We start from the raw sequence: 57,660 nt of genomic DNA, 5'->3' as shown, positions 1-57,660 counted from the left end.
TGTTTTTGATGAACTAAAATTTTATAAAACAAACAAAACTAAACATATTACTTGAATAAAGGATATGGATCATCAGTAAAAGTCTAGGAATTTGTCACACAAGGATTTTCATCAAAATGGTATTTATTGTCACGAAATTCAGTCTGTAATAGATTTGGAGACTGTTCTAAGCTCTCCCTTATGATTTGCTGTGTGATCAAAGCTAAATTAATGTATACCACTATTTTACTCTCGAGAGTGAGGTGGTACTTTGTGATCTTACAGATTGTAAAGGTTTCACATGAAAGATGCTTGGAGTCCAGAAGAACATTGGATGGTGTCACCATTGTCGTCTTAGGAACTATAAAAATAGATATTAAATGAGAATATTTACAGTCTATTATAAAGGTCACAAAATGGAGATGTGTGTGACTCATGAACCACATTGAGAGAAAATATGATCCACCAGATCAAAGTCAAGAAGCAAGTCACATCTAACCTTTCTGGACGTTAGTTTCCTTCAGGGTCCACATCCAGCTCTTAAGATTATATTATAGCCTTTCTGGCAGCATGTCAGCATTAAATTTGCACTTGGAAAGTGTGGGTTCAAATTTTGGCTCTCCACCATAGTACTTACGTGACCTTTTAGTCATTATACCAACCTCTGTCGATCCCAATTTCCTCATCTATAAAGTGATTAGATGATATCAAATGTTTTGTTTCTAAGTCCTATAGTTGCACTAGGTCCATGGTTTTAAGATCAGAGAAATGGCTTTTCATTTGCATTGGCTGTGATTAATATAACTAAATGACTAAAGTTGAAAACAAAAGCATGAACCGAACTTGAAAATGTTGCTAGAAGCTCCACGATTTAGTTAGTTGGAAGATACCTTAAGGATTCATCTAGTTTAATCTCTAAATTTACAGGTTAAAAAAATTTTTTTGAGGCCCCAGGTGTGTGTGATTCACACACAGTTATAGAAAGTGGCAGAGCCATAAATCAGGCTTTGACTCTTAATCCAGTGCTCCTGCAGATGCATCATGCTGCTTTTGTATGACCAATATAATCAGGGATCCTTAGAACAAGCAGCTGGCAAAGTTCTGGCTTTCTTGGGATCCATGAAGTGGGAAAAATCATTTTAAAACTTCCAAGATAATTTCTTTCCTTTGTAGTTCTGTGTATCTTATTTTTATTCATTTAAAAAGATAGTTTTGGAAAGCACTCCATAGATTTTCTTGGACTTCCAAAAGGGATTATGAACAACAACAATAAAAAAATTTAAGAACCTTGGATCCAATTTGAATCCCTCTCAATTTAGAGAGGAAATGGGCTTAGAAATGTCCCAGTCATCTCGTAAATATTGGAATTCATCTTATGAATGAAAGTACTCTGAAAACCATAAAGCGATGTGGAGGGGGGGGAGTAGGGTGGCATTTCTGCGAGTTGGTCTTTGCTCAGCTTCCTTTCCAATTCTTCAGTTAATGGTAATATTCAGCAAGATGCATCTGTTGATATTCCCAGATAGGTCTCTTGTTTTGTTTTTACTGTTCCTTCAGAAAAATAAGCAGGTATTTGAGGGTTGGGTCAGGAGAGCCTTATATGTAATCTCGGTTGTTTCTATCCTAATAAAGATTGAAGGAAATGGTGGGAGGGGGCAAGGAGGGTAGAGATTAACTGTTCAGGTCAGGGTATTGTAAAACTAGGATAATGCAGGGGAAGGGGAGAAACTTTATTTTTCCTGCATAACTCAGAGACTTACACAGCCTGGAAGATGTCTTCCTCTGTAGTGTGTCCACATCAGAATCATCTCCCAGCAGAATAAATCGTTTCCTTTCCATGTTGCCCCAAGGATAGAAGCCTGAGCCCTTGATCAGCTATAGAAAGGTTATGTCAAAGGAAGAGATGAGGAGAAAAAAGGTGTTCTCTGTGTGCCTCCTATTCCCAGTATTTCTGGGAGTTCATTTCAGTATATGCCTGAGAAATACCTTTTTATCCAACCCCAAAAGCCCTATACTTGGGAACAACACTGACCAAGAAGTAGAACTATAGAAAGCTAGAAGAGACCTTAGAGCATGAAATGCTAAAGCAAGAATGGATCTATACCAGTCCAGGTTCTTGACCTTTTTTTTTTATATCATGGACCCCTTTGGAACCTCGCACCTTCACCAAATAATGTTTTCAAATGCATAAATTGAAACACAAATTAGAAAGGAAACCAATTTTATCAAAGTATACTTATCAAAATAAATTTGAAGGCAAGTGCAAATCCCAAGTTTAGAACTCCTCATCTAATCCAACTCCCCTAATTTTATGATGAAGTCCAGGATGAAAGCGAAGAAACAATTCTCCCAAATCCCAAATGGCAGAACCCAAACTAGAAGCTCAGGAAGTCTCCATTAGTTTAATTATTCCAACATCTTCCCCTATTTTAGGAAAGGGGATAGTTTTTTCAGAAGACCTTTCTTTCTGCTATCCCATGGGATTGAATTGATTTCCCACTTTTTTTACTCAAGCAGATGTAGGTAAGTGAGTCCTGAGGGAATGAACCAAGTCGGCTTTTTGAAGAGGGAGCCTGCCAACCCCCCTCCCACCTTACCCCTGGGATCAGCTTCTGGTGTACAAGGGATCCTTTGCCTAAGGTCCTCCCCTCCAGATCTTTCCAGCCGTTGGGCCAGACCCTCAGGAGAGGGAGCCAGCGAGCTGTGGCAAAAATCCGGGCTCTCTAACATGAAAAATGACCCATTGACTTTGCAGCTCATCCCTCCTTCTTACCACGGAAGCATGGGGCCTTTGTGGGGGCCATTTGGCTTTTCTCTCTAGGGCTCTAGGCTAGCTGCATGGCATTAATGGAGCACTTACTGTATGCAAGGGACTGGGTATGTAAGGGCAGAAGTAGAACAATTCTTACTTGCAAGGTGCTTAAATTCTAATGGGATGGACTAGATGGACTTCTAAATAGGTACAAAACACAAAGCAGATACATCGCAGCTTTAGACGGGAAGGCAAGGCCTGATAGAGAAGGGGACAATGAGCTGGTTCCTGCAGGAGGGTAGACACTGCAAGAGGCAGGGAGAGGAGAAAGGGTATTCTAAATGTGGGGGACAGTCAGTGGCGCAGAACTCAAAGATGTAGTGTGTCTAGCTCCAGAGAAACCCCAGAGGGTGTATATGAGAGTAAAGAGTAAAAATGAGAAGCCGGTATATTTTGTTTTCCTTCTCAGGTTTTTTTTCTTTCTAGATTGATTTTTCTTGTGTGTATAAGTATGTATACATATATTGAATTTAACATAAATTTTAGTATATTTAACATGTATTGGACTACCTGCCATCTAGGGGAGGGAGGGGGAAAGAGGGAAAATTTTGGAACAAAAGGTTTTGCAAGGGTCAATGTTGAAAAATTATCTATGCATGTTTTATAAATAAAAAGCTTTATTTTTTTAAAAATGAGAAGCAGGAAAGTGTTATGTTGTGAGGAACTTGAAATGAAGGCCCTACACTCTCCCAGGGCCATTGTAAAGGGAGCATTTTGTTACCATTAGAGTGCCGTAGAAAGGGGTCTTTTTTTCATCAAGAATACCAAGCCCCACGCTGCTGGGACATCCTTGTTTCTTGTTCTGTAATTTAACTACAAGACCCAGCCTTTCTCTTCCCCTACTTTCTCCTCTTTTGTTCAGAGCCCCGGGAAATCTGGGAACAATTTTCCAATTCTATTTATGGTTGGAAAGTGTCTTGTCCCCATGTTTGGAGGACGACAACTTGCCACTGTGAGTTCAGGCTTTCTTGGCTTTTTTATTTCTTGGGCAAATTACTTGGCAACCAGCCTCCCTCCCAAACCCAGGGAGGGAAAGTCTGGAACTTTCTTTTTGGTTTGAGTGTGGGGTGCCAAATGTGGAGTTTCCCTTGGGGATGGGGAGCAGTCGGTGGCTAGGAGGTTATGGGCCTTTCTATGGGCCCAAGACCCCAACAAAGCCCCATTTCACTGACTCCTGGCAACCCTTGCTTGCTTATCAGCAGGAGCCACACAGTTCTTCAGTCATCCACCCCAGGTATGCAAACAGCCAGGATTTGGAGATGGAGGATACCTATGCTGGCAGGTAGAAACACCTGCTTGCTACGGTGGCAGAAGCCCTGGATTTTCAGTCAGGGCACTCACTCCCTAGTGAGCTGGAGCGAGGACCTTTTCCTGTGGGATTCAGCTTCTTCGTCTTTAAAATGAGAATACTGACGGAGCTAGTGTTCCAGCCTTCCAACTCCCCAAACTCGGACCCTCTCGGTTTGTCTTTGCAAGGAAGCAGCCTAGGTCCTAGGATGCTACAAATGGAGTCGAGAGAAATTTAACCCTCCACTAGACGGCCTTTCTTAGCCATTGCAGACTCTGGTGTTAATTCCTTCTTCCAAACCTCAACCACGCTCTCTCCCTAACTGATACTTATCACAGTTAGAGCTAGAAGAGACCTTACGGTCGAGTTTCTGGTTCAGTGATTTATCCACCAGCCCTCCTTCCACTCCACCACCATTAAGCCCCCCGTCCCTCTGAGTGCCCACGACAGTTCTCTGACAGGAAGCAGCCATACCCATGATGGATCATCCCTCTCTAGAGCTGCTTCAAGCCCTTGCACAGGAGATAATACATTGCAGGAATTGTTGGGTGAAATGGGAAGAAGACTGGACACAGAAGATCTGGCTTTCGCTCACCGCCAAACACTCCCAAGCTGTGTGACCTTTTCCTGTTCAAAACATCTATTTCTCCATCTGTAAAACAGGGATAATGGGATTTGCACTATTTCACTGGGGTGTTGCAAGGATCAAATAGAATCTTAAAAACTTGGTAACGGTTGAACGCTATATAAATGTGAATAACTCATCCTTTAGTAGTTATTTTCGTATCTATAAGTATTCTATTTAAAGTGTATTATTTATCAATTATTTGCTAGTCACTGAAATGTGTCCCACGATCCTGAACCCATTCTCACTCTTTTAGGGGAAGGCAGCAAACGGAGAGCAGAGAATGCAGCTACAAAAATTCTCCCTGTCCTCTCCTCCCCCCGCTCTCTCCCTCCTGCCTGCCCAGAAACCCTAAAGAATCTGTGTCGGCATGGGCAAGGGGCGATTCCAAAGGACGGTTTGGGTTATGATGTCAGGGCCCCTCCAACACGGAAAGATCTGTGGCGCCCAGAAACCCGAGCAGCCGTGGGGGGCAGGGGAACCTCATCCCGGAGAGCCGCCAAGCTGCATTTCCTGCCCCGCACCCCCACCCCCACCGCCCAGAAGCCGAGATCCTGAGGCACTCTGCAGCTCTGGCGGCTGCGGGTGGGTTAAGCTGCCAGATGTTTCCCAGCTGTTGGACCTGGGCCTCCAGCTGAGCCTCAATGAGCAGGCCCTGTAGCTTGTAAGTATTCCTATAAACAGTTTGGGGGTTGATGAAGCCCTCACCTGGGGTGGCCACAGAAAAACTTCCCACGGTCCAGGCAGGGAGGTGGGCTTCCTCTGAGATGCTGGTGCACATTGGGGGACAGGGGGGAGGGCATCCTGCCTGGGTCAGGCCTGGGCCGCCACCTGCTAAAGCAGGGCCTGCCCGGCCCTGCCCCCCTCCTGGTCTTCTGGCGCCAGAACCGTGTGGTCCCTGGAATTTGATTATTTGTCTTAGCAGATAATTCAGGCCAGAAGGCTCAGCCTGCCCCTTTCCCTCTCATTGCTGCTCAGCACCCTCCTGGCTCCTCTGACCCTCTCCAGGTCACAAAGACCTCTTCTCACTCATAAAGCCCCAGAGCAGTTCCTTTCAAGGGCCCTGAAGTCGGTCCCTTCCTCTCCCCCGGACATTTTGCCATCTCCTGTCCGGGTCTCAGTTTCCCCTTCTATAAAACAAGACGGTCGGACTAGATGAGCTCCGTCTCTTGCAGTCCCTTCCAGCCTAGACATTCTGGGCCTTGAGGTCCCCCCTACTTTTAACCAGTTAAGCCAAATATTGTTGTTGCGCAGTCAATTCAGTCATGTCTGACAAGGACCACTTGGGGGCTTTCCTGGCAGAGACACTGGAGCGGTCTGCCATTTCCTTCTCCAGCTCATTTTACAGATTGGGAAACTGAGGCAAACGGGGTTAAGTGACTGCTCTAAGGCCACACAGTCAGGAAGTGTCTGAGACCACTTTTGGACTCAGGAAGATGAGGCTTCTTGATTCCAGGTTCTGCGCTCTGCACTACAGCACCACCCCGCTGCCTTTGATTAATTTGAGCAGTTCCCACATCACATAGACTGGAATAATACATTTCTTTAGCACTTACACAGTTCTCAAAGCACTGTACTCACAACCCCATTGTGGGGTAGTTGGCACAAATACTGTTTGTCCCTATTTTGTGGATGAAACCCAAGGAGATTAAGTTATTTCCCCAATATAATACAGCTAGAAGACAACCTAAAGTCCTGAATGGTTGATTTCAAATTAAATTTAACAGACTTTTTTTTTAATTTTTGAATTTAATTTTATTTTATTTTCAAATCTGCATTGTCACTCTCACCTTCCCCCAGCTTATCTTTTTTTAAATACTATTTTATCTTTCCCCAATTATATGTAATAATAATTTTTAACATTCATTGTTTTAGGGTTTGTTTTTTTTTTTTTTAGGTTTTTAGGTTTAGGACAAATTCTGTCCTTCCCTATTTCTCCGTCTCCCTCCCTGAGACGAGAAGCCATTGGATTTAGGTTTTACATGTGCAATTATTCAACAGACTTTTATTAAGTTTTGTCCTTCTAGAAGAGGAAAGGAGAGATGGAAAAGAGTAAAAAGATGGAAGAGACATATGCTCAATAATCTCACAGTACAAAAGAGAGAATGAAGTACATCATCCCACTGGCATTTTTCTTTAGCAGGCAAGTATTCTTTGGAATTGGTTTTGGCCACTTTTTGGACACTACAACTGAGTGTCTGACAATATAGTGTTGACAGAACGGATTCCTCACACTCATCAGTATCTTTATCCAAAGAGGTCAGCATCGCCTTTAAAATCATAGCAACTTAAACCTAAAAAGAAAAAAATCAAATGAGTTTAAGGGGAAAAAATGTTTCTGCCCTTAAAGATTTGGAGCAAGGAAGAAGACTGGGTGATTGAGGAGAAGGAGAGAACATCTCCATTGATTTCAGGGGCTCTGAAGCATTCTCTCAAGAAAGATGATTAATTAAACCTAGGAATCTGGAATCTCTGGGGGAGAGGCTCAGTCTCAGGAGGCACTATAATCACCTGTCCAAGGATTTTTCCAGCAGAACAAATAATCAGGGAGGAGTAAATAAGATTCTGGTTTCATTTCTGTCTCTGTCATTAAATTACTTGGTGACCTTTGGTGAACTGCTCCCCTCTCTGTGCTTAAGAAGAAAATGAATAGCTAAAGTTCTAATTCTAGCATTTTAAAAAAATTAAATCTTATTTATTTGTTACATTTTAAGTTACAAACTGTCTCCTTCCTTCCTTCCTCCTGCACTCCACACTAGCGAAGGCTACCATTTGATATATGTCTGATTGTCTGTAGATATATGTGTATGTGTATACATATCATATATACATGCATATATAAGGAAAACCATATCATGCATACTTCTTATCAGTTCTTTCTCAGGAAGTAAATAGCATCTTCCTTCATAGATCCTTTGTAGTGGATTTCTAAAATCAACTTGCTCATCATTTCTTACAGCACAGTAGTATTCCATCACAATCATATTCCACAACTTGTTTAGCCATTTTCCAATTGATGAGAATCCCCTCAATTTCTAGTTCTTTGTTACCACAAAGAGAGCCTCTATAAATTCTTTAGAACATATAAGTTCTTTTCCTTCCCACCTCCCGGCCCCCATCACTTTGAGAAACAAACCTAAGAGTGCTATTGCTCAGATCAAAGGATATACACAATTTTATAACTCTTGAAGCATAATTCCAGATTATTTTTCAAAATGGTTGGATCAGTTCACAGTTCCATCAACATTGTATTAATGTCCCATTTTTCCACATCCCCTTCAATATTTTACATTTCCCCCTATTAGTTTAGCCAATCTGACGGATATGAAATGATATCTCAAAGTTGTTTTAATTTGTATTTCTCTAATCAATAGACTTCTATTATGTTGACTCTGCCTATCTATGAACAATTAATATTCACTTATTTAAATCTGACTTTATTTATGTAAAAAGCATTTAATAAATATGATCAAATAATTCATGTAATTGTCTTGGCAGGTATACATCTAGGCTATTTATGCTATTTATAGTTATTTTAAATAGGGTATCTCTTGCTATCTCTTCTTACTGGGTTTTGTTGGTATAATATAGAAATACTAATGATTTGTATGAGTTTATTTTATATCCTGTTACTTTGCTTACATTATTTTTCCGGGGTAGCTAGTGGTGCAGTGGAAGGAGCACCAGTCCTGAAGTCAGAAGGACCTGAGTTCAAATATGACACTTAATAGTCCTAACTGTGTGACCCTGGGCAAGTCACTTAACCCCAATTGCCTCAAGGGGAAAATTATTGTTTCAACTAATTTTTTTGACAGTTCTAAGAATTCTCTTTCTCTCTCTCTCTCTCCTTCTGTCTCTCTCTCTCTTTCTCTGTCTCTCTCTCTCACTCTCTTTCTCTCTCTCTCTCTCTCTCTCTCTCTCTGTCTCTCTCTCTGTCACTCTCTCTCTTTCTCTCTCGCTTTTATATACATAGATATGTATGTATGTATTTTTTTTTCCTCCATCTCAAGCCCATCCCCACTTTAGGGTCTAAGGTCTCATTCTTCTCTTCCTCTATTCCTCCCTCAACATTTACCACTGTCCCCCACCCCCAACATTTCACTTCCTGCCCTGAGGCTCAGCTTCTTTAGGAAGTCCAGCATTTACTCATTTGGTTTTTCCCCATATTTCTCCCCCAGCTCTCCCAAGGAGGGGATTGATGGATGTTTGTTAGATCTTCTGAGAACCTTCCCCAGAAATGTGGCTTTAAAACCAATGTTCAAGAAAAGCAGCCGGGGATGGCTGGCCGAGGGCCTGCCTCCACTTACAGATGGACAGATGTGTACACATGCATGGCTATGTCTGGGTGCACCTGCACACAGTGTGATTGTGCACCTGTGTGTCAGCTCCCTGATGTAACGCGGTCCCTTTGTCACCCCGGGAGACAGTCCAATCCCAGAAATCCAGAAGGCAGACGGAGACAGCTAGGAACCCTCCTTCTCTCTGGGGCTGGACTCCAGCCCAGCCTTCTGCAGGGCGAGTATCTCCTGCCTTCTCTTGCCCCTTCTTTTCCTCTTTTCATTGGTGGGAAGGCAGGGAGGGGGCTGAGGCTCAGGGAGCACCCTTCATATGCACAGGGAGAGCAGGGTCAGTGCCCTCTGGGCTGGGCTCAGAGCTCAGCAGCACCTCCCAGCCTCTGCTGACCAGGCCTTCCCCCCAGAACATATGGGGACACTGTGCCAAAGTTACCTGCCCCTGGACACATTCCCAACCCCCCTAGTGCCCATGATTTCTTCCTGCTCTCATTTCCCATAGCTATGATTACTGTTACTAATGAGATGGATGATGATTCTTAGCACCCTTATTGTTAGCCCCCATTTTCAAGATACTTTAAGGGTCTGTTGTTGCTTAGTTGACCAATTATATCTGACTCTTTGTGATCTCATTTGGGGTTTTCTTGACAGATTGGAGCAGTGTGCCGTTCCTTTTCCAGCTCATTTTACAGATGAGGAAACTGAGTCCAGCAGAGTTAAGTGACTTGCCCAGGGTCACACAGCTAGTGTCAAAGGCCTGAGGTCACATTTGAACTCAGGGCCAGTACTCTATCCACTGTGCTACTTAATTGCCCTGATTTAAGATTTACAAAGAGCTTTAATAAGCACACTTGTGAGAAAGTCTAAATATTGTTATTCCCGAGCAATTTGGAACTATGCTCAAAAAGTTATCAAACTGTGCATACCCTTTGACCCAGCAGTGTTTCTACTGGGCTTATACCCCAAAGAGATACTAAAGAAGGGAAAGGGACCTGTATGTGCCAAAATGTTTGTGGCAGCCCTGTTTGTAGTGGCTAGAAGCTGGAAGATGAATGGATGCCCATCAATTGGAGAATGGCTGGGTAAATTGTGGTATATGAATGTTATGGAATATTATTGTTCTGTAAGGAATGACCAGCAGGATGAATACAGAAAGGACTGGCGAGACTTACATGAACTGATGCTAATGAGCAGAACCAGGAGATCATTATATACCTCAACAACGATACTGGGGACTTCCGGTTAAGATGGCGGAGAGGAGGCTCACAGTTGCATAAGCTCCGCGCTTTCTCTCACTATCCACTTCATTACAAGCCTCTGAATCAATGCTTGACTGAAAAAAACCCACAAATAGTTACCAAGAGAAGCCATCCTTGAGATCCGCCAAGAAAGGTCTGTCTTTACTGGAGGGCTGGGGCGGTTTTAGATCGGGCGTAGGCTGAGGGCAGCGGCAGTGAGAGCACGGGAGCAGACTGGAGAGGGGGTGGGGAGTGATCGTAGCCGTCTCTGCGGGGAGAGCTTCGCTACAGGTTTGGAACCTGCAGCAAGTCAACAGCCCAGCAGAGAAGCTAAAAACACCGGGGCTGAAGAACACAACCGCAAACAGCTGGAGTCTCTCAGGACCTGCCCCCCCCCCTTCCCCCCCCTCAGTGACTCAGCACGCTTTGGGATCTCAGAGCGCAGGCGCAGCACAGTCCTGCTAGTGCCTCACTGCTGCCACCTGCAGTCTGTAGAGGAAGCTCGATAACACACCCAGCCCCCCCCCCCCCCCCAAAGAAAGACTCCAGTTTTTTCTGTTTTTCTTTGGTAGTTTGTCTCTGATTAATAGACAGAATGAGCAAGAAGCTGAAGAGGACTTTAACCCTTGACAGCTTCTACACAGATAGAGAGCAGACTCTAAATCCTGAGGAGACTAAAAACAGGCAGTCCCCAGGTGATTCCCCAAAGGAGGAGAGCGTCTGTTCCTCAGCACAGATGAACCTCATAGAAGTGATTAAAAAGGCTCTCACAAGGGAGCTAGAAGAAAAATGGGGAAAGCAGAGTGAGGCCTGGCAAAAGGAGAAGGAAGCTTGGGAAAAGGAGAGGGAGGCTTGGCAAAAGAGCCTGGAGAAGTCAGTTAAAGAGAGAGTGGATAAAGAAGTAAAATCCTTGAAAAATAGGATTAGTGAACTGGAAACAGAAAACAGCTCTCTAAAAAACAAAATTGGCGAAATGGAAAAAAATTCCACAGAACAAAAGAACTCAATTGGACAATTAGAAAAAGATTTTAAAAAAGTGAGTGAAGAGAATACTTCACTGAAAATCAGAATTGAACAAGTGGAATTGAATGACTCGAGGAGACAAGAAGAATCAGTCAAGCAAATCCAAAAAAATCAAACAATGGAGAAAAATGTGAAATACCTTCTGGGGAAGACAACAGACCTGGAAAACAGATCCAGGAGAGACAATCTGAGAATCATTGGACTCCCAGAAAAACATGATGAAACAAAGAGCCTGGACACTGTCTTCCAGGAAATTATCAAAGAGAACTGCCCAGAAGTCATAGGAACAGAGGAAAAAATAAACATTGAAAGGATTCATCGATCACCCACTGAAAGGGATCCTAAAATCAAAACACCAAGGAATATAGTGGCCAAATGCCAGAACCCTCAGATGAAAGAAAAAATATTGCAAGCGGCTAGAAAAACCCAATTCAAGTATCAAGGAGCCACAATAAGGATCACCCAGGATCTGGCAGCATCCACATTAAAAGATCGAAGGGCCTGGAATATGATATTCCGAAAGGCTAAGGAACTTGGTATGCAACCAAAAATAACTTACCCAGCGAGAATGAGCATCTTTTTCCAGGGAAGAAGATGGACATTCAACGAAGTAAGCGAATTTCATCTATTTCTGATGAAAAAACCAGAACTTAACAAAAAGTTTGATCTACAAATATAGAACTCAAGAGAAATCTAAAAAGGTAAAGATTAATCTTGGGAACTATATTTTGACTATATAGATGTATAAAGAATACATGTATACCTTGTTCTAGAAATTGATGTGGAAAGGACATTGTACCAGAAAAAGGGTAAAGTGGGGGTAGTACATCTCATGAAGAGGCATAGGAAACCTATTATATCTGAGAGAAAGAATGGAGGGGGATGAATATAGTGGGTATCTTACTGCCTTCAGAATTGGCTTTAAGTGAAAAATCTTAAGACATATTCAATCTAAGGTGAAACTTCTCCCATCTCATTGAAAAGTGAGAAGGGAAAAGTGGAAAGGGAAGGAATAAGCTAAGCGGAAGGGAATATGGGAACTGGGAGGGAAAGGGGTAAGATAGGGGGAGGAACTCTAAGGCGGGGGGAGGGATACTAAAAAGGGAAGGCTGTGAGAAGCAAGGGGTGCTCACAAGCTTAATACTTGGAAGGGGGGGGAAGGGGAAAGAAGGGAGGAAAGCATAAACCGGGGTTAACAAGATGGCAAGTAATACAGAATTGGTCATTCTAACCATAAACGTGAACGGGGTAAACTCCCCCATAAAGAGGAAGCGGTTAGCAGAATGGATTAAAAGCCAGAATCCTACAATATGTTGTTTACAGGAAACACACCTGAAGCGGGGAGATACATGCAGGTTAAAGGTAAAAGGTTGGAGCAAAATCTACTATGCTTCAGGTGAAGTCAAAAAAGCAGGGGTAGCCATCCTGATCTCAGATCAAGCTAAAGCAAAAATTGACCTAATTAAAAGAGATAAGGAAGGACACTATATCTTGCTAAAGGGTAGCATGGATAATGAAGCACTATCTATATTAAACATATATGCACCAAGTGGGGTAGCATCTAAATTCTTAAAAGAGAAACTAAGAGAGCTGCAAGAAGAAATAGACAGTAAAACTATAATAGTGGGAGATCTTAACCTTGCACTCTCAGAATTAGATAAATCAAACCAGAAAATAAATAAGAAAGAAGTCAAAGAGGTAAACAGAATACTAGAAAAGCTAGATATGATAGATCTCTGGAGAAAATGTAATGGAGACAGAAAGGAATACACTTTCTTTTCAGCAGTTCATGGAACCTATACAAAAATTGACCATATATTAGGACATAAAAACCTCAAACTCAAATGTAGTAAGGCAGAAATAGTAAATGCATCCTTTTCAGACCACGATGCAATGAAAATTACATTCAACAAAAAAGCAGGGGGAAGTAGACCAAAAAATAATTGGAAACTAAATAATCTCATACTAAAGAATGATTGGGTAAAACAGCAAATCATAGACATAATTAATAACTTCACCCAAGAAAACGATAATAATGAGACATCATACCAAAATGTATGGGATGCAGCCAAAGCGGTAATAAGGGGAAATTTCATATCTCTAGAGGCCTATTTGTATAAAATAGAGAAAGAGAAGGTCAATGAATTGGGTTTGCAATTAAAAATGCTAGAAAAGGAACAAATTAAAAACCCCCAGTCAAACACTAAACTTGAAATTCTAAAAGTAAAAGGTGAGATCAATAAAATTGAAAGTAAAAAAACTATTGAATTGATTAATAAAACTAAGAGTTGGTTCTATGAAAAAACCAACAAAATAGACAAACCCTTAGTAAATCTGATTAAAAAAAGGAAAGAGGAAAATCAAATTGTTAGTCTTAAAAATGAAAAGGGAGAACTCACCACTAACGAAGAGGAAATTAGAGCAATAATTAGGAGTTACTTTGCCCAACTTTATGCCAATAAATTCGACAACTTAAATGAAATAGAAAAATACCTCCAAAAATACAGCTTGCCCAAACTAACAGAGGAAGAAGTAAATATCCTAAACAGTCCCATCTCAGAAAAAGAAATAGAACAAACTATCAATCAACTCCCTAAGAAAAAATCCCCAGGACCAGATGGATTTACATGTGAATTCTACCAAACATTTAAAGAACAATTAACTCCAATGTTATATAAACTATTTGAAAAAATAGGGATTGAAGGAGTCCTACCAAACTCCTTTTATGACACAGATATGGTACTGATACCTAAACCAGGTAGGCTGAAAACAGAGAAAGAAAATTATAGACCAATCTCCCTAATGAATATTGATGCTAAAATCTTAAATAAAATATTAGCAAAAAGATTACAGAAAATTGTCACCAGGATAATACACTATGACCAAGTAGGATTTATACCAGGAATGCAGGGCTGGTTCAATATTAGGAAAACTATTAGCATAATTGACTATATCAATAACCAAACAAACAAAAACCACATGATCATCTCAATAGATGCAGAAAAAGCATTTGATAAAATCCAACATCCATTCCTAATAAAAACACTTGAGAGCATAGGAATAAATGGACTTTTCCTTAAAATAGTCAGGAGCATATATTTAAAACCATCAGTAAGCATCATATGCAATGGGGAAAAACTGGAACCTTTCCCAGTAAGATCTGGAGTGAAGCAAGGTTGCCCACTATCACCATTATTATTTAATATCGTATTAGAAACACTAGCCTCGGCAATAAGAGTCGAGAAAGATATAAAAGGAATTAGAGTAGGCAATGAGGAAACCAAACTATCACTCTTTGCAGATGATATGATGGTATACCTAGAGAACCCCAGAGATTCTACCAAAAAGCTATTGGAAATAATTCATAATTTTAGCAAAGTAGCTGGCTACAAAATAAATCCCCATAAATCCTCAGCATTTTTATACATCACCAACAAAACCCAACAGCAAGAGATACAAAGAGAAATTCCATTCAGAATAACTGTTGATACCATAAAATATTTGGGAATCTATCTACCAAAGGAAAGTCAGGAATTATATGAGCAAAATTATAAAAAAGTCTCCACACAAATAAAGTCAGACTTAAATAATTGGAAAAATATTAAGTGCTCTTGGATCGGCCGAGCGAACATAATAAAGATGACAATACTCCCTAAACTAATCTATTTATTTAGTGCTATACCAATCAGACTTCCAAGAAAATATTTTATTGATCTAGAAAAAATAACAACAAAATTCATATGGAACAATAAAAAGTCGAGAATCTCAAGGGAATTAATGAAAAAAAAATCAAATGAAGGTGGCCTAGCTGTACCTGATCTAAAATTATATTATAAAGCAGCAGTCACCAAAACCATTTGGTATTGGCTAAGAAATAGATTAGTGGATCAGTGGAAAAGGCTAGGCTCACAAGACAGAATAGTCAATTATAGCAATCTAGTGTTTGACAAACCCAAAGCCCCTAACTTCTGGGAAAAGAATTCATTATTTGATAAAAACTGCTGGGATAATTGGAAATTAGTATGGCAGAAATTAGGCATGGACCCACACTTAACACCATATACCAAGATAAGATCAAAATGGGTCTATGACCTAGGCATAAAGAACGAGATTATAAATAAATTAGAGGAACATAGAATAGTTTATCTCTCAGACTTGTGGAGGAGAAAGAAATTTGTGACCAAAGATGAACTAGAGACCATTACTGATCACAGAATAGAAAATTTCGATTACATCAAATTAAAAAGCCTTTGTACAAATAAAACTAATGCAAACAAGATTAGAAGGGAAGCAACAAACTGGGAAAACATTTTCACAGTTAAAGGTTCTGATAAAGGCCTCATTTCCAAAATATATAGAGAACTGACTCAAATTTATAAGAAATCAAGCCATTCTCCAATTGATAAATGGTCAAAGGATATGAACAGACAATTTTCAGAGGATGAGATTGAAACTATTACCACTCATATGAAAGAGTGTTCCAAATCATTATTGATCAGAGAAATGCAAATTAAGACAACTCTGAGATACCACTACACACCTGTCAGATTGGCTAAGATGACAGGAAAAAATAATGATGAATGTTGGAGGGGATGCGGGAAAACTGGGACACTAATGCATTGTTGGTGGAGTTGTGAACGAATCCAACCATTCTGGAGAGCAATCTGGAATTATGCCCAAAAAATTATCAAAATGTGCATATCCTTTGATCCAGCAGTGTTTCTATTGGGCTTATATCCCAAAGAAATACTAAAGAAGGGAAAGGGACCTGTATGTGCCAAAATGTTTGTAGCAGCCCTGTTTGTAGTGGCTAGAAACTGGAAAATGAATGGATGCCCATCAATTGGAGAATGGCTGGGTAAATTGTGGTATATGAATGTTATGGAATATTATTGTTCTGTAAGAAATGACCAGCAGGATGAATACAGAGAGGCTTGGAGAGACCTACATGAACTGATGCTAAGTGAAATGAGCAGAACCAGGAGATCATTATACACTTCGACAACGATATTGTATGAGGACATATTTTGATGGAAGTGGATTTCTTTGACAAAGAGACCTGAGTTTCAATTGATAAATGACGGACAAAAGCAGCTACACCCAAAGAAAGAACACTGGGAAACGAATGTGAACTATCTGCATTTTTGTTTTTCTTCCCGGATTATTTATACCTTCTGAATCCAATTCTCCCTACGCAACAAGAGAACTGTTCGGTTCTGCAAACATATATTGTATCTAGGATATACTGCAACATATCCAACATATAAAGGACTGCTTGCCATCTAGGGGAGGGGGTGGAGGGAGGGAGGGGAAAAAAAAATCGGAACAGAAATGAGTGTCAATATAATGTAATTATTAAATAAAAAATTAAAAAAAAAAAAAAAAAAAAAAACAACGATACTGTTTGAGGATGTATTCTGATGGAAGTGGATCTCTTCGATAAAGAGAGCCTTAATTGATCAAAGATGGACAGAAGCAGCTACACCCAAAGAAAGAACACTGGGAAATGAATATAAACTGCTTGCATTTTTGTTTTTCTTCCCAGGTTATTTTTACCTTCTGAATCCAATTCTCCCTGTGCAACAAGAAAACTGTTCAGTTCTGCACACATATATATACTGTAACCTATTTAACATGTAAAGGACTGCTTGCCATCTAGGGGAGGGGGTGGAGGGAGGGAGGGGAAAAATCGGAACAGAAGCGAGTGCAAGGGATAATGTTGTAAAAAATTACCCTGGCATGGGTTCTGTCAATAAATAATTATTTTTAAAAAATATTGTTATCCCCATTTTTCAGATGAATACATTAAGGCCCCAAGTCCCCTAGCAAGAACCAAGTTTCTATACCAATAATTGGGCCATAAGGATGTACAGTGAAGCATTGTTTATTTCTTTTCCTTATGTATCTAGTCTCCTAAACAGATTATGAGCCCAGGAAAGAAAAGGTCTGTATTTTGTGCCTATTATGTAGCCCCGAGTTTATAGTACAGATTAAGACAAACAAGGTGTCCCAAAACTCTTGGTGCTGTTTTAACCTTTATTAATGATGTCTTAGTGCTTTACTAGCTCAATCCTGCTCTAAAACTTTTGGGACACTCTGCTTAGGGCTAGCTTAATACCTACTTTGAGTGTCACAACAACTCTGTGAAGTAAGTCTTATTATTATTTCTACTTTAATGAGGAGGAACATGGGGCTAAGAAGTAGTGACTTACTCAGGCTCACATAGCTAGTAAGCGAGAAGGGATCTAAATGCAGGTCTCTGATTCCAAGTCCTATAGTTTTATCTGCTAATGTACAACGCATCCTCAAGGATTTATTTATTATTATTATTATATTTTTCCAATCATAAGCAAGTTTATAAAATCCTAGAGAGTAAGTCTCTCATCACTTGATGGGCTACTAGCTAAAGAGTCAAACTGCCACACATGATTTATTTTACTTGATTCTTTCTTGTTACCACTCCTTTCCCCTTTGCCCCTGCCCCCATCTTTAAGTAAATATCATCCAAAGAATTCAATCAGATCTTAGGGGGACAAATGCTAATGAGTTCCCCTCTTGCTCCCTTCTCCTCCCCTACCTCCCACGCATATATACCACTCCTGGTATGGGAATAAAAGGAAATACAGCATTAAGAAAGAATTACTGAACAGTTATGTTTTAGGGACATCTATGAACTGGGAGTTATAAACGACTTCGAGATCTTTGAGGGAATATAAGGTACTAGGGAAAGTATTAAGTAGGGAAGATAACACCATTGGTAAATTGGGTGAACAGTCTGAAAATATGGAATTTTCCCAGGTCTTTAGAAGGATATGCAAAGTTGGGGCTACTGACTGCTGAGCACAAAGACACCCTTGTATAATTTGCAGAACCTGAATATTTTTTTTAACTAAGGGGAGAACATATGCTCAATTATATTCCAGAAGTTTTACCTTCTCTACTTTTTCCTGAACATGGTTAATTCTTACTCAGTGAGTGAATTTGCTTTGTTATGGGTACTTGTACCCATATTACATATCCATTATAAAATTAATAGTTCGTTTATGCACTTGAGATGCTGGGAGTTTGGAGAGCTTAAGAGGGAAAGAGAGAAAGAGATCAGACAGAGCAGAGAGTTAGACTTTGTCAAAACATGGACTCAATTTCCTGGTGGGAGGTCTATACAACCATTTGCCCCTATAGATTACAGGAGTGACGGCATCAATGGTGCAGAGAGGAGCGATAGGAGCTTAAAACATGGAGCAATAAGGCACCATCAAATCAAATCAGATCAAATCAAAGGTAATAGTGAGCCACTGCAGTTTATCGAGTAGCAGCGGGGCATGATCAGATCTATACTTAATGAAAATCACTTTGGAAATTGAGAAGAAGATAGATAAGAGTAGGGAAAGATATAAGATAGAATGTCCAATGAAAAGTGACTGCAGATTCATTCAGAGGAACAAAAAAGGGAAATCATAAAAAAAATTAGAAATGAGAGAAGAATAGCACTTCTAAATTTCAAACTATATTACAAGTAGCAATAATTAATTATTTGGTATCATGGAACAGACTAGACTAAAGAGAATAGAATTAATGAGACTCAATAACCCAGTTTTTAATAAATCCCCAAACAAATTACTGGGGGGGAAAGTCTATTTTATAAGAACTGTTGGGAAAACTGAAAAGCAGTCTGGCAGAATTTAGACTAATTATACCTTATATCACAGTAAATTCAAACTGTATATGTGACTTGATTCTTTAAGGTCATATCATTAAAAAAAATATATAAGAGAAGCAGATTTTATACTCTTTGTAGCTTGTGAAGAGATGTATTTTTTTCCAGTTGATATCATCAATTTATTAAAGAAAGTTGAATTTCAAAAAATAAGAATGAGACTATCACAGTTTCAAGTGCTGTGTAGGCGAACAAACTAAAGGTTAACACACTTTTTACAGGCAGTCTCTAGCAGGGATGGAGGACCCTCTTTTTGCAGATGGATTTTCTGCTTTGTTTGGAAGCATTTCCCCAATCTCACTTGTGATATCACACTGAAAATTTCCCAGATATCTCCTTTCTTCTGCTACCACACCTAAAGGATGCTAAAGAGCCTGGGGTGAAGCTACTTTGGGAGACTGTAATGTTGGTGGCTTAGTTCCACCGTGCAGAATAAAGTAGGGTCAATACAGAATTAGGATAAATTTGAAAAAACTTAGCATGAAAGGTGAATCTGATTCCTGTCAGAACTTCCTTCTTTATATTAACTGTAATTCTGAACATAGTATAAAGGAATTCTGGTGTTGTGTTCAAATAAGGCATGTTGGAAGAGAGTATCACATTTTTATTTTATTCTCCACTCTTTCCCAAGATGAATCTGGGCATGAAATTCAGTGACCTGAATTCAAATATAAGACAACTCAAAACAAAAATGGCCTGTTAGATTTGAGTATTGCCAAGCAAGTAACTGGGGATATGCTGAGAAGGGAAAAAACAACTCTCTTAACCTAAAAAAAAAAAAAAAAAAGACCCAGAAGGAGAGAGAAAATGCTAAACTTTAGTCAAAAAGGTAAATATACCAGAGACCTGGGAAAATTTACCATTTTGAACTAATAGCCCCCTAAATAAGATATAAACAAACACATGCAAACAAGTATATTCTCCACTCTTGGTCTTGCTCCTGCCCCTTTTCTTCTCCTTCATCTTCCTCCTCTTCCCCAGCCCCTTTCCCCAAAGGCTCATTTCCTTCCCTTGCAATCTCTTCCACTAGAGCAAGCACATCAATTATCAGTGCTTCCTCCAACCTCTCTCACCTGCTATCAGTCACTACTGCTAAATGCTTTGGAAAATGCTTGGGAGTAACCTTCAGCCCAGAGTTCTCCCACAGCTGTTGAGAGGTGCCTAGTGATGGGCACTGAGTTGTGCAGAGATAATATTGCAATGGCTGAGAGAACAGTTTCTTGGTACAGCCTGTTCTGACCACTCATAAACCTTTAGGAAGATCCATTACTTCTTCTGCAGCCTCAAAGGCATTCAATCCACTTAGTTTCTTTCCCAGCTCCTGCATCTCATACTACCCGCTCCCCCCAAAAAAGCTGACCAGACTGACCCACAGCCTTCTGTGTGTCACTCCTTACTTTATTGGTGGGATGCTTAGTTATCTAAGTAACCAGCTGTTTAAAGATGGAAACTGTCTGCTGGATGGGGTGCAGAGGGTTGGGGAAAGGGTTGTATTAAATCTGGTTTTCCTTTGGCTTGGTTAGAATAGCCATAGTACATCCTTTGTCTACTCTTGTTCATCTTGCTCGTGAATAATTTTCCTGTTGGGGAAAAAAAAAAGTTCTCAGGAGAATAAGGAAGAGTAGATTAAGAGAGGAATTAGTTCTAATCAAAATAAACACTAAAAAGAGTAGATTTCCAGGAATAAGAACCTGTTGTTGGACTAAATAAAGAGAACAGCGGTAGAGGAGCAGAAGCAGACTGCATCAAACCTAGAGTATTAGTGCTAAGAACACTCCTCTCTCACTATCCTCTTCTCTTTTATAGAAGGAAGAAAAAATAAAGAGAAGGAAAGTATAAAAGAATACAACATGGAGAAATAAATAATTTCTTCTTTTCCTATAAGCTTTTGAATTTCATGTAATCAAAATTACCACTTTTATTTTTTATGATAATTCTCTCTTATTTGGTTAAGAATTTTCTCCTTATGGAAATGCCATTCACATTGAGAGAGAGAGAGAGAGAGAGAGAGAGAGAGAGAGAGAGAGAGAGAGAGAGAGAGCGCAATGGACAATGAATGTGGATCAAAGCATAGTATTTTCACTTTTTGGAAGGTTTGTTTATTTTTCTCATGGTTTTTTTTCTCTTTTGGTCTGATTTTTCTTGTATAGCATGACAAATATGGAAATATGTTTAAAAGGGTTACACATATTTAACCTATATCAGATTGTTTGCTCTCTTGGGGAGAGGGAGGTAAGAAAGGAAGGGAGAAAAATTTGGAACACAAAGTCTTACAAACATGAATATTGAAAACTATCTTATATGTATCTGGAAACATAAAATACCATTGAGAAAAAAAAGAAATGACAAACATGGTAAATATGGAGAAGTATGAAAATATGCACAGTGAAGTGAGTAGAGTTAGGAAAACAGCACTTTCAATAATGTAAATGGAAGGAACAAAAAAACAATACTGAATTTTATTAAATTATTGAAATTCTAAAAATAAAAGGAGATAAATAAAATAAAATTGAAAGTAAAAAAACTATTGAATTAATTAATAAAACTAAAAGTTGGTTCTATGAAAAAACCAACAAAATAGACAAACCCTTAGTAAATCTGCTTTAAAAAAAGGAAAGAGGAAAATCAAATTGTTACTCTTAAAAATGAAAAGGGAGAACTTGCTACTAACGAAGAGGAAATTGGAGCAATAATTAGAAGTTACTTTGCCCAACTTTATGCCAATAAATTCGACAACTTAAATGAAATGGAAGAATACCTTCAAAAATATAGTTTGCCCGGATTAACAGAGGAAGAAGTAAATATCCTAAACAGTCACAATTAACTCCAATGCTATATAAGCTATTTGAAAAAATAGGGATTGAAGAAGTCCACCAAACTCCTTTTATGACACAGACATAATACTGATACCTAAACCAGGTAGGCTGAAAACAGAGAAAGAAAATTATAGACCAATCTCCCTAATGAATATTGATGCTAAAATCTTAAATAAAATATTAGCAAAAAGATTACAGAAAATCATCCCCAGGATAATACACTATGACCAAGTAGGATTTATACCAAGAACACAGGCTGGTTCAATATTAGGAAAACTATTAGCATAATCGACTATATCAATAACCAAACAAACAAAAACCATATGATCATCTCAATAGATGCAGAAAAAGCATTTGATAAAATCCAACATCCATTTCTAATATAAACACTTGAGAGTATAGAAATAAATGGACTTTTCCTTAAAATAGTCAGGAGCATATATTCAAAACTGTCAATAAGCATCATATGCAATGGGGAAAAACTGGAACCTTTCCCAGTAAGATCTGGAGTGAAGCAAGGTTGTCCACTATCACCATTTATTATTCAATATTGTATTAGAACACTAACCTCTGCAATAAGAGTCGAAAAAGAGATTAAATGAATTAGAATAGGCAATGAGGAAACCAAACTATCACTCTTTGCAGATAATATGGTGGTATACCTAGAGAACCCCAGAGATTCTACTAAAAAGCTATTAGAAATCATTCATAACTTTAGCAAAGTTGCGGGATACAAAAATAAATCCCCATAAATCCTCAGCATTTTTATACATCACCAACAAAATCCAACAGCAAGGGATACAAAGAAAAATTCCATTCAAAATAACTGTTGACAGCATAAAATATTTGGGAATCTATCTACCAAAGGAAAGTCAGGAATTATATGAGCAAAATTACAAAAAACTTTCCACACAAATAAAGTCAGACTCAAATAATTGGAAAAATATTAAGTGCTCTTGGATAGGCTGAACGAATATAATAAAGATGACAATACTCCCTAAACTAATCTATTTATTTAGTGCTATACCAATCAGACTTCCAAGAAAATATTTTAATGATCTAGAAAAAATAACAACAAAATTCATATGGAACAATAAAAGATCAAGAATCTCAAGGGAATTAATGGAAAAAAAATCAAATGAAGGTGGCCTAGCTGTACCTGATCTTAAAACTATATCATAAAGCAGCAGTCACCAAAACCATTTGGTATTGGCTAAGAATAGATCAGTTGATCAGTGGAATAGATTAGGTTCACAAGACAGAATAGTCAACTATAGCAATCTAGTGTTTGACAAACCCAAAGATCCTAACTTTTGGGATAAGAATTCATTATTTGATAAAAACTGCTGGGATAACTGGAAATTAGTATGGCAGAAATTAGGCATGAACCCACACTTAGTACTGTATGCCAAGATAAGATCAAAATGGATCCATGATTTAGGCATAAAGAACGAGATTATAAATAAATTAGAGGAATATAGGATAGTTTATCTCTCAGACTTGTGGAGGAGAAATAAATTTGTGACCAAAGATTAACTAGAGATCATTACTGATCACAAAATAGAAAATTTTGATTATAATGCCTTTGTATAAACAAAACTAATGCAAACAAGATTAGAAGAGAAGCAACAAACTGGGAAAACATCTTTACAGTTAAAGGTTCTGATATAGGCCTCATTTACAAAATATATAGAGAACTGACTCTAATTTATAAGAAATCAAGCCATTCTCCAGTTGATAAATGGTCAAAGGATATGAACAGACAATTCTCAGATGAAGAAATTGAAACTATTTCTAGCTATATGAAAAGATGCTCCAAGTCATTATTAATCAGAGAAATGCAAATTAAGACAACTCTGAGATACCACTACACACCTGTCAGATTGGCTAGAATGAGAGGGAAAGACAATGCGGAATGTTGGAGGGGATGTGGGAAAACAGGGACACTAATACATTGTTGGTGGAACAGCCATTCTGGAGAGCAATTTGGAAATATGCTCAAAAAGTTATCAAACTGTGCATACTTTTTGATCCAGGAGTGTTTCTACTGGGCTTATATCCCAAAGAAATACTAAAGAAGGGAAAGGGACCTGTATGTGCCAAAATGTTTGTGGCAGCCCTGTTTGTAGTGGCCAGAAACTGGAAACTGAATGGATGTCCATCAATTGGAGAATGATTGGGTAAATTGTGGTATATGAATGTTATGGAATATTATTGCTCTGTAAGAAATGACCAGCGGGATGAATACAGAGAGGTTTGAAGAGACTTACATGAACTGATACTAAGTTAAATGAGTAGAACCAGGAGATCATTATACACTTTAACAATGATGCTGTATGAGAATGTATTCTGATGGAAATGGATTTCTTTGACAAAGAGACCTAACTCAGTTTCAATTGATCAAGGATGGACAGAAGCAGCTACACCCAAAGAAAGAACACTGGGAAACGAATGTGAACTATTTGCATTTTTGTTTTTCTTCCCAGGTTATTTCTACCTTCTGAATCCAACTCTTCCTGTACAACAGGAGAACTGTCCGGTTCTGCAAACATATATTGTGTCTAGGATATACTGCAACATATCTAACATATATAGGACTGCTTGCCATCTGGGGGAGGGGGTGGAGAGAGGGAGGGAAAAATCGGAACAGAAGTGAGTGCAAGGGATAATGTTGTAAAAAAAAAAAAATTACCCTGACATGGATTCTGTCAATAAAAAGTTATTATAATATTTTTTAAAATTACAATATTGAATCTTGGTTCCAAAGAAGAGTTATCACAAGATATCTCTTGTCCTTCTAAAGAGATGGGGGAAGGGCAAATAAACATGTAAGTGCATAAAATGTCAAATTTTTTGACAGGTTGATTGGATTTATTTTTCCTTTTTCTGAAAAGAACAATATTAGGGAAGTGAAGAGAAACATGGAGAAATGTAGGTGATGGAAAGCAGAAAATATCAATTACAATCTATTTTTAAATTATTTGTTAACTTTAAATTCTATGGGAAAAGCCAATATGGTGGTATAGAAGCAGCAAGCCCAATCAAACTATCCCAAACAATTTGAAAATAATATATTAAAATTCTAGAATGGCATAACCAAGAAAAAGTTTAGAGTGAGACATTTTTTAAGCCCAAGACAACTTAGGACATCAGAAAGAGAGGTCTGTGACTGGAGTGGTGACCAGTCCAGAATGCAATCTACATACATCATTACCAGTAATGGGCCTTGGAGGCAGTGACAGGGGCAGTAGTAGCTTCAGGAGCTTTCAGCCCAGAGACATTAAGGATTTGGACATGGGAAGAACTATATGAATTAACGCAGAGTGAAATGGGCAGATCCAGGAAATCATTGTATATAATAACCATTATATTATAATGATGATCAACTGTGAAAGACAATGATCCAAGACAGTTGTGAAGGACTCATAAAAAAATGTTATCCACCTCCAGAGAGAACCAATAAACTTTGAGGATGTCTGTGTATATTTCTCCTCTCTCTCTCTCTCTCTCTCTCTCTCTCTCTCTCTCTCTCTCTCTCTCTCTCTCTCTCTCTCTCTGTCTCTCTCTCTTTCTCTCTTTCTCTTTCTCTCTCTCTCTCTTTCTCTCTCTCTCTATTTCTCTCTCTCTTTCTCTCTGTCTCTCTCTCTCTCTCTCTGTCTCTGTCTCTCTCTTTACACACACACACACACACACACACACACACACACACACACACACAAATATATATATATATGTCTTTTATTTTTAAAAAGTAGCTAATATGGAAATATGTTTAGCATGAATTCACATGTATAATTGATACTATACTGCTTGCCTTTTCAATGGGTAGAGGAAGGTCAAAGGGAGAGAAAGAATTTGTTTTAAAAAATTAAAAAGCTGTTAAGTTCTGATCTTTTTTAAAAAATTATCTTCCTTGTAATAGTTGTGAAAAGTGCTTCATTCCATTCTCTAATTTTTTTATAATACAATATATTTAAGGCTAGTATCCACTTAAATCTTATTATGGTGTACAGTATAAAATGCTGGCCTAAATTTAATTTCTGTCGATTCCAATCTTCCTAAAAGTTCTTGTTAAGAGAAACCTTCCTCTGGTAGCTTCTCTTTCACTGTAAAAAAAAAAAAAATTTACTCTCACTAGAGTGAAAGTCTTTCATTGGATAAAACAAAGTATGATACTAGCATTCAAGCTTTCTGAACTAGGCTATATATATATATATATATATATATATATATATATATATATATAGCTTTCTCACTAGAACATGGTAGTACTATGTATACTAATTTATAGTATAAAATTTAGGGGCAGCTAGTTGGTGCAGTATATAGAGCAACAGCCCTGAAGTCAGGAGGACCTGAGTTCAAATCTGACCTCAGACACTTAACACTTCCTAGCTGTGTGATCCTGGGCAAGTCACTTAACCCCAATTACTTCAGTGAAAGGGGGGGGAAAAAAAGGATATAAAATTCAACTGAAGCCTAGTATTTCCAATCTGGGAAGAACTGCGGAGAGCTCAAATTATTCTCAGATATTCAATAAATATTCACTGAGGCTTTTCTATGAACTCAGCAATGTATAAATTCTAAAATAAAAAAAAATGCTTAAACATCAGATGTCAACTGGTCTAATCCTCTCATATTATTTGTAATATTGGACCTTGATGCAAATCTGAATTTAATAACTAGTGATGTGGCCTTGTCCAAATTATTTCCTTTCTCTGAACCCCAATTACCTTACCTTGGAATGCAGTTATACTAGAGCATCTCTAAAGTCTTCTTTTCTAACTCTAAATGTTATGATCTTATTGATCTTCAACAAAGAATAAAAAATTCAAAGGCCCTATGCTAGTATTGAAGAAAAGAAGTTGGGCAGCTTGGTGAAAAGGGAAGCAACTGTAGGAAAATTTAGAAACACTTTTTAAAAGGGAACTAAATCCCAAATGCTACTTGGAACCTCTGAACTATCCAAGAAAATGGAGCTGTCAGACCCAGAGATGGGAAACACAAATGCTATTGATAATGCTATTTTGATCTTCCTTCCCAGAGAATATAAAGAGAAGGGACCAAAATCACCTCAGCCCTAACAAGACTCTCAGTTTTAAAGCCAGGATGAGATCAACACATTCCTAGAATAGCCCAGGATTGGATATTAAAGGCAGAGGATAATAGAGTAGCATCCTGGGATAAGGAAAAGAGCCTTATAAGGCAGCCATGCATTAGAGTAACAATTTTGCAGCTGCCTCCTCTGTGTAAGCTTGGACAAGGGAATTCTCCATTTTGGGCCCTAATGTTTTCCTCTATAAAATTAAATTCATACTGTAACTCTGCTGTGCAGACACATTGTGTGACTGGGAATAATGTGAAATAAAGATAGAAAGGTAGATTGGAACCAGATTGCTTTGGGACTAGAATGGCGCCTCGACGAGTATGTATTTTATCCTAGAGATAAATGGACCCACTGAAGCTTTTTGAGCAAGGGATATGACACAATCAACTCTATACCTTGGAAAATCTGACAGCTGTGAAGAGAATGAACTGAAGAGGAGTATTAGAATCATGGAGACCAGTTAAGAGGCTACTAAAATAATCCAGAAGAGAAGTGATAAAAGCCTGGTGGTTATATGAGAAGGGAACAAATGTAAAAAGTGTTGTGGAGATATCTTCATAGTAAGAAAAAGGAAAGAGTCGAAGATAATGATAAGATTGTGAACCCAAGAACAGAAAGGATAGCAGCAAAAATAGGAATGTTTGGAAAAAAGACTGGTATGGAGGACAAGATAAGTTTATTTTGCATTTGATAAGTTTGAAATGTCAACATGTCATGTCTGGTAGTCAACTGGGGATGTGACTCTGGACTTCAAGAGAGATGTATAGCTAGATATACAGACTTGGGAGTCTTCTGCTTGGAGATCATATTGGTAAGGAAACCAAGGCTTAGGTAAGTTAAGTGATTTGTTCAAATTTATACAACTCATGTGTCTAATAAAGGCAGGATTCAAACTTTTCATCTTCAGTAGCCTTTGAGAGACTAGTTTCATTGAAATTGTGGGGTTAGATTTGCAAGAGGTTGAAAAATGATAAGAAAGTAAGGAAATAAAGGCAGAAATATAAGAGTTTGATTTTCAAAGGGAGAAAAGATATTGTGTAATAGTCTGAAGGCCTGGCAGGGAAAAGTGAAGTTTTTTTAAGGAATGGGAAGCCTTGGCCCATGGAAAAGATACTAGTAGCAAAGGAGAGATTAAAATTGAGGTTGGTAGGTGGGAATAAACTCCCAAAGGAGATGGGAAAGGATGCTATCAAAAGCACAAATAGACCGGTAGACCTTGGCAAAGAAAAAGACTCCAATTTTTTCCCAAAAGTCAAGAGCAAACAAGGAAAGATTTGGAGAAGACAAAGACTTCGAGGTGTGTATTAGGTGAAACAAGGAAACTTAGGAAAGATTGCCTTGATTTTCTTAGTAAAGTAGGAGATGAGGTCATCTACTGAGAAGTGAAATGGGAGCAAAGTCTATTGAAAGCTTGAGGAGAGGAGAGCTGCTTTCTAATAGCTGTTATGGAAGATATGATAGATGGTCAATGAGGAAAGAAGGAAAGGATCACTATGTAGATGTGATTATATGGAGCTCAGATTAGCCAAACTGAGACCTGTTTAAGACCTTAGCTTAGAATGACCAAGGTCTCCCACTGCATCCAGGACCATCTCCAGTCGTCCTGGTCTCCATCTGGCCACTGGGGGAACCTGAGGCAGGTGACCTTGCCCAGCCCTCCCTCACTTCAACTGCCTCGCTGTTATGGCCTCCCTTCCCTGCTGCCACCGGCCTCCTCCAGAAGGTAGGACAAAGAACAACCTACATTTGTGGTGGACCAAGTCAACCCATTTGCCTGACTCCCTCCAGCAGTGTTCAGGCAGAAGGAAGATAGAGAATATAACCCAGGGTTCGTTGGGAGAATGTGTTCAACAAAAGGCAAGTGGAGCCAGGGGTCAAAGGCAGAGGACAGTGGTAAAGAGCTGAACCCGGTGGCTCTTGAGCCAAGATTATAGAGAGGGAAAGAGCAGGTGAGGTCCTGGAGCCACAATGAGGACAAAATAAGTTTGGGCTTGAGACAGCGTTAGAAGGATGGGCGGGGAGGATTCTGGGCAGGTGGTGGAGTAGGCTGGCAAGTCTAAGGCTCTCCAGATTTCCCCCACAAATAGAACAAATTTGTGAACACAGACAGGCTCAAGAAGACTTGGGACAGAACAGAGATCCTCCTGTATAATCCAAGGAGATCCAGAGAAAGTCCTGGGCCCGGGATTAATCCATGGGAGGTGTTACCTCAGAAACACCAGTGGGGAGCCCTGGGGGGAGCCGAGGCTGGAGCCTCAGCAGGAGCCACAAAGACTTTCACCTCCTAGCCCAGGAGGTGAAAGTCTTTGTGGCTCCTGGGGTTTGGGTCCAAAAAAACTGAGGGCAGGGACCCTGCTGGGGTTCCTGGTCAGAGGTAAGTGATGAAGGGAAGCTTGAGGCACATCCCTCCATCCCACTATTAAAGGTGCTTATACTACCTCTTATTAAAAAAAAAAAATGAACTGGCAAAGAAAGAACTCCACCTTAGAAACACTTTATGGGAACACAGAAGACTGGGGTTCATCTTCTTAGGAGTAAAAAAGTAAAAAAAGCTCCTACCCCAAAAAGTGTCATGAAATGACTCCCTGCCCAGAGAAAATTTATAGAATTCAAAAAACAATTTAAAAATCAAATGAGAGACATTGAGGAAAAACTAAAAAAATAAAAATAAAAATTATCCAAGAAAAACAAGATGATGAAAAAAAAATTTTACCAACTAGAAAAAAAGAGATACAGACTCTCAAAGATGAAAATAACTCTTTGAAAATTAGAATTGTGCAAGGGAAAGCCAGTGACCAAGAGATAACAAAATAGATTATAAAGAATAAAAAATAGAACAGAATGTGAAACATCTTATTAAAAAAAGAGAGAGATCTGGAAAACAGATCAAGAGAAAATATAAAAATAATTGGACTGCCTGAAATTTGTGGCCAAAAAAAGGAATTTAACACAATTATGCAAGAAATAATCCAAGAAAATTGTCCTGGAGTGATAGAACATGAGGGGAAAGTAGAAATAGAAAAAATCCACTGATCACCACCTCAATGAGATCTTTTGTGGAAAACACATAAGCACATTATTGCCAAATTTTGAAACCCTTTGATCAAAGAGAGCATTTGCAAGAAACAAGAAAAAAACAATTCAGATATGCTGGAGCTACAATTAGAATTGTATAGCACTTATTGGCAGCCACAATAAAAGACCACAGGTTCTGGGATTCTATTTACTAACAATCAAAAGAACTAGGCCTGCGGCCCAAAATATCATATCCAACAAAATTATCTATAATATTGAATGGGAAAAAAAAAAAAAAGGACATTCAATTAAATTGCAGATTTTCAGGACTTTTTATCAATCAAACCAAACTTAGAAAATTTAACAGATAAGAGCCAATATCAAGATATTGCCAAGATCAATTTTAAGGAATTCAATATGGACAAATTGTTTGGTTTGGGGTTTGTTTGTTTGTTTTTTTTTTTTTTTAATATGTCAGTGTTTAAGATTGATATCAACAAGAAGGCAGCTCAAAAGAAATTTTGGGACAGAGTTAAGGTAAAAATACTAATTATGTTATACAAATGAGGTACAGAAGAATAGATAGAAGAGGGAGGAGGGTTCATAGTTCTGAAAACCTCACATTGAGAATGGGTTAAAAAGGCAACACTACATATATACTATGAAGGATAAAGCACCTTCCAAAATCTATAAATAAGGGGGAAGGGATGAGCAGACAAAGAAGTAAAGGGTGAGGGAAGAAGACAAGAAAGGGAGGAATCCATGGGTGGAGGAAGGTTAAGTAATTGAAAGGCAAATTAGAGAGCAAAGATAGGAGTCAGCAGAGATAGAAAAGATATGTTTGTGTATGTGTGGGGATATGTGTGTGTGTGTGTGTGTATGTATCTACAATATGTATATATAAATATATCCTTTCTAACTATAGCTTGCTTGAGGGCGGGGAGGATGAAAGAGGGAAAAATAAAGTAAAAAAGATGAGCAACAGAGAACAAAAGAACAATTTACAAGGAAGTAAAGATGGATACTCGTGAATATAATTTCTTTTATTAATATATATATACTTTCTTGATCTGGTAATTTGTTGTTATATATCCTTGATGTTCTGCTGGGCATATGACAATGTTCTATTTTGTTTTGTATTCCTTTTCTGCTTTTCTTTTTTCTTATTCCGTTTTTCTAAATAATTTTTTTTTAAAAAAAGGATAGGTGTTTATGATTTAAGAGAGAAATTTCAGAACTCAATATCATGGAAGTGATGGACACATCTGAAAAATTTCTATCCCCATGTATGACTGAAATAATGAAGCTGTAGGTCATGGAACTGAAAAACTGCGAAGGTTATTGAACTAAGAGGCTAGGTGTTTGAGGAGACAACAGTATGAAATCAGCAAAGATAAAATCAGGGACTGGTAGGGTGGAGAGGGAGATTGTGAGCCAAATACTGAACTTGAGAAAGAAGGGAAAGTGACCTGAGAACCATTGTGTAACTACAAAATCTGCCAGTGGGTAACATAAATGGATGGAATACACCTGAAAAGATTATAAATTTAGAACTGTAAAGAACCTTATGGGTCACCTAGTTCAATTTTACAAGAGAGGAAAATGGGGTCTACATGTAAGGTCATACAGGGTGTAAGGAACAGAGTTAGGATTTGAATCCAGGTCCTCTAACTCCAAATACAGATGTCTTTCCACTGTACCATACTGATTGATAGATGTTGCCCCTGGAAATGTAAGTAGAAGGCAAATAATTTTCAGACTTCTCTTTTTGGCCAGGGAAGGGGTAATCCAGGATGAGGTACCTTTTAGAGAAAATCAGTTTTCCATAAGTACAAGATTGAATGAATCTCTTCAAGATTAAATTTAGGATTAAGGAAGGTTCATTAATGATAAAACTGGGATTCCAGATGGCACAACAGGAGAACAATAACTAGGTAAAGACAAAACAAGGTAGGGTTTGTGGAGATTCAGTTGAGAGTAGCAGCTGAAGATTCTACTCAGACAAGATTAAATCATGGAATTGGGGAAGCAAGAGGTGGGAATTTAGAAGTCATTGGTTGGGGGAAGCATCAGTTGATTGGGAATTTAATTTATCAGAGCAGAGAATGAGAGGATCAGTAGTGAAGGCAGATGGAATGGTCTTGCAGTAAAAAAGGATGTTGAGCTCCGGCTCTATTTAGTAGCAGAGCCACTTGATTCTTTTATTCCTTTCTTTTTTAAAATTATATATATTTTTAATCAGCAAAAATCTACTTTCTCTCCTTCCAAATTCTGTTCATCCTTACCCCAATTGAGAATGAAAGAAAAACAAAACCACTATTACAAATATATATAGTCAAGCAAAATAAATTTCCACACTGGCCATGTCCAGGAAAAAAAAACAACAACAAACAAAAAAACAACTCAGTCTATATTCCATTTGGAAATTAATAGCATGTTTCATCATGAATCTTCTAGAATTGTGATTGATCATTATGCTGATCAGAATTTTTAATTTTTTCAGAGTTGTTTGTTTTGACCATATTGGTATCCCTGTATAAATTGTTCTCCTGGTTCTGTTCATTTCATTCCATATCAGTTCATAAAAGTCTTTCCAGGTTACTTTGAAAACATGCTCATCATCATTTTTTGTAGCACAAAAAAATTCCATTACATTTTTATGTGATTAGAATGTGATGTAAGTGTGAGAGAAATGATAAAGGCTAAAAAGAAATGATGAAAAAGCTAATTTCAGAAGAAAAAAACCAGAAAAACTTTTATGAACTGATTAGAATGAAGTGAGTAGAACTAGTAGAAAAAAGTATATAATTACAACAAAACTATAAGGATAAACAACTTTGAAAGATTTAGATCTTTCTCTGATCAATACAATAACCAATTCCAAAGGACTCATGGTGAAATATGCTATGCACCTCCAGAAAGAGAACTGATGGATTCAGAGTACAGATTGAAACATATTTTCTTCCTTTCTTCCTTTCTTCCTTCCTTCCTTTCTTCCTTTCTTCCTTCCTTTCTTTTTCTTTCTTTCTTTCTTTTTCTTTCTTTTTTGCTCTTTTTTCCTTTCCTTCCTTCCTTCCTTCCTTCCTTTCTTCCTTCTTTCCATCCTCCTCCTTTTTCTTCTTCTTCTTCTTCTTCTTCTTCTTCTTCTTCTTCTTCTTCTTCTTCTTCTTCTTCTTCTTCTTCTTCTTCTTCTTCTTCTTCTTCTTCTTCTTCTTCCTTCTTTCTTCTTTTGCTTTCTGCCCCCTTGGATTATGTCTAATGTGAAATTTTTTTTTCCATGGCTATATATATTTGTAATAGGTTTTCTTTTTCTTGCTTTCTTAAAGGATGAGGGAGAGGAAGAGAATTTGGAATTGAAAACAAAATTTTAAAAAACTGGACGAAAACTATATATACATATATACATAAACACAAGATGTATATATTTATATGTATATACACACACATACATATATTTGTTTTGCCATGGGTCCCCCTCAGAATCTCATGTGCCATAAAAAAAGAACTATACTTTTGCATATTTTTGGTTTGTTTTGCTTAATACTAATCCCTCCCTTAAACTACCCTCCTACAACTTCCCCCTTCTCCTTTCTCCCATTTCCCACTTCCCTGTAAGATACATGTTTCCATCTAATTTTGTTAACTTCTCTTCTTTGAACAATTGAAATTGAGAGTGAGGTTCCAATGTCAGCAGCCCCTCCCCCCCAACTCCTCCTCCTTCTTGTTTGTATAAATGTCTACTTATACAATTTGACTATCTGGGATCATTTTCTTAAACACCCGTTCCTCCCATCCCCCCACCATTATATTTATTGTATTTCTTTTCTCCTCTCTTTCTATTCTTCTCTTAAGAACAAGACGTGCCCTAAACTATAGGCTTCCATTTAATTAGACCCCTTCTGTGATGCTGATAGAATTCAGCACATATCTCCCCATATTAAAATGTAAGCAGTTTATCCTTGTGTAATGTTTTGTCATTACATGTTTGTGTTTACCTTTTTATGTTTCTCTTCATTCATATTTGATCTTCAAAACTTCTGTGCATTTTTGATCTTTTCATCAGGGATGTCTGGAAATTCTCTAATAAAGGTTATTCTCCTCTTCCCCATTAGAATTAAATTCAGTATTTCTGGGTACATTATTCTTTACTGTAAGCCTATATCTTTTGCTTTCTATAATATGGTATTTCAAGTTCTCTACTCATTTATAGTTATGGCTGTTAAATCACATAAAATCCTGACTGTGGCTCCTCAGTACTTGAATTCTTGCTTTCTGGTCACTTGTAATATTTTTTCATTGACCTAGAAGCACTGGAGTTTTGTTCCTGGAAGTTTTATTTGGGAATTTCTGTCAGAAGGTGACTAGTAAATTCATTCCATTTCCTCTTTGTCCTATGATACTAATTTTCTTGTAATTTTTCTTATAAGTTTTCTCAAAATATGATGTCTAGGTACTTTTTTGTTGTTGTTAGACTATCAGATAGTACGATGATTCATAATTTTTTTTTCCCTTGAGCTATTTTTTCAAATTGTTATTTTTCCTATGAGATACCTTACATCTTTTCCCCTGTTTTTTCCAATCTTTTGAGTCCTGGGATCATTGATTTCTATTTTGTCCTTTCTAGTTTTCAGAAAGTTTGTTGCTTAGACTATTAATTCTCTAATTCTTTCTTCCACCAATCTTATTTCTTTTCCAATTTTTCCTCGTGTTCTCATTTCTTAAAAAAAAAAAAAAATTAATCTTGCTTCATGTTTTCTAGGAATTCTAATTGAATTTGTGGCCAATCTGTCTCTTTCTCTGAAGCTTTGCTTATAGATTTTTTTTTTTTTTAGTTATTCTCTTTCCCTAGGTAGCTTTTTATAGTTGGATTCTTTTTTTGTTTGTTTATTTACTCATTTTTCCAACCTATTTTCTGACTTTGAATTTGATGTTAGAGCCAGGCTCTCTACACATTGGGAGGAAAAGTCTGGGCTTGTCCTATTGTTGCTTTCTCATGGGTATTGAGGGTGGTATTGCTCCAAGATCTCAGGACCTAAAAGCTTTTAGTGCTCCCAGAGTGGTCTGCTTGCTGTCTTTTTGGCCTGAGTTCTGAAGTTCCTGACCTGGATTTGGGTCTAAGAATAGTAGACTGCTGCTGGACTCAGCCCCTAACACTTAGAAGTAAAATTCGGCTGGTTCAAAGTCATAGAACTGCAGGTTCCCTTTGGTCTGGGAGTCTATGTCCTTTAGACTTCTGAGACATACCCACTTTTCACTTCTAAACCTTCTCCCTTATCTGAACACTGCCCAGAGTCTTCCTGCCCAGGAATGCTAGTGCAGGATCTCTCATCATTCCACTCTAAACCTGTGACCCAGAACTGGGTGGTAGATGACAAAGCTCCTGGTTAGCACTTGTTAGTATGAACTGCAGAGGCTTATTTTGGCTGAATACTCTCTTACTGCATTGAAATGGTCCCCACATGGTATTCCTGACTAGTTCCTGTCCCCAGTGACCATAGATCTCTCTGTATTCATATGTCAACCTGGACTAGAAAAAATGTTTCACTGTAATTTTGTCTCAGATTTTCTCATTACAATTGTCTGGAAAATTTTCTACATTTGTTTGTAGGAGTTTTGGCAGATTGGGAGATCTCACTTTATTGCGTCCTTCTACTCTGAATTTTGGTTCTGTCTCTTCTTCCCTTCCCATCATAATCATTGAGAGAGACTAATGTGGGATAAAGAAGTTCAATGGTAATACAGCCAGTAGGATCCTGAGGCAGAGTCCTAGCTACTAGGTAGTATGTGGCCCTTCAGAAGCCAGAGCAGCAGGACTGGCGGCAGTAGATTGTGCCTTTTTCCTCAAAAATAATGGCCCTGGAGCTGGGAACTGGAAATTGAGTGGATGCAGAATAGCTGGATAAGTTATGGTATATGAATGTAATGGCATATTATTTTTCTATAAGAAATGATGAGCAGGTTGATTTCAGAAAAACCTGCAAAGACTTAATTGAATAGAATGAGCAGAATCAGAGAACATTATACACAACAAGAAGATTATGTGATGATGGACTTGGCTATTCAACAATGAGGTGATTCAAGGCAATTCCAATAGACTTGTGAGGAAGAGCTGTCTGCATCCAAAGACAAAACTACACAAATTAAATGTGGATCAAAGCATAGTGTTTTCACTTTTGTTGTTGTTGTTGTTGTTTGTTTACTTGATGTTTTTTTCTTTCTTGTGTTTTTTTTTTCTTTTGATCTGATTTTCCTTGGACAACATGATGAATAATAGACATTTGTTTAGAAGAATTGCACATGTGTAACCTATATTGGATTGCTTTCTGTCTAGGCGAGGGGGAAGAGGGAGGGAGGAAGAGAGAGAGAAAAATTTGGAACACTAAGTTTTACAAAAATGAATGTTGAAAACTATTTTTATATGTAGTTGGAAAAATAAAATACTATTTTTAAAAAAAGTAATGGCCCTTGGTAGTACAGAAAGTTAAAGGCAATGTTTTCTCACATGTCAGTGGTGGTCAGCAAGAGAATAGATACCTTTTCTATTGCTGAGAGGTAGGAAATCAATGTATCCAGAAGGTCTCCAATTCTATTTAATGATGGGACCTGGAGGTTGGAGTTTCTTTTCTCTCGTGCTGAATGATAGTCAGAATAAGCTTTGAGTGGGAAGTGAAGCAACGGAGGTATTAGGATGGAAGAACTGCCAAGGTCCTTTCTAGTGCTGACATTTTTTTCAATAGTATTTTTCCAAACACATGTAAAGATAGTTTTCAACATTTTTAAATTTTTATTTTGTTTTATTTTTTAAATTTTCAATGGTATTTTATTTTCCAAATATATGTAAGAATAGTTTTCAACCTTCATTTTTTTGACTTTGTGTTGCAAATTTTTTCTGTTCTTCCATTGCCTTTCTCCTCCCCAAGACAGCAAGCAAACTAATATAGATTAAATATGTGAAATTATTTCAAACATATCTCCATATTTGTCATATTATGCGAGGAAAATCAACCCAAAAGGGAAACCCATGAGAAAGAAAAAACAAACAAAACAAAGCAAAAGAAGGTGAAAATAATGTCCCTCAATCCACATTTAGTCTCCATAGTTTTCTTTCTGGATGTAGATGGTATTTTCCATCCCGATTCTACTGGAATTGCCTTGAATGTCTGTTGAAAAGACAGTGCTGATATTTTCTGATTATTATGGTACACACATAAATTAACATTTATGATCATGATATTTTATGACATGATAAGATTCTAGAAATGTCAACTGAGGACCATTGTCCTCAAATACCTTCATTACTAGTGAGATTCTCCCTTTCTGATCTGTGGGGTAACCAAGGATCAGGGATGATGAATGATTTATCTATTGGGCTACATATTTTTCCTAATCTCCACATTCTGGAAGTGTCCCTTTCCCTTGGTTTTGACAAATCTATTCATTTATCTCATTACACAGCCCAAGGCTGTGTTGGTGAAAGTGATCTACTTTCATACTAGGATATGCCTTAAGGGAGGAGTTCTACACTAGAATCACAGAAGAGCAAAGCTGAAAAAGACCTCAGGGGGCATTGAGTTCAATTTCTACCTGAAGAGAAACCCCACTCTTCAACATCCCTGACAAATGGTCATCCTGTCTCTGCTTGGAGACTTTTCTAATGACAGGAAACCTTAAACCTCCTGAGGCATCCTACACCACTGTAGAGCTTCCTACACCAAGAGAGCTTCCTTCTCTTTCCTCTAGCCAGGAAGCAGGAGAGACAGAGACAGAGACAGAGACAGAGAGAAATGGGGAGAGAGGAAGGAAGGGAGAGAGATGAGAAGAATTTGGAAGTTTCAACTTTCAGCTTAAAGCAGTTTTTCATGATGTCTAAGGTCCTTTCCCACTCTTAATCCTTAAACCTATCCTTTGGACCATTCTCAACAAGATGAGGTAGGTGCCTCAGGTTAAAACAAAAACAGATTCAATTTGCCTGCCCTCACTAACACATTCATACAAACTTGTCCATTCACAAATTCACATGTACCCTAATTAACTCATTTACACTTTGATATAAAATACATGGCCACTTCCCCAAAACACTAACACAAAAATGTACATTGACAAGTACAAAGGGTTTCTTTTGTGCCTAACCCCTTGATCCTTGGGAAGTAGGGTTCATTTCCCTTCAAAGGGGATGCTTATCTCCTTGCATGTTTGGCAAACAAATAAAGAAAAAACACAACCGCATGATACTAGATCTACTTATAAGCAATTTGGAAATCATAATGCTGTAGGACAAAAAAAAAAAAAAAAAAAAATCATCCTAGCTGGAAAGAGACAATGTTCTCTGACAAGAGTTCTCTTCGATTCACTCAGTGCTTTAAGAGCACTTTTAAAAGTGTCCATCCCTGTACTAGGCCCCTGGGAAAGTATTATGCTGTAACAGGAAGAGATTCAGCCCTGGTCATGGCTCCTTATTGTAGGTCGGTCCTCTCCCCTCCTGAAGGGATTGCTCTGGATGCTTCTTAAATTTCTTTCTTCCTTAACTTTCTCCCCTTCCCCAAATTCCACCTCCTTTCTGTCTCAACATATATTTCAAGGTCAGCTATATAACAACGTCCCATAGCGAGGGATAGCTCCTGGAAGAGGGGGAGATGGCTGGAGGGACCATATTTCTTACCTTTCCTGTCTTATGAGTGGAATTTTCATGCCCTTGTCCCCTAGGACAGATAATGTAAGATTATAATTTCATGCCTAAGGCACATACACCCTGTCCTGAACTAACTTCAAAACCTTCTGTGACTCAGAAACTGTTTTAATTTCAATCACTTTTATAGGCGTGAAATCAGGGTCCTGTTTACTTAGAAGGCATAAGTGTATGGGAGATGGGGAATACAGGAAGAGAATTTTGTGGGTCACACAATGATAACATCAGTAAACATGAGCCTAAAATTTCAGAATGGGAAGTGGGCCCTGAATATTGAATGTTAGAATTGGAAAAGACTTTCAAATGCAGAATGTCAGAGCAAGATGTGAGCTTAGCACATAGGAACAGGGAATGTTAAAGCAAAAATGGACTTGAGAAGTTATTCAGTGCAGCACTTCATTTTACAGTTGAGGGAATTGAAAGTTGTCCATAATTACCCAGCCAGCTAGTCACTGGGTTTTACAAGAACCCAAGTTTCCTAAATGTCAGTCTTTTTTTAATGCATCTAATAGAACTGGGTAATCAAGTATCTCTGTGATGTTCAACATTTTTTAGTAGAGTTAACTAAAAGGCATCCTTGTCATATTTATAGTTAATGCTGGAATTTCCTCCCAGCTAATACTTTAGATGGTATAGTCAGCATCCAAAATAATTTCAAGAAGCTAAAATAATAGGAAAAACTTCTCCCAAAACTCCACATAAAGTCCTGTTTTACAGGTTACAAAATGAGTTACAAAATGAACTTGAATTACAAAAATGAACAGCTGAAATACAGCTTGTGATTTGCTTCTCCAACAGGGCCCCCCACCTGGTAGTGAGTCCCTTAACAATGTTTTTTTGAATTGTGCTGAATTCCTGACAAGCTGTCACCCAATCTCTGCTTGAAGACTTCCAGGGATGGAAATACAGTCCTGAGATAGCTAAAGAGCAGCAACACAGAGATAGAGGCAAAGAGGAGTAACTGGAGACATTTCACATAAGAATGACCTACAGTTTTGGTGGATGGCATGTTTGTGGCAGCCCTTGTTGTAGCGGCAAGAAACTGGACACTGAGTGGATGCCCATCAGTGGGAGAATGGCTGAATAAGTTATATGATGTTATGGAATATTATTGTTTTATCAACACTATCTCATTACCTAAAGCTCAGCTGCTCGCTCTTGTCTTTGGACTAGTCTCTTAGATAACACAAAAATACAACTTAACATTACTTTTTCTTCCTTCATTGTGTTTCTCCTTTTCTATTCATGATATGGGTCGTTTTATACAGCAAATACAATAAAAAATTGCTTTTGAAAAGTTACTTCTCAACTAAAATTAATTTGGCCAGATAAGATTATTGGCCAGTGAAGTTCATCAGATCCCTAAGCATAGATCCTAACCTCTCAGTCTTTTGATTACTTTATCACTTTCACCTCTTCTTTGTTAAAACAAAAACAAACTCACAAGTCTTACTTTTTTTTTTTCTTTTCTTTACATTTTGGTTTTTCTTGAGCAGCGTGATGAATATGAAAACATATTTAGAAGAATTGCACAAGTTCAACCTATATCGGATTGCTTGCTGTCTTGGGGAGAGGGAAGAGAGGGAGAAAAATTTGGAGCACGAGGTTTTGCAAAGGTGAATGTTGAAAACTATCTTTTCATATATTTGGATAAATAAAATACTATTTAAAAAAATAAAGAAAATCAATTTTCTCTTTCAATGCCATTCTATGTGTGTATTTATTGGAGAGAGAGGAGGAAGCTACATATCTATCATGTGCATATAAATATCTATGTTTGACTCAGAAACTGTTTTAATTTCAATCACTTTTATAGGCGTGAAATCAGGGTCCTGTTTACTTAGAAGGCATAAGTGTATGGGAGATGGGGAATACAGGAAGAGAATTTTGTGGGTCACACAATGATAACATCAGTAAACATGAGCCTAAAATTTCAGAATGGGAAGTGGGCCCTGAATATTGAATGTTAGAATTGGAAAAGACTTTCAAATGCAGAATGTCAGAGCAAGATGTGAGCTTAGCACATAGGAACAGGGAAAGTTAAAGCAAAAATGGACTTGAGAAGTTATTCAGTGAAGCACTTCATTTTACAGTTGAGGGAATTGAAAGTTGTCCATAATTACCCAGCCAGCTAGTCACTGGGTTTTACAAGAACCCAAGTTTCCTAAATGTCAGTCTTTTTTTAATGCATCTAATAGAACTGGGTAATCAAGTATCTCTGTGATGTTCAACATTTTTTAGTAGAGTTAACTAAAAGGCATGCTTGTCATATTTATAGTTAATGCTGGAATTTCCTCCCAGCTAATACTTTAGATGGTATAGTCAGCATCCAAAATAATCTCAAGAAGCTAAAATAATAGGATAAACTTCTCCCAAAACTCCACATAAAGTCCTGTTTTACAGGTTACAAAATGAGTTACAAAATGAACTTGAATTACAAAAATGAACAGCTGAAATACAGCTTGTGATTTGCTTCTCCAACAGGGCCCCCCACCTGGTAGTGAGTCCCTTAACAATGTTTTTTTGAATTGTGTTGAATTCCTGACAAGCTGTCACCCAATCTCTGCTTGAAGACTTCCAGGGATGGAAATACAGTCCTGAGATAGCTAAAGAGCAGCAACACAGAGATAGAGGCAAAGAGGAGTAACTGGAGACATTTCACATAAGAATGACCTACAGTTTTGGTGGATGGCATGTTTGTGGCAGCCCTTGTTGTAGCGGCAAGAAACTGGACACTGAGTGGATGCCCATCAGTGGGAGAATGGCTGAATAAGTTATATGATGTTATGGAATATTATTGTTGTATCAACACTATCTCATTACCTAAAGCTCAGCTGCTCGCTCTTGTCTTTGGACTAGTCTCTTAGATAACACAAAAATACAACTTAACATTACTTTTTCTTCCTTCATTGTGTTTCTCCTTTTCTATTCATGATACGGGTCGTTTTATACAGCAAATACAATAAAAAATTGCTTTTGAAAAGTTACTTCTCAACTAAAATTAATTTGGCCAGATAAGATTATTGGCCAGTGAAGTTCATCAGATCCCTAAGCATAGATCCTAACCTCTCAGTCTTTTGATTACTTTATCACTTTCACCTCTTCTTTGTTAAAACAAAAACAAACTCACAAGTCTTACATTTTTTTTTCTTTTCTTTACATTTTGGTTTTTCTTGAGCAGCGTGATGAATATGAAAACATATTTAGAAGAATTGCACAAGTTCAACCTATATCGGATTGCTTGCTGTCTTGGGGAGAGGGAAGAGAGGGAGAAAAATTTGGAGCACGAGGTTTTGCAAAGGTGAATGTTGAAAACTATCTTTTCATATATTTGGATAAATAAAATACTATTTAAAAAAATAAAGAAAATCAATTTTCTCTTTCAATGCCATTCTATGTGTGTATTTATTGGAGAGAGAGGAGGAAGCTACATATCTATCATGTGCATATAAATATCTATGTTTGAATCTGTACATGGGTTGTATATATTTTCAAGGCAACATGATAAGATAGGAAAAGCATGAGACTAGGGTGAGGAAATCCAGGTTCTTGTCCTGACTTTTTAACTAACTCATTGTATGACTGAGTAAGTCACTTCCCCTCAGTTTCCTTCTCTTCACAATGAGGATTTTGGACTAGAAGACTCCTTTCAGTTATAGGATCAATATATTTAGAGCTAATAGAGATCTTTGAGGTCATGGACTCCAACCCTCTTATTTTACAGATAAGGAAATCTAATATTCTGTATTTTATAAAATTAAGACATGATAAATTGAAATAATTTCCTTTATAGTGCCCCGAAAAAACAACACACATTCCCACTTATATATTACTTGTATGTGCATTCACATGTGTATAAATATACACATGAGTACATCTTGTTTGCAGTTGGGCCAGGTCAGTCTTTCCTCCGTGGCTCAGATAACCCCGTGGCCCTGGACACTAACTGCAGGGACTTGTGGACAAGTTGAAGTGTGCCTGAGAGGTGGCTCTCAGAGGCTGTCATCTCCTCCCAGCTTCACTCTGAGGGCCACCAGATCCTGAGCAGGTCCCCTGCTCATCAGGGTGCCTTCCTGCCCATCCCTACCTCCCCAAAATAAGGTCAACCAAGCTGGTTCTGCTCTGGCCTTCCTTGCATCACACTTGCTTCCTCCCACATTACAGCCTCCAACATTTCTCCTTCCCTTGTTCCCTTCCTCATTATAATCCCAATTCTCCTCCTCTCCTTCTCCCCTTTTCCTTCTTCATTTCCTCCTTACTATCACACTTCTGTATTTCTTTCTCCTTCCTATTTTATCCATCATACTTCTAAAGTCCTTTTCTTTATCTCCTATTCTTGCTTCTCCCTCCCTTTCCCACTACAACCTCCAAATCACACCGTCCCCTAAAATACTCATCCCCTACTCTCATTTGTCCACACTGCTTCACTCCTCCTCCCTCTTTCCTATCTCCCTCCAGGCCTATTTCTCTTCAGTCCTCCCACCCTAACCAAAGCTGATTTTTAATATAGCAGGAGTGATCTGGTAGGACCCATTAATGCTTGGTCTAGTGGTCCTCAAACTTTTGTTCTCAGTATCATTTTACTATTAAAAATTATTGAGGATCTGTCCGGAAAGTTTTTGTTTATATGGGTTATATTTATAGATAGTTGCCATATTAGAAATAAAAGCTAATTTTGAACGTGTAGACCCTCTGAAAGGGTTTCAAAGATCCCGCCAGGATGCTCTGGACCCCACTTTGAGAACCACTAAGCTCTAAAGCATCTCCCTGGGGGATGGGTGTGGGCTCTGACCCTTGGCTGAAGGACGAGCTTTGTGGAGATGGCCACAGCAACTCCCTCCAGGTCACCGTGAGTGGGGCTTGTGTCAGAGATGATTGTCAGAGGGACAAGGGGTGAGCTCTTCTGGAAGTAGCGCTCCTCCGAGGGGTAGGAGTGAGGATCCACCCTACAGATGCTGGGCTCTCTCCCAGCACTTCTCCGCCAGTGACTTCTTTCCCTTGCACTTCTAACCAGTGGGGATAAAGGATTTCTATCCCTCCGTTCCCCTTTCCCCTAGTAGCAAGCACAGCCAGAAGTACACAGAAAAGTGACCATTTGCTTGCCTAAATGAGCCAGTCCTTAGTGGTTTTCTTGTGTTTTCTCTCTGGGCAGAGACCAGCCAGTGATACTGGAAAATGGATATTTTCAGCCTCGGTTGTCTAGTGGGAGGTGATTTCCTGCAAAAGTGCCTCTTCTTAGAGCAGGAGGGTTCTATTATTACCAGGAAGACTCTGCAACTGACAGAATAAAATCAAAGTTATGCTTGGTTAAAGACAAACTTTATGAGTACATCAGTGAAGGGTTGAGAAGAGTGTAAAACATCCCAAATATCTGTTCAGGAATTCCCCCACAGTGGTCCTAAAATCAGAGGTCTAGACCTTGAAAGGGTCTTTGAGGTCTTGAATCCAATCCTCTCATTTTACACATAAGGAAACTGAGACCCAGAAAGGTTAAATTAGTTCCCCAGAATCACAGCACTGGTGGGACTTGAACACACATGATTCCAACTCCAGCGTTCTTTCCACTATCCCACATAGTTTCCTTGTTTTCTCTTTGAGTGTGAGGGATCATTGCTTTATGTTTTGTATTGGTTAATGCATGCTTATCAGTTTTTTGTATTTTAAGCATTTCTTCTGTGATGGAAAAAATAAATAGCGTCCCATACCTAATATATACTTACTGTACAGAATATAGTTATCCCTTCTATATTACTAGATTTAGAGACATGGTACCCCCTCGATCTGGGAAAAAAACACACACACACATAAAATTTTTGTTCCTCCCTTCATAACAGAAAAGAAATCTGAATTAAATGATAAAATGTGTTAATATTCTACAATATTATAAATATATTTTATGCATTTCTGAACTTTTTGTGTATCCTTTGCAGGCTTTCATGTTAATCAATGGCTTCCACAAAACTCCAAAAATTCCTGTTTAATTTCTTATGCCCAACCTACAATATGTTGAAACTGCAAAGGGGAAAGTCACAATATTGAAGGGACAACTGTATTTTTTTCTAGAAGAGAGAGACACTGTTGCCCACTTTTGAGAGAAGCCCTAGACACAAATCATATTTAACATTTAAAGATTTCCCCAGTTACCCCTGTGTTGGGGCAACAAACCAGAAATCAAGAGAAACCTGACCCCCCAATCTCACACACACACACACACACACACACACCTTTTTGTGATCAGAGCCCCTCAGCATGAATCTGATCTGTGTGATTATAGAGCCAGGGTTCCTTGAAGAAAGAGAGGCCCCCCTAGGTCATGGGTCATACTAGGATATGCCTTAAGGGAGGAGTTCTACACTAGAATCACAGAAGAGCAAAGCTGAAAAAGACCTCAGGGGGCATTGAGTTCAATTTCTACCTGAAGAGAAACCCCACTCTTCAACATCCCTGACAAATGGTCATCCTGTCTCTGCTTGGAGACTTCTCTAATGACAGGAAACCTTAAACCTCCTGAGGCATCCTACACCACTGTAGAGTTTCCTACACCAAGAGAGCTTCCTTCTCTTTCCTCTAGCCAGGAAGCAGGAGAGACAGAGACAGAGACAGAGACAGAGAGAAATGGGGAGAGAGGAAGGAAGGGAGAGAGATGAGAAGAATTTGGAAGTTTCAACTTTCAGCTTAAAGCAGTTTTTCATGATGTCTAAGGGCCTTTCCCACTCTTAATCCTTAAACCTATCATTTGGACCATTCTCAACAAGATGAGGTAGGTGTCTTAGGTTAAAACACAAACAGATTCAATTTGCCTGCCCTCACTAACACATTCATACAAACTTGTCCATTCACCAATTCACATGTACCCTAATTAACTCATTTACACTTTGATATAAAATACATGGCCACCTCCCCAAAACACTAACACAAAAATGTACATTGACAAATACAAAGACATCATAACTTCCTGGGCTTCTGACTAGAATACAATTCTCCCAAGGTTAGTTCTTGGAGTGCCTTGGGGCTGGAGACCCGTCTTCCTAGGAAGCTTTGGTGAAAGAAGACCCTGTTTCTTTCTCCTTCCTCCATCCCCCACCTCAGGCCCTGTTACTTAAACAAATGATTCCCATTAACTTCAATTAGCGCATAAACTTGGTATCTGATTTATAGGATCTATTAAAGGAGCATATCCTTCCCATTGTCCATTTCTTCCCAATCCACAGAGTCCTGTAGTGCTGTGGAGGCTAAGAGAGTAATATAGGTCGTAAGGCCTGGCCTAGAAAGGCTTAGATAATGAAGGACCAATTGACCTGTGGCTTTGAATGAGTTGGCCATAGATTAGCACAATACCTGGTATATACAGTATGCATTTAATAAATATTTACTGAATTGAGTTGACAGACCAACTGCAAATGCTACAGTGAAATTTCTCTAACACAAATCTTTACTATTTAGCTGTAGGTCTAGCACTCCAATTTCTTCCTTAAAATCAAGCCACAAGTTTGCATTTGATCTCTCCACAGTAATTGGAATGGGAGTCTCCACTTTCAGTTTAAGGCAGAACTTTTGAGTTTTTCATGATTTCTAAGATCTTCTCCCACTCTAAATCCCACGATTCTATCATTTGGATGATTCTCAACAAGATGAGGTTAGTTATCTTAGAACCTAAACACAGATTCAATCTGATTGCCTCAGTAACACATCTATACAAACATACCCAATCACAAATTCACGTGTACCCAAGGTAATTTCCTCATATGTGTGGGCATATGTGTGCATGTAGAGTGTATATATATATATATATCCTAGTATATGTAAAGTATATACACTAATACAAATTTTACATTCTGACAGGTTAAAAAAAAGACAACACCTTAGACTTAGGATAGTTCTCAGAGCGCCTGGGAGCTGAAACCCTCTTTGAAACTGGACCTCAGTTTCTCTCCCTGAAAAAGCTGTCCAAATGATTTATATGTATCCTTCCAGCTCCAACATTCTAGGCTCAACCACTTGACCAATTCCAGACTGATTTCATGGATAATATCCATGAGGGAAAAGTCACAATAGGGAAAATGAGACCCAGAAAAAAAAAATTACTTATTTAAAGTCCCACAGTGATCCACAGAGAAGGCCGAGACCTGATTCAGTTTTGAATACTTGCCAAAGTCCTAATCACATAAATCTGTAATCTAGCTCCAGATTGTGCCTTCTTTCTGAGTAGTCCAGATCAGGAACAATATAATCTATCATCCTGTAATCAATTAACAAGTACTAACAAGCCAGTCTTTGTACCAGATGCTAGGGATATAGACAACACTGAAATAGTCCCTGCCATGAAGTTAGATTTTATCAGTAGAGACAGCATGTACATATGTACAAAACAAATTCAAAGTAATTTTTGTAGATAAGTCCTAGCAGTTTGGAGAATAATCAGAAAAGGCTTTGTGTGGAAGTTTTGAGATGAGTTTTGAAGGAAAAGAGGGATTCTAAGAGGCAAGAGTGAGATTGTTAATTATTTTGGATGTAACTGGGGAAAAAAAACAAATATATATGGAATCAAGAGATTGAATGATGTATGTGAAGAACAAGATGGCTGGTTTGGCTGCACCACAGAGTGCATGTGAGCCTGAGAAAAAGAGTTGGAGGTAGGTTGAAAAGGGACTTTAAATGCCAAACCCAGGAGTCTGTATTTGATCTGAGAAATAAGAAGGTGCCACTAGAATTTCTTGAACAGTAAAGTGATGTAGTCAGACTTAAATACTATAGGTATTTGGCAGCGGTGTAGGGAAGATTGTTGTAAGGTCCCTCCCGGCCCTAACATTCTGTCCTCTAATCTTCCTTCCAGATGTGATAGCCTTTGTTCTAAGGTCCTCCTGAGCGCCAACATTTTACATTCTGCAATCTAAGATCTTTCTAGTTTTGACATTTTATGTTCTGTCTTCAATTCTCTATGCTGAAGTGCATTCCAGTTGTCTCAGGCCAGATTCTCTTTCTCTCTAAAGGCTGCAGCAAGTCAGGATAGGCTAATTTGGAAAAACAACAACAAAAACAAAACTGATTGGGATGCTTCCAAAGGTTCTCCAGACTCAGAAATCACTATGCGCCCTCAGGATAAAGAGACTCCCAAGTCTGTGCCAACAGACCCCTTACCCAGAACTAGTCCTAGATTGATCTTATGGATAATACCCAAGAGATAAAATAGGGAAAGTGAGATCCAGAAAAAAAGCTACTCATTCAAGGTCCCACAGAGATCTGTGATCCACAGAGGGGACCAAGACGGAATTCAGTCAAAACTCCAATCCCATTCGTCTGTCATTGGGCCTTAGATTGTGTCTTCTTTCTGGGCAAGGGATGTTAAAGAATTCAACTGTTTTTAGGTCAGGAACAAGTATAAATCCCCTTTTCCACTGGACTCAGCCCATCCAAATGCTAAACATAAAAACTTAAAACTGGGAGGTACCTCAGGACCTAGTGTCAGACCGGAAAGAGTTTCAGAAGCGGCCATAACTAATGGTCTCATTCTACTGATAAAAGGAGGGGGGGAGCTGCTCAGAGAAGGAGCAATACTTGCTCAAAGCCACTCAGTGAATTCTCATTAGACCAGGACACTCACTATGCACACACCATTCATTCATCAGTACCCGGTACTAGTTGTTACAGGCTCCCTGTCAGACCCTGAATAAGTCCATTTACTGCTCTAGGTCTCAATTTTCCTGTCTGTAAAGTGGGACTAATAACGCTTGCAGAGTCTATTGCAGACGATGACACATGGATAGATAGAGATACTGGTTTCGGGAAGATCTAAGTTCAAATGCTGCTTCAGACACTTAATGTGTGACCCTGGGTCAGTCACTTAACCTGTCTGCTTCAGTTTTCTCAGCTGTAAAATGGGGGTGATAATAATAGCCCCTACCTCAAAAGGTCGGGGTAAGGATTGTTGTGTTATTTGTTAAAAGCCCTTAGCGCAGTGCACGGCACACAGTGGGTCACTTTGTAACGGACAAGTTGTGTTATTTGTTAAAAGCCCTTAGCGCAGTGCCCGGCACACAGTGGGTCACTTTGTAACGGACAAGTTGTGTATTTGTTAAAAGCCCTTAGCGCAGTGCCCGGCACACAGTGGGTCACTTTGTAACGGACAAGTTGTGTATTTGTTAAAAGCCCTTAGCGCAGTGCCCGGCACATAGTAGGTCACTTTGTAACGGACAAGTTGTGTATTTGTTAAAAGCCCTTAGCGGACTGCCCGGCACACAGTAGGTCACTTTGTAACGGACAAGTTGTGTATTTGTATAAAGCCCTTAACGCAGTGCCCGGCACACAGTGGGTCACTGTGTAACGGACAAGCTGTGTATTTGTATAAAGCCCTTAGCGGAGTGCCCGGCACACAGTAGGTCACTTTGTAACGGACAAGTTGTGTATTTGTATAAAGCCCTTAGCGGAGTGCCCGGCACACAGTAGGTCACTTTGTAACGGACAAGTTGTGTATTTGTATAAAGCCCTTAACGCAGTGCCCGGCACACAGTGGGTCACTGTGTAACGGACAAGCTGTGTATTTGTATAAAGCCCTTAGCGGAGTGCCCGGCACACAGTGGGTCACTGTGTAACGGACAAGCTGTGTATTTGTATAAAGCCCTTAGCGGAGTGCCCGGCACACAGTAGGTCACTTTATAAATGGTCATTCCCCTCTTCTCCCTCTCCCCGCCCCGCCTACACGCGTCGTGGGCCGTGGGGAAGGTCCTTTCCTTTGGAACGAAAGGCGCTGAGGAAAGGCTCCTGGCCCCGCCGCCGGGGCCCTTGCTGCTGCCTTTCAGACATCACACCTTGTCAGGCCCCGTTCTGGGCGCAAGGCTGGTGACTGGGGGGTGACTGGCGAGTCCGAGCCTCAGTTTCCTCCTGACTACAAAGAGGGCTCGGGGAAGGGGCCCTTCCAGCTCGGAATTCCGAGAACGCAGACAAAGGCAGCCCCCCCAGCCCCGGGAGCAGGAAGCTGGCAGCCCCCGCCCCCGGCCCGCCGCCTCCCCCCGACCCGGCACAGACGCTTCTGATAAAGGCCCTCTGTCCGCGGGCCGGGTAAATCACGGTGTGTTCCTCCTCCCGCTCGGCCCCCCGCCCGGCCCCTCAGCCAGGGGTGGCCGCCGGCCCAGGACCCCAGCGCGCGACCCGCCTCAGCCTGGCTGGAGCCAGCGCACATCTGGAGCGCGGCACAGGCGCGAAGTCGGGTCAGTGCCCGCCGGGCTGGGGAGAGCAGGGGAGGGCAGAACTGGCTGTGGCGGGGAGGGGGCGCGGACACGCGGCACCGCCCACAGACACGCGCTTCCTTGTCCAAACAAGGCTACCCTCGCGTCGCGCCCGCCCCCTCATCCCCACTCCCCCTTCCTTCCCCTCCTCCCCTCCGTCCTCCCTCCTCCCCCCCTCGCTCCTCCATCTCCCCGCCAGTACCCCTAGTCAGCCCGCGCAGTCTAGGTGCCGGGGCCACTCACCAGAGCAGAGCCTTCCGCTATAGAACCGGGGCAGCCTCCGGGCCTGTGCCTCCCTGAGACCCCAGACCCGAGCCCAGGCCACTGGGGAAGGGCAGGGCAGCTCCGGACATTCTCTAGCTTGTCATCCGAGGGGATGGAAATAGCATCATATTTGCAGACCAAATCCGGGTTTTGCTACTTAACACGCGTGTCATTTGGGGAAAGTCCCTTCACTTTTTGTGAAACTCTGTTTCTTCTATAAAATGGAGATGGAAATACCTGCCCCATTTTTTCCATATGATTGTCATGAGGATCAAATGAGAAAAGAAAAAAGGCAACAAAGTACATTTTAAACTTAAATCCTATAGAAATGGGAGCTCAAAAATTGATCATAAAACTCAGAGCCATCTCAGTGGCCACACTTTTTAAAGGTGTTTTTCTCCCTCTACAAAATGGAAGGGAGAGTATAATCTCTTAATTCCTCTCTAAGTCTCACATTCTCTGTTCTAAGGTTCGTGTCAGCTCTAAATTTTCCTTCCTCAGGTTTCTCTTAGTTACCCCTCTCCTTTCCCCCTTCCCTGTCAGTGATCCAAGCAATGGGCCAGAGCCCTGCCCACCTATATGCACTGGATCCTCCTGTTGATATCCTAGGACAGGATATCCTAGGACAGTGGGTGGAAGGGGGGCAGAGGGGAAAAGGGGGGGAAGTAGGTCACTGTGTAACGGACAAGCTGTGTATTTGTATAAAGCCCTTAACGCAGTGCCCGGCACATAGTAGGTCACTTTGTAACGGACAAGTTGTTTATTTGTATAAAGCCCTTAGCGGAGTGCCCGGCACACAGTGGGTCACTTTATAAATGGTCATTCCCCTCTTCTCCCTCTCCCCGCCCCGCCTACACGCGTCGTGGGCCGTGGGGAAGGTCCTTTCCTTTGGAACGAAAGGCGCTGAGGCAAGGCTCCTGGCCCCGCCGCCGGGGCCCTTGCTGCTGCCATTCAGACATCACACCTTGTCAGGCCCCGTTCTGGGCGCAAGGCTGGTGACTGGGGGGTGACTGGCGAGTCCGAGCCTCAGTTTCCTCCTGACTACAAAGAGGGCTCGGGGAAGGGGCCCTTCCAGCTCGGAATTCCGAGAACGCAGACAAAGGCAGCCCCCCCAGCCCCGGGAGCAGGAAGCTGGCAGCCCCCGCCCCCGGCCCGCCGCCTCCCCCCGGCCCGGCGCAGACGCTTCTGATAAAGGCCCTCTGTCCGCGGGCCGGGTAAATCACGGTGTGTTCCTCCTCCCGCTCGGCCCCCCGCCCGGCCCCTCAGCCAGGGGTGGCCGCCGGCCCAGGACCCCAGCGCGCGACCCGCCTCAGCCTGGCTGGAGCCAGCGCACATCTGGAGCGCGGCACAGGCGCGAAGTCGGGTCAGTGCCCGCCGGGCTGGGGAGAGCAGGGGAGGGCGGAACTGGCTGTGGCGGGGAGGGGGCGCGGACACGCGGCACCGCCCACAGACACGCGCTTCCTTGTCCAAACAAGGCTACCCTCGCGTCGCGCCCGCCCCCTCATCCCCACACCCCTTCCTTCCCCTCCTCCCCTCCGTCCTCCCTCCTCCCCCCCTCGCTCCTCCATCTCCCCGCCAGTACCCCTAGTCATCCCGCGCAGTCTAGGTGCCGGGGCCACTCACCAGAGCAGAGCCTTCCGCTATAGAACCGGGGCAGCCTCCGGGCCTGTGCCTCCCTGAGACCCCAGACCCGAGCCCAGGCCACTGGGGAAGGGCAGGGCAGCTCCCGACATTCTCTAGCTTGTCATCCGAGCGGATGGAAAGAGCATCATATTTGCGGACCAAATCCGGGTTTTGCTACTTAACACCCGTGTCATTTGGGGAAAGTCCCTTCACTTTTTGTGAAATTCTGTTTCTTCTATAAAACGGAGATGGAAATACCTGCCCCATTTTTTCCATATGATTGTCATGAGGATCAAATGAGAAAAGAAAAAAGGCAACAAAGTACATTTTAAACTTAAATCCTATAGAAATGGGAGCTCAAAAATTGATCATAAAACTCAGAGCCACCTCAGTGGCCACACTTTTTAAAGGTGTTTTTCTCCCTCTACAAAATGGAAGGGAGAGTATAATCTCTTAATTCCTCTCTAAGTCTCACATTCTCTGTTCTAAGGTTCATGTCAGCTCTAAATTTTCCTTCCTCAAGTTTCTCTTAGTTACCCCTCTCCTTTCCCCCTTCCCTGTCAGTGATCCAAGCAATGGGCCAGAGCCCTGCCCACCTATATGCACTGGATCCTCCTGTTGATATCCTAGGACAGGATATCCTAGGACAGTGGGTGGAAGGGGGGCAGAGGGGAAAAGGGGGGGAAGCAGGCACTGAGAACTGAACTAACAGGAAACAGACAATTCTAACAGGAGACCTGAGTCTCAGGCCACTGAGTCACTCCGTAACCTTGGATAAGTGATTTCCTTTCTATGTCCCTCAGTTTCCCCATCTGGAAAATGAGGGTTTGTGAACTTAGATGGTCTCTAAGATCCCTTCCAGCACTCAATTCTATGCTTTTTGACAGTCACTTAAGAAAAAAAAAAATACCCTAGCTTTGGATGGGTATGATAACCAGGAACCAGCTGTTTTCCTGCTTTGGGAAGCGGGGAGGGCACAAGTGGGAGGATGGAGGTGAGATAAATCCCACAGCCAGCCTCTGTCCTTCCTGAAGACTGACCTCAGCTGCTTGCCTCATCCAGCCACTTTCCAAACACCTGGAATAGGAGTCATCTAGGCCTTGTGGGGCAAAGGATAGGGGATAAGGTACAGACACACCTCTGTGTGGGATGTCACTTCAGTGGGGGGCCGCTAGAAAGATTGTTGAAATAACAATCTATTCCTGTTGGGTTTTTTTTTTTTCCAGCTCTCAAAGCTTTTAGTCACCAACTTCCAGACTGAGAGATTACCTGAATAGTTTAAAACTATGAAAATCAACACAGGTCCATCTCCCCAGATCTCTGTTTCTGTATGGGTACTGTGCAGGACCATGTGGCTCTGGATGTGCCTTTTGGGGTCTGCGAGCATCTGTGTCACTCAGTGTATGTCTATTTGAGTATGTCTGTGTAGGAGGTGAGGTGTGTGTCTGAGGATGTGTGTGGATGGGGGGATGGCATCCATGTGAGGGGGGTTTGTGTTTTTGTATATGTGTGAGGGGTGTGTGGAGATGTATGTGTGGGCATTTGTGTGTGAAAGTGGGGGGAGGGCTGAGAACTTCTCTAACAGGAAGCAGAACCATTTTAGGACATCTGGGTTTTAGCCCATGTGTGAGTGTGTATCAGAATGTGTCTGAGTATCTGTGAGAATATGTCTGAGTCTGTGTGTCTCTCCTTCTATGTCTCCAGTCACAGAGTCTTGGAAGAGACTTCAGAAGCTATTTGGTGGGCACTCCCTCCAAAAAAAGGAATCCCTCTACACCACTTCTGGCTCAGGTCCACCAGCCTCTGCTTGGAGGCCTTCAGGGTTGGGGAGCTCACCCTCTCCTGGGTCAGTCCATTCCACTTTGGGTCTGGCTCCGATTGGTCAGAGATTTCTCCTTACAGTCAGCCGGAATCTTTCCCTTCGCAGCTTCTCCCCACTGTTCCTAGGATTTGCCCCTCAGAGCCCCACAGAACCATTCTAATCTCTCTTTCCCCATGACAACTTTTCAGATATTTGAAAGCAGCTGCCGTGTCCCTCCTGAGTCTTCTTGTCCCCAAGCTAAACATCCCCAGTTCCTTCAACCAGGCCTCATATGGCTTCCTTCCAAAACCCTTCACCATCTTCTTCTTAATTGTCAACCATTTCCAGTTTACCAGTATCCATTCTTAAATGTAGTATTTAAAAGAGTCTCTGTCAGTGTGAGTATGAGAGATGGTGCAAAAGAAAGATGGTGCTCAAAGGAAACTCTGAAGCCATTCAGTCCGATCCTCATTTACAGAGGAGAAAACTGGAACAGAGAGAGCTTAAGAGCTTGACCAAAGTCATACAGCGTCTCAGCTGGGATCTGGACCTGAATCAGGGGTCTGGGAGCATCGTTCTGGGTTTCTGGGTGCCTAAGTGCCTCTCCTGTGTCCGTATGTAAGGACGTATCCACATGAGCACCTGTTTGAGTGACTGTCACAACATGTCCCTAGGAGCCTCCAGGAGAGTCCCTGGGAGAAGAGCTAGCGTCCCTGGGCTGTGGGCACCTCTGGCTGCTTGTGGGACATATCTGGGTGACAGAACAGATCCCCTGGAGCCTGGGCTCCCTGGCTGCTGCCTGGAGCTGAGAGGAAGTTGTTTTTTTTTCCATGAATTGGTACCAAAGCCCCATAGTCTCCACCCAAAGCATGTTGCAAACTATGAGTAAGGGCCCCGAGGGCCCCGGGGTCAGATGCCTAGAGGGCAGGGCATGTGCTCACTTCTCCCAGCGGGAGGTATCAGGGTGCTAGAGGGAAGGGCCAGGACCGTGGGGGCACAGACAGGGCTGGGAAGGTAGAGCCAGCTGGAGCAAGGGACCCAGGCCGCCATGTTGCTCACTTGGCCACCAGCTAGCCTTGTGGAATGTTTGCTGGGAATAAAAATGGCGGCGGCTGCTGGTGTCCGTGTGAGGTGCAAAAGACCTCTGTGTGATCTTAAGCAGGTCATTTTCTTTCTGTAATCCCTCAGTTTCCTTTTCTGGAAATGGGAAAAATGAGTCACATCCAAGAGAGAGACAGAGACAGAGAAAGAAAGAGACAGAGAGAGACGGAGAGAGAGAGAGATAGAGACAGAGACAGAGACAGAGAGAGAGAGACATAGGGAGAGGGAGAGAAAGAGAGAAGAAGAAGAAGAGAGAGAGAGACAGGAAGAGAGAGAGAGAGAAACAGACACAGGGAGAGGGAGAGAGAGAGAAGAAGAAGAAGAAGAAGAAGAGAGAGAGACAGGAAGAGAGAGAGAGAGAGAAACAGACACAGGGAGAGGGAGAGAGAGAGAAGAAAAAGAAGAGAGAAAAAGGGAGGGAGGGAGGGAGGAAGAGAGACAGAGACCCAGACCCAGAGACAGAGACAGAGTGTGTGAGAGATGTGGAGGTGGTGGTGGCGAGGACGCGGTGGGGCCTGGCTTCCACCTGTTGTTATTTCGGTCTGTCCCAGGCAACCTGCTCGCCAGGCTGGAGCCAGTCGCCATCTGGAAAGACTGGGCCGTTTATAAAGCTGACACGGCAGCGCCCCCCAGGGCCCTGACCCCACTCGCCAATCTGGAAATGATTATGGGCTGAGCCGGGCTGTATTGGAGGCTGGGGGAGCTGCCAACATCCTCCCTCCTTATTCTTTCCCTGGGAGGGGGACATGTGGAGTTCTCATTAGCCAGACAGGCTGATACTTGACTCATTTTCTGAGCCCCAGCAGAGGAGGGGAGCTGGTCTCAAGTCCCCCACACCTTCCCCGACGAGTGACGAGACCCAGAGCGAGGGGGTGCTCCCAGGGAGGGGCCGGGAGGGATGGCAAAGGAGGAAACGGAGACCGAACCAGCTTCGGCGACTTGACTAAGGTTATAAAATAACTTCACAAAAGGGCAGAAAATTAAAACTCAGGTTTCCTGGTTTCCTGTCTCTCAGGCCAGGACATTGTCTCCACGGGCCTGGAAAAATTCTCCCAACCTGGATTTTGGATTCCATGATTATGACCTGTCCAGGAGCCAGATCTGCCTACTGGTGGCTCTGGTCCGCGGGCAGCATCCAGGCCTGCGGAACCGAGGACAGGAGCTTAAAGCCAGGGAGTCTGCCATTTACCCAGCAGAGCGCGGCCAGGCAAAGGCCCCGGTTCATTTTGTAAGCCTGGAGCAGGGGTCGCTGCGGAGCAGTACCCAGCCCCAATCCCCCCACCTTTCCAAATACCTACACCCAGCTGGCTACTAGGGCAATAATTTTCCTTCCATTTTTATGGGTAGTCAAATGGGGGTTTGGGGGGGGGGAGAGCAAAACCAGTTCCCTGAGCTTTTTCTAAGCCATCCCTTGGGAAGGAACAAGCCCACATGATAGGAACATAAGAAATAGAATCCACATTTTAAAATAGATTTTTATGGAGATCTCTTGTTTTTATATTGCCAAGATTTCTCCTCCCCTCCCCCATTTCCACCCCCCTTCTCCTCCTCTTTCCCGAAGAGGTATCTCTTATAACAAAGAATTTGGGGAGAAAAGAAAAAGAAAATCAGCAAAAATCCCCTGGCATCATATTCAAAATTCCACACCCAGGGATCCCTTCCCTTTAGATCCCACCCTTCTACAGAACTTGAAGATTTACAAAGTGTTTTTTCCTCATAATAACTTAGTGAGATAAGTAGTGCCAGGATTCCCCCATTCCCCCCTCCCCATAGATGAGGAAACTTTAATTGGGTCGCGTAACTAGCAAATGGAGCAGCCAAGAGATTGGACCTCAGAGATCTCCTAGCCCAACCTCACAATTTTACAGATGAGGAATCCGAGGCTGAGGGAGGCTAAGGATTTTGCCTGCTGTGAGAAGGCAATAAGCCTTAGAGACAAGACTGGGACCCAAATTCTCAGCCTAGAGAACTAGTACTCTTTCCACCATACCAAGCTGACTCAAAGCTAAGTGTTCTGCCTCCAGCTCTGCAGGGGTTCCCCATCCCCAAAACCTAAGAGTTATCCTGAGAGAGTTCATGAATCCATATTTACATCCAACATTGTCATTTTGATCTTTAATTCATTTTCCACAAAGTATGAGGCATGACCCAGCCAAAAAAAAAAAAAAATCAGCAAAGTTACTTTTCATAGACAGAACAAATGCATTTCAAACACACTGTACAGTCTATGTTCCTTTTTCAAATGTATGAAGATGCTATTAGATTAATGAAACACATTATTTTTTCCTTCTTCAGTGCATTTATTTTTTTATTTTGATTGTATTTTATTTTCCCAATTACATATAACAGTAATTTTCAACATTCATTTTTGCAAGATTTTGAGTTCCATTTTTTTTTTCTCTCTTCCTTCCTTACCTCTTCTTTCCCCCAGACAGCAAGCAATCTGACTAGGTTATACATGTACAATCATTTTAAACATATTTCCATATTTGTCATGCTAAAATAACACCACTTTAAAGCCTTACCAAATTCACTATAGCTCATATATTTTCTCAGTCAGTGGATACTAACAGTGTAGCTGGTGGTCCAGGAAAGTTATTGACATTAAAATTGAAAAAAAAAATTGAAAAAGGAGAAATTTCCTCACATCACTACCTCACCTTATATCACAAGGAAAAAGCAGAGGCTAGTAGGGAAATGGGGCCCCAGGGCATCTTGGGAAAGGGGTACAAGGCCCGTGGAATAGCTGTTTGAAGGACCCTGGAAACATTCAAAGGGAAGAAGTTTGGGATTCTGTTAAGAAGGGAAGCCGGGCTTAGAAGTAGACTAAATTCAGAATTTTCACTGGATTGGGGGAGCCAGAGCAAGAAGAGAAGAGTCACCCAAGTGCCCATCCCTGTGTGATCTTGGGTAAATCACATCAAAACTCTGAAATTTGTTTCCTCATTTATAAGAATGAAGACATTCACCTTCCACTGCCCCCGTCATAGGGGTGCTGTGAGGAGAGTTGTATGGAAATAACGACCCATTCCTGTAGTTGTCAGAGCCAGG

General features: G+C 40.5%; 1 pseudogene; it reads right to left on the bottom strand.

The window, feature by feature from the left end:
• Positions 1–19,531: 19,531 nt before the first annotated feature.
• LOC127546560 (methyl-CpG-binding domain protein 3-like) lies at positions 19,532–54,558 on the bottom strand (annotated as a pseudogene).
• Positions 54,559–57,660: the final 3,102 nt, after the last annotated feature.

The sequence above is a fragment of the Antechinus flavipes genome, chromosome 2 (genome assembly GCF_016432865.1).
Source record: "Antechinus flavipes isolate AdamAnt ecotype Samford, QLD, Australia chromosome 2, AdamAnt_v2, whole genome shotgun sequence".
Lineage (NCBI taxonomy): Eukaryota > Metazoa > Chordata > Mammalia > Dasyuromorphia > Dasyuridae > Antechinus > Antechinus flavipes.
The sequence above is the reverse complement of the archived record's forward strand: the minus strand, read 5'-3'. Positions and strand labels throughout refer to the sequence as shown.